This window comes from Charadrius vociferus, unplaced genomic scaffold (assembly GCF_000708025.1).
Source record: "Charadrius vociferus isolate BGI_N301 unplaced genomic scaffold, ASM70802v2 scaffold90, whole genome shotgun sequence".
Lineage (NCBI taxonomy): Eukaryota > Metazoa > Chordata > Aves > Charadriiformes > Charadriidae > Charadrius > Charadrius vociferus.
Window position 1 is genome coordinate 12680656 of NW_009647222.1, and position 55842 is coordinate 12736497.

Sequence of the window (55842 nt, forward strand, 5' to 3'; positions counted from 1 at the left end):
AAGAGTGTGAAACCAGACGCGAGGAGCCTGCTGTGTCAAGGGTAGGTTTGTGTGTGTTTGTGTTAGTCCGGGGATGCTGTTGCTGGCGAGGAGGCTTAAGTGTGCCCACGAACCCCAAGGGTTTTGTACATCAGGCATGCAGTTCCAGTGGTGAGGACAGCTGTCTTTGAGAGAGTCAGTGTGACAGCCCATCTGCCAGTACAGCACAGGGCTAGGTGACTCGCCAAAGACGACTTGCTTCAATACCTCTTAGTACTTAAGAGTACTTAATCAGCAAAAGATGGTCCCTAAGCATGGTAGGTTTCTGACGGTATTAACTGCTGCCTGGTGGCAGGAAGCAACAGGCCATTCTCTTGTTGCATTCCCAAAGGACATGTAGCCTAGAGTGAATTTTGTGACACAGGCTGCAGCCAACTTAGATGTGTATCTGAACCATAGCGGTGACTGGACCCCAGTGCCTGCTGAAAACTGTCTGAAAGCAGAGTCCCATAGAAATGAAGCCCCCTGGAATGATGCCCTGGGAAAAGCGGTTGACTGCTTGAGAGACAGCAAGCAACTCTGCGGATTTTGTAGTAAAAGCGGCAGAGTGGGTCTTGTTACGTAGTTGTATATACGTAGGCCTATGCTGTATGTTGCATGGGATGTAACATCAGGCTTCCATCCTTGCTCGTGCGTCCTGCAGTATTTTACACTTGGTTTGTTAGAAGCTTAAATGAGACGTAACGACCCATGAAAATCAGCTTGCCATGGCCATGAGGATCCTCGTTGTTCATCACTGAATATGTTTCTGCCTCCTGTCATCAGACACACCAGAATATTCAGCAGCTTTAAATAGCGGCTGCAGGTGTTTTTGTCCTCCTTGTCCAGATGATGCTGTCTGGAAGTTTCGAATGTGCGACATTCAGCTGTCTGCCAGACGGGCTCATGGATATCACACACCCTGGTGTGCTGGAAGCCTACACCGGTGGGAAGATCCTGATACTGGATCTTGAAGCAGGGGCTTGGCTGCAGATGCTCTCTCCTGTAAAGCTTCTAGACATTTGGCCTCATGCTATTAAGTATCAGATCAAAGCATTGTTCCTTGCACTGCTAATGAGGCCAAGCGAATAGTATTCCTTCTGACAGCTGCAGGAGTGAGGGCTGCAAATCAGTTCCTTCCTTGTTTGCTATAAAATACCTAGACCTTGGGCTGATAATGGGAGAAAATGCTTGTTCCAATGAACACTGGCCTTAAAGCTTGTGGATGTGCTGCTGGGCCTCCCAGCTAGGGCTTTCTGAGCCGCAAGGGTAAGTTGTGAAAAACATTAATAGCTTAACTTAGAAAGAAATCAGAGCTGAAACATGAACGTTGACCTCTTCCAAAGCATGCAGGTCGTCACCTTCATTCCACAGGTGATAGTCCCCTGTATGGGTACTGTAAGATAGCATGCACCCTCTAATTGTTCTCAAACGATGGTTTACAGTTTTATTTAAAACTTTGTCACTGGCTTCATTAACTGTAAGTCTTTGGACCTCCCACTGAGGGGAAGACATTTCCTGAGACGTCTTCTTGAGCTGCTGTTTGTTGCTTGGCTGCTCCTCGTTTGCTTTGCTCCGCATGCTGCTTTCAGCTTCATCTCAGATGCAGGTGATGCTCAAGGTGAGACTGTTGCTCTACTTGTTTTCCCACTGTTTAGCAGAAGATTTGAGATGTGACTGGAATTACCTTTCTGCTTATGAATTTCCTTTTCCAAGCCAAACACTGTTGGAGAAAGCCTCAGGTGTCTCTTACAAATGTACTAGCCATTACTTCTACCACAAGGTTAGTGCTAGAAACAGAGAGTAATCTGGCATGCTCCACTGAAAACAAACATTTTGGCCCTTTTCTGCTTTCTGGGGTGCAGGCTAAGCTTCTTGATATACAATCTTCCGAAAAGCTGGAGAACAGGGTGAGTCTCTGGGTCTGCAGTTAGCTGCTGGCCTGAGCTGCTGTGGTTCTTCCCCTGACTCTGCTGTTGTGACCTCCCCTTTGTGCTGCTGCTGGTCCTTGCTGCATCCTACACTGCTGAGTTTGCTAGATGAGCAGAAGAGGTTTCCTTTGTTTGTGTCGCTTTTGTAATTTAATGCATTGACAGGGTGCTAAAGTGCCAACCTATCTGCAGGGCAATTTCTGTGAAGATCCAGTGAAGGGGACAGAAGAGAGTTTGTTTTTTAAAAAATATATGTATTTTAAATTAAATATATTTAAATGTATTTAAATATTTAAAGTGTATTTTTCTCTTCTCTAAGCTTTTACACAGAAAGAGTAGAAATACATGTTTTCACAGGCCCACTCATGGCATGAGCCAGCCCCGCTCTCTGTCAGACTGTATGCCATTGGTTTCCTGAGCTACTCTTGTAACGTCCCTCCTGTTCCTGAGCTGCGAGAGTGTATTTTGATTACCAGTCTCATGGCTGAGCGCTCCTTGGTTTATGGGTTATTATCCTGTTCGCAGACTTGCTCTGCTTTCAGCTGCCTACATGCTACGTGTCCCACAGCTCCAGCATTAAAACGTTTGGTATTGCTCTTTTCCAAGTGTGTTGTTTATCCGATTGTCTTGCTTATTCTTCATTTACAGCACACCACTTCTTGCTGTGATGTCTATGGACAGTACACACACTTTAGGGTGGGAGGTCATATCTTAGCTTTACTGCTTTGTACACAGTTGTGGTCAACCCACTTTGATGCCGTGGAAATGGCCAGTTCCAGCTGCCCTGGGGCTGCCTGCCCTGGGACTGTAAGGAAACCTGTGTCCTGGAATGAAAATAAATGTTGGTTTTTTGGGATGCTGTCCCAATGCAGGCTGGCGCTAATGTCCAGTTTAAATAAATGATGTGCACAGAGATGCTTGTGACTCGCCAGCAGCGAGGTGGGACTGTAGTTCAGCTGACTGCCTGCCTTTTCTGTGCTGGCAGACTCTTGGAGGTAAAGAGGAGGGTCTGGGATTGATGGACTCAGCTTCTCAGCACAAAGCACTCATGTGAGACACCATCTGCCTGCTTTATGAGGGCAGTTACACCTTGTGTGCACCCAGTGGCTTTCCTAAGATTCAGCGGCAAGACAGAGCATGAGCAGAAAAGTATTTTTCATTTCTCCCCCACCCCCATCTCCTTGTCAAAAAGCGACCATGTCCTGACAGATGCTTTACATCAGTTCTTTGCCAGATTGCAGAGGGAACTAGAGATGGGCATCCTTGGGGAGCTTGGCTTTCAGGGTGGCCCCTGCCCTGCCGGCTGCTCATTTCCTCGTGCTGATTCTTTACACGTGACTGAATGGGTCAGTTTGCACTTTTAGCCAAACTTCAGCCTCTTTACAGCTGGTCTGCCTACTTCTCTGGGGTTGTTGGCTTGCGTTCAGCTGCCACATTTAGGTTTTAACTTCTTCAGGACATGAGCCTGCATGGGACAGACTGATCCTCAGAAAGGTGCCATGGAAAGAATAGCTCACCCAGTGGTCCCCAAAGCCGAGGCGGATATGAGATGGTGATGGGTGTGCTCAGTGCACCCACAGCATTACAGAGCTCGTCCTCCTAAGGTCGGGAGAGGAGAGGAGCAGTTCTTAATGTCAGCTGCCTAAAGCAACCCTTCTGTCTTTTTAAAAGTTTTGTATTTTAACAGACCTCATGGGGAAGATGTGGAGGTAATAAAATATGATGGCCTATTGTAAGACTGTAACACGACCACAGCAATAAATGAGGATGGCTGTAGATTTTGTCAATACCTTGCTGGAGGTGTTACCAGTCTAGCATTCAAATGAAGCATTTGATTCTGTTCTCTTAATTCTGATGCAGGCCAAACTACCAAGAAGCACAGCAGGTGGGTGAAGGAGGGTGAAGGAAATGGCACACAGGGGTTGTTAAAGACCAAGCAACCAGCTTTCTGCAAGGAGACAGCAAGATTTTGTTTTAAAAAAGCTGCTGTAAGAGCTGATTGCTACTTGCTGAGGGAAGCCCAGCTTTGAGAACATCCTGTGATGGAGCTGTTTCCTGCAGGAAAGAAGTTAGCCTAATAAACTTAGGAAGTCGGTGGTTTAGAGAATAAATTAATGTAGCTGCACCAAGTATGCCGTTCTCCTGGTATTGGGAAAGCAAAGTGGTGATAAGACTGTCAGCTACTGCACAGGGGTCCTGAACAAAGAGAGAGGCAAACATATAGGGGTTGGGGGCATGTGTGTGTGTGTTTTTAAAGTGATTTGATGCCCCAGCCTCATCGCTGCCTGTATCACCCTTTGCCTTTGTACAGCAGTGGTGCTCGGTGAGGCTTCCCTGTAAACAGCAGCTGAAATCCATGCCTCAAAGTAAGCATTCCCTTCCAGCAGGGCAGTTCCCTAAATGTCTGGTTTACAGCATTTTAGATGCTAGGAAAGCAGCCTTCTCCTAGAGGGTTGTGTGTTGCAGGCTAGAAATAGCTTCCTTTCCTTTTCTATTTATAGTCGCTCTCATGAATATTCTCAACGCGTAGGATAGCCAAAGGCTTTGCTGCAGAAACACTTCAGTTTGCCTCAGAGCAACCATTTGGGCCCAAGGGCTAAGAAGCTCTCTGTAGGCATAGTTCAAAGGGAAAAGCCAGTTCCAGGGCTACGCTAGTACATGATGAATACTGTTCTACCTGAATTCTCAATTGTGGTTTTCTGTCTATAGTAGTGGTATTGCGTTATAATGTTTAAAAGTATTAGAATAACTCAGCTTTTCTCTCAGAAACTTTAAGAACAATTACAGGCTAGCTAGGTGTTCAGTGAGGGTATGGCTATCTAATTAAAATGTCTAGGTAGGTGAGTTTGGTTAAATCTCACTAATTTCAGATTTAAAAAGGGGCAGTAACGGCCTTATTAGGACTCCTGTGCTGTCCCCAGAGGAACTGCCAGGCTGCTGTTCCAGGCTTTTGAAACCACCACCAGAAATAAATGTAAAACTTGGGCTGTGAGTCAAAGTGTAATGAACAGCTAGCTGATGAACATATAGTTAGTAAAAAAAGCAGCTCATGTAATTACCACAATTCTACTCTGTCTCTTACTCCCACACACCCTCCCACCCCCTAGCCCCCTGGTCCATGCTGGGGAGAGGTTTGCCCTGTTTTCAGTCCACTTCACTCTAGGAATTTAACCAGGATGGTTAAATGAAGAGCTTAGTGACCTCAGGGACTAGGTAACCCCAGTAACACCAGTCAGTGAAATGAAAATTAAATGTTGATGACATGTGTGAGACATTTCAATTGCCTCTTGGATTTAACTAGAGATGGAGTCAGACGCTGTGTTCCCAGAGCTGTCTAATAGCAGGGGCAAGTTCTACAAAGCAGGCAAAAAGAGGAGTGGTGAAAGCTAGAGTGCATGCTTCCAAAAACAGACCTTAAAGGGAACAAACAGAGCTTAGTCTGACCTACTGGGATCAGAATTGGGCTTTGGAGTAGGGCGAGGGAAGCTAGAGCAGGTAAATCTTAGAAGATTGTCAAAGCCTACCTGTTTTATGGGATAACAAGCTAATGCCATTTAGGTCTAGTATTGTGCATGGTTCTTGTTTTACCATGCAGGAGATGAAAGCTTTCTAGGTAAAAGCCGGTACATCTTTTTTGTAGAAAGTACAGAAACTCACGCAAGTGTTATTTGTGCTGTGCCTGATGGTACAGTCTCTTCTAGAGAGGCCACAGATTCTGCATTTCCCATTTGCCGATCATACCAAGCTGTTTGGTGAGGCAGACATGCTGGAGGGGAGGGATGCCATCCAGAGGGACCTGGACAGGCTGCAGAGGTGGGCCCAAGCCAACCTCATGAAGTTCTACAAGGCCAAGTGCAAGGTCCTACATCTGGGTCGGGGCACAAATACAGGCTTGGCAGGGAATGGCTGGAGAGCAGCCCTGAGGTGAAGGACCTGGAAGTGCTGATTGATGAGAACCTCAACATGAGCTGGCAATGCACAATGGCAGCCCAGGAAGCCAACCGTAGCCTGGCTTGCATCAGAAGTGTGGCCTCCCTCTACTCTGCTCTGGTAAGACCCCACCTGAAGTACAGCATCTAGCTCTGGAGCCCCCAACTTAGGAAAGGCATGGACCTGTTGGAGCAGGTCCAGAGGAGAGCTACAAAGATGATCAGAGGGCTAATAGACTGCCTTACTCAAAGGCAGTGTGGCAGAAGCTGCCTCTTAGACCCAACTCTGCTGCCAAATTGTAAAGAACTCAAACTGAGTACTTATTTACTTAAAACATGGAGTTATTGACATGCCTACCCTGTCTTACTGCTGAGCCCATACTCCTAGGGGGTATAATTAATTTGTGATGCTAATAATTAAGCTTTCTGGCACTTAGTAAAACTTGCTTCAAGTCACTGGCCAAATGATGGTGATGATGGCCTCGCAAAGTGATACCTGTACACACTCTCACACTTGAAAGTGCAGAGTTTCTCAGACTGCCCATTTAGAATAGGAGTATACATACTGCACATAGTTTAGACCATTGGTTTTATCATAAAATACAGCATACCCACTTTGCTGGCTGAAACACTGTTGTAATTGCAGTTTGTGCTGGTATAAAGGGAAGTGAATAAATGAACATCCAGTATTGCTGCAGGGTCGCTTTGCCATACACTCGATGGTATGTCTGGAAAGATGGGCTACAACCACAGAACAGGCTGTATGTGCAGCACAGTGCAGCTCTATAGACCATTGGTGCTTCTACTGTGTAACATAAGGAAACCGAGAAAGAAAAAAAAAGAAAAAAAACCATAACCAAGACAGGAGTGGGCTGAGAAGTGCTCTGACACAGCAGGACAGGACCAGGACACTGAGCAATCAGAAGTCGCTCTGAGAGCTTCAGGACTGGCAGAATCAGTCAAAACAAGTAATTAAATTCTTCAAGTGAGAAGTATGGGAGGCAAGAAAAAAACATGGGGCTCATACAGGGATAACTTAATCAATTTGAAATACTTGCTTCAGAAAGACTAGCACAGCTGCCTTGGGAACAGTTTATCCACAACAGTGTTAGACATTGTAAGTTGTTAATGCAGAGAAGTGCCACTGCTGGTATTCAAGGGGGTAGAAGGTGTGGGGTAAACAGGAGCAGGTAAGAGGCTGAAACTCTTACTGGTGCTGTAAAATCACCGCTGCTTGCAATGAGGGGTCCAAAGCTACCCCATCTGTGTCATTCATTAACAGGCACACATCTGCAGAGAAGGATATGTATGATAAGGATGAGCCCACTGCTAGTCCTGGGTGCTGGGGAGCAGGTCATACTTCAGGCAGGTAACGCACACTCCACAGCCAGAGGCACAGAGGCTCCTTCCTCAGCCGTTCTATATAAACAGGTACCATTTCTGATTTTATTTCAACATAACATACAGGTAATGCTCATGACACAACAAGATGAGAAACTCACATCTCTCTGAACCATTTAAACAGCTTGCCATACACCAAAGAACATTATATTCATATTGAACATGTACACATTTCCCCCCCCTCACCCACCCTTACATCCTCCACTTTGCATTCCAAACTTCTACAAACCATTTCCAGCATTGTTCAGGTACAGGACACTAGGTCAGACAGGAGACAGGGCACCACCCTGCGCAGGACATAGGGTTAAGGCTTCCTCCTACAGCAACCTGTCCCCTAAAAATACTGAGCCTACAGCTTTGATTCATTCAGTGACTATAGTGTATTGGAAATCACAAGGAGCCAGAAGACCAGATTTCAGTTCCTTAGAAGATGATTAACAAAACAAAACCCAAACGTGTATTTGTATGGAGAGAAGGGGAGAACACAAACATGTGGAGGAGCACAAAGGACAGGAAGATTCTGTTTCTGCCTCCAGGGATTGATTTGTGTTAACCCCCATTAACTGATTTGAATCAAAGACGTGGGCTTTTACTGCGATCTGGCTGAGAAGAGCACTGCTAAATCGTTTATATATGTATATACACACAGAGTGCGTATATATGCTGAAAATAGTTGTAATGTAATCACTTTCACTTGATAGGTAAACAGAGACAAGTGCAGCATGTTTAATGAATAGCCAAGACCTGACATGCTTTCCAGCATGCTGTCAACCTAGCCCTTGCTGAGACTCCCCCTTTTTCCAGCATCTCCATCCATCATGAACACAGCCCCTGGGTTCAGTTGCTCCTGGTGTTGCCTCTCTCTCTGTGCCTTCTGCACTTTTTAGGATCAAGTTAATCAATGCTGTAGCTTTCAGTGCTATTTTAAAACAGTCCACTGTAGGAAATTAAAGTCACATCCTAGCCACAAAACAAAGTGACAAAATCTTCTCCACTTTTCAATACAGTAAAACCTGAGATTTGAGTCACAAACTAGCTAAGCTTACAGTAAAAAAGAAAACCAAACAAAAAAAAAAACCCAAAACAAACCCCAACATAACCCAAGTTGCTGACTTGAATCAGGGCTTCAGTTTGCTGCTGACAAATATTTTTTAAAGCTGTTGGCCAAGGGTGTTTGTTACATGTGATTTACAATTTTCAGCTGCCTGCACTGAAATGGGACAAAACAATATAGTTCCCCCCGACATGTTCTGAGTGGTCCGGGGGAAGACCAAGATAACATGGTGTGCAGCTCCCATCGGAGCAGGAAGGATGAAGCTTGACGCTGTGCCTCTGGAACTACCCCTTGCTGACCGCAAACTTCTTGCGGCAATGTGTGCACATATAAAATAATTTGAGCAGTGGCAGTCAAAGGTACCGCACAAATGGTGAGCTGGAGGGGAAGCAGCTGGTTTGCTGTCGTTCACTTTAGTGGCCAGCCCAGCCCAAACCAGGACAGAAGGGCTGTGCCTAATCTCCCATGAAACACCTTGCTGGCAGCAGGGAGGTGATACCTTCTTGAGCTGGCGTGTTCCCCGGGGTGGTGAGGGTGAGGACGTGGTACCAGGCTGCAGCAGCACAGCTTGAAGCGTCTGCAACCAAATCATGCATCAGCATGCTGGGAAACCAAGACCCTACACTGGGACAGAGGACAACAGGCAGGATCGAGTTCCTTTGGAGCTGCGAGTGCGGGAGTTGAGCAGGCTTCCCTTTAAAGCTGTCGCTTCTCAAAGCCCCATTCTTTCACACCGCACTATGAGATGGGACACTGGAGGTCCCCTTCGGTTTTCCTTAGACAGCCAGCCAGACCTCTCTTTCTCAGATGAGGTCAGCAAACCTAATGAGAAGCTTCTATCTCCAAGTCCCCAGAGTTTGGGTGAGGATGTTGAGATGGAAAAAAAACAACCCCCAGAATTGCACCCACCCCATGCATGACTGGAACCATATGAAGAGCAGTTCTTTAATGGTACTGCTCAGTTAAGGACAAAAGCCCATCCCAACTCATTTTTAGCTTTAAAAAAAAAAAAAAAAGCGCCTTCAAGAGCCATCTATTGAATTGTCAATTTGCAAGAAAAGGATGTTGTGGTATTGTACCAGCCACTTCTCTTGCATGTAACCCTAAGTATTAACCACTCCTTTATAGCTTAGAAGCCAAAGCAGCCACCCCTATCCCAGAAGCCAGCTTAATATCAAAAATAGAAATACTGCTTATTTTACGTTTCAAAAGAGTAGGGGAAACAGTCATAAGTATGGTTCATTCCTCTTTTTTAAGAATTGCTGCTGAGCCAACTGAAACACTTGTGCGTAGACAGCTTTAAAAAAAAAATAAAATCAAATGTGGCTAGTCGTTACTTGTTCACATTGCTTATGAACTGACTACCAGCATCTGGCAGCCATAAAGCCCTAGTTTATTTTTCATGGTTTTGAGGTACTGTTTTTTGTTGTTTTTTTTTTTTTTTCTCTGAAGCAGCTCTCTAGCGAATCACCTAAAGCCTATCCATTAGAAGAATAGTTACACCAGTATTTACATTTCTCTGAACTGTGTGTTCAGACCAGCCTTGCTGTAACCAGTCCCTACGTGCTTTGGAATCACTCCTGGTCTTCCTTCTGACAGGAAAAAAGGTCTCCCTCCAGAGGTTGGCTCAGTGTCAGGGTTAAGGTGCACTGGTGAGGATGTGGAGGATGAGGAGGGGAGAACAAAACTAGCTTTGATGGGTAGGAGCGTGTTTCAGTGGAACCAGAGAAAGGGTTTGATACCAAGAGAGCTTCCTTTTTAAAAACCACTGAAAGGATGTGCAATCCATTGCATATAATTGCTTTCTCAGTCAGGGAAAGATCTTTGAAATGTTCTGCCCTTCTCCAGGAAAGGGGAGGAGAAAAACACAGCGTACGCTCGGTTTCCTCAGGCAGACGCTCATTAGTCATTTCTTTGCGGTATTAATCTAGTCACTGCATTCACACTGAAACCTCACATTTCTCCCCACCACCACCACCACCTTTCTGCACAAAGTTTGTTCTTTTCAGATTTACAGGGACCTCTGAAATGCTGGGGGAGTGGCCTGGAGGGGGAAGCAACTCCAATACAGTCACAGAAGCCTGCTGCCTCTCAAGAGACTTCAATGATTTCCATGCTGCCTGAAAAGCTCGACTGACTACCTACTTTCCCTAGTTCTTCTCTGGACCTGTTGTCTGACATGATGCTCTCCCCAAACTCCATCTGGCAGCTTCTGCGCTTAAACTGCTTTTCAAAAGAGCTTTCCTCATGCCAGCTACGCCTGGAGTCACCTCGATCACCCTGCTTTGGCCTCCTGCGCACAGCACAGGCTTGGTCACAGCCTGTGGGCAGCTGACTACAGCTGTAGGCAGAGTAAGCAGCGCTGTTCCCATAGATGGCGGAGGCAGAGTAGAAACGCGAGGACTCGGTTGCAAAATACCAGCTGTTGGTAAGGGACGTAGCCGATGTCTGAGGAGCCAAGATGTCTGAGTGCCAGCCTTTGAGGCCCAGCCCAGCAGCAGACTTTGTCAAATGCTGCTGGCTGGTGGAGAGACCAAACAAGAAGTTTGTTTGGTAGTTGTCTTCCATGCTCCCACTCCGGTGGAGGGGGTACAGGAGCGAACGCTGAGTGGTGGCACTGCTGCTGGCTCTCCCCAGGTGTTGCCGTTTGCTCTGGCTATCCAGCTGCCAGGTGTTCTGGGGTTTCTTGGGAGGGTTTGCTTCCTCTTTATCAGGGCTGGTGTCTGGGGTCTGCTCAGAGACCTCCTGGACAGGGGAAAACTGACACAACTTGGTGCTGCCCTCTAAAGCAGTTGTGTGTTTGTAGTATTCCAGGGTGTCTTCAGAGGAGGCAAAGCCCTGAACCGATGCAGTCACACAGTTGCTACTTGCCGAGTAGGATACAGATTTGATATCCAAAGAAAAGGAGCGCTTCAACCGGTTGCTGTCCTCCACCTTGTCTAGGGAGACATGCAGTCCATTTATGCCCTGTACCAGCGGGCCATCTTCCAGGGGGGACAAGTGCCCGCATGGTGCACTGCCGCAGTCCGTTGGCTTCTGTTCCACGATCTCGGAGGTAGTGGTAATGCACAGCTGGTTAGCAGAGAGACTGCTCTGCCCGCCTTCTGGGACCAACACGTGCTCACTGCTTTTTTCTAAATGCAGAAGTTTCAGCTTACTAATATGTCCAGGCTGACCGCTCTGGTTCTTGATCTTTTTCTCAAAGTCCAGAAGCTGTCCCAGAAAGTTGAAGTTGGGAGAAATGGTTGGCCTTTTTTCTTTCACAAATCTGGAAAGAGGGGACAAATGAAATAAGAATTAATTTAACAATCTGCCGCTCAGACATGAGATAACCCTAGAATGTGAATGTGAATGTGAATGTTAACAGCCTAATCTTAACTTGTTAGAATGCCTGGACTAAGGTTCAGTCAAGCACAGGAAACACGGATGAAAAAGAAAAAAAAGGCAGCTTTAAAACAAGATAATCCTGGATGCTCTCAATTCTCTCTGCAGCTTACTTAAAGGTAGCTAAAAAAGGGAAAAGAAAGCATTCTTTTTACCTCTTTATGATGTCCACAACAAGGTTTGAGGGAATCATTTCCCGTATTTTATTTTACCAGTGGGATCGGTAATATACCTCGGTTTCTGACCAGAGTTAAGAGCTCCTCAAGTTCTGCGTGAACAGTGTCAGAGCTCTAGCCAAGAGACCTTGGCCTCCCCTGCACTACAGAAAGTGGACCATCTTCCCCACTGTTCAAAAGGATAAAACCTCATGTTCCTTTCACCTCTCTCATCCTCTTGTTATAACAGTGAGTGCTTCCTACACCCTGTTTATCTTTGTCAGGCAAGACAAAGAGCTCTGATATATGCTGACCTTATACAGCAAATGCCAGCGATTTCTACCATACACTGGTATTGACCACTGATACGATAATCAAAAAGAAAAACAGAAAGGAGCAAATGCAGCATTAAAACAGAAATGCTCTCTCCAGCTCTGTAGGTGTTCAGCAGTAAAGGGCAGCAGTATTATCAAACCACTGGAAGAGTTAACCTCCTTTTGAGTCCTGTAGGAAGCAGCCTGACTTGCATACATGTGCCAATCTAAGCGTGCACTTACATACTCGGTTGAATATGGACAAGGTGCAACTCATACTTAAAATGTTTTCCTGAACCAGGACTCTAAATGTATGAAAGACTTAAGCATTAGATGTCATGTCATATACTTCAAAGTTAAATACAAAAGCAATACTTCCCACCTGTCTGATTTGCAGTATAGCTAAATAAGTACTCTTTGCTTTTTACAGGGTGTAAAACAGAAAGCTGCCCAATCCTTCCTCCTTTAGGTTTTTTTTTTAAAGCATTCCTGGAACTATGAAGGTACTAGATGACAAGGGAATTAACAAGGGAAGAAACCCTGAAGAGCTAAATCTAGTACAAACACACATATAATGTATCACTGGGAAAATTAAATATTATTAAAAGCAAAAAAGTCTCTCTGGGGATGTGTACAGAAGGTGAGTGTGCAGTCATTAAAAACATAATGAAAAATATTCAAAGGTATACTTGTGCATATGTGTATACATAGCACAAATGCAAGCAAGGACATGAAAAATACCAAACAAAACTTACATTTTTTTTAATTATTTTTTTTTTAAGTTGCCAAACAACAAACAATAGTAGGAATAGTTGAGCTGATGTGATGACCTGGAAGATAAGATTGCACAAAGTGATAGTGGAAACTTCCGCCGTGAAGTGCCAAGACTGGCAAATGGAGAAAACTATTAAGTTTCAGAGGAGGTTATTCAGCTGGATCTCACAGCATTGAATTTGGGGGCTTTTATTCCAGCGTAAGCAGTTAGCTCATAAGAATTTATATAACCTTCATTCTTTTCCAGTCAAAGCCTAGTTGTACTTGGATTTGTTATTTAAAGCAAGATCCCTCTGGTCAACACTGCCATTTCTGGCCTGTGTTCTGGTAGGCTCTCCAAACCTCTGTTCCTTCCACTTTCTCCTTGTATCACACCACAAATTTAGTCCTAAATTTAAAATTAGCGTTTTAAAAAACGAAAAGGATACAAGAAGGTCGGCTGGATCCCCCCAAGAAGTTTAAAGGTTTTGCAAACTTTTTCATTTCAAAATGCATACTCTTTTTTTTTCCAATTGAAAAAAATACATAACATTTGATTCTGATGTTTGTTTCCCTTGTATCATCCATCATACAAAAGAAAAGATTAAAAACATTTATTTCCTCAGGTCCTTCACTTCAAATGAGTGTCACCTTTTTTTTTTTTTTTTGGTAATAGTGTCAGACAAACATTTTATCTAGTGACTTTCAATTAAGTCAGAGAAAAGTATTTTTCTTTCAAGCTTTGCCAACAAGAGATCCCAAACCAATGAGTGAAATGTGCTTCAGACTGTTCTCACTAAGCCATATCAAAGGAAACATAGCAAAATAGAATCTAAATTTCACAGTTGTTCAGTATTAACAGTGCAAATTAAAAAAGGCCTATGATGATTAATCCTTCACACTCAGTTGACACTTCTGGTTAAGAAACAAACTAGAATTTAATGCAGAGATTTCACAGAGTAATTTAGAAGCAGCACTTTTAGAAGTTCCCCAAAGCATGTGCATTTTAGAAGTGTTTAGTACTCTACAGCTCTAACCTCCAGACCACTACAGCCTGAGACAAGACAGGTTTTTTTAGTGACTCAAGCTCATACCTCGCACAGTATCCATCCACGTCCACTAATTCATCCATATTATCCGTACCTGTGTAACTGTGAGTTTTCACCTACGCCTCTTAACCAAATCTGTATCACCATACATGTTGAAATTACCGCACAACACCAAACTGTCAGCAGGCTCTAGCAAGAAATGGTGGAAAATTTCTAAAGGCAATGGGAAATTGCCTCTTACATGCACCTTTTTCACTGCATACATAATTATGTTCATCAGCTTAAAAGAAAATGCCCCATGGAAATCACACTCCACAAGGGACTGTCAAATCTTTCTGTCCTCATCGGTGTTTGAGAGACAGTAGTAGCAAATACAGTAGTGATTTGAAAGGTACTCCTCGCCACCTGCTCCAGCGCAATTGTTGAAATTGCCTTTGCACCATGCGTGTTACAGCAATGCATCAGCTGTGCCAACTAGCACATAATGCTCATTAAAAGAAAACCATCATTTTCTGTACAACACAACAAAGCAGGTTGTTAAATGAAATAGAGAAGTCACCGTACACTGCAACTGCGCCACCTGGAATCTAGTAAAGGGCTCACAATCCAAGTACAGAAATGTGGGATTTGAAAGGTTAAAAGAGAGGGGTGTGGGAGGGTGGTCCCACAAAAATTCCCTGATGCCACAAAGAGCTAACACCTCAAAATACTTTCCGGTTAGGTTTAATAGCAACAAAGAAGCTTTCTTAATTCCTAGACATTTCACCTGCAGGCAGTTCTTTGAGAGCATTACTAAATACCAAACTGAAGTCAACAGCTCCAGCCTAGCTGGAGTGACTATAAATATCATCGGTTCTCTTTCTTTAACCCTATCCATTCCATTCTCTCTCTGACTTAGAAGCTATTGTTGTATGTGTGGTATAGCTCTGACCATGTATGTACATACGTACACATTTAATAAGCAGTTTAAATTCCAGGTATTTGCCTACTCGGAGTAATGACCAACATTAACATTTTGCAGATGGGGAATTAATATTAGGTGTGTGATGTCTACACAACACCACTAATTTGTTTATGGAGGAAGCCTACATTTAAAACAAGAGTGTGCAGAGGACCGGATAAAATAACATGTCTGCTTCTACCCTTGGTCATACAAGCTTTAATTCTTCACCTTAAAAACAAGCCAACAGGCACAAGAATTAATATGATAGGAAAAATTCTCCTTACCTGTAAGCTTCGTCTAAGGACATATCCATTCTCTTCATGATATATGCAATGGCAATTGTGGCAGAGCGAGATATTCCAGCTAAACAGTGCACTAACACATGGCCATTTGATGCTTTTGCTTTTTCTGCATAGCAAAGAAATTGGCAGGTGTCACACTCAGCAGCATTAGACCATGATGAAAAGTTTGCAAAGAAAGCAATGTTATTTAAAATTGTTCAAAATGTCCAAATTAACTGCTAATTGCAAACTTCATCGAAGCTTTAAACAAAAATCACTTCTTTTCTCTAGCACTGTATAGCATTGAGTATAGAAAAAGCAAGGGACTACACACAGGAAACACTGCAGTTACAGCATACTGCATTTTAACGTGCACATAAACAAACCTTTTCAGATGTCTGGTGAAGGTGATTGTTTCTAATTTTATATGCAAGTAAAAAGCAAGCATTCACGGTGGAACAATTTGGCCTGTTCAAATTTGGCTAGCTCACTTCTCAAAGCTAAAGACAGGATCTGTATGTCAAATTTTCTAATTCACTCTCTGCAGGCATATATCAGGCATCTACCAGGTTGCCAGAAAGCAGAGTTGTGTTCTTTAAAAGTGTCTTTGTTCCTCAAGTGCTGGAACACGCAGCGTCAGCATCTCCTTATATTATTTTGCTTCTGTGCCTATCAAGTGATGGTGATCGTGTATGTAGATCCTTAGGGTATTTTCATACCTCCCAGAAAGCGTTTAGGTCTTCTCCAGCCAAAACAGCAAGGCAGACACACAAAAGAATCCAGAAACTGTTTTAGAGACAGGATTTAAGTTTTCTCTCACCTATAAAATCAACCGATTTATCCAACCAAGGCAAAATTTTCTCACAAAAACTGTCATTCACAGGCACTCTCAGGAAATGAGACTCTGGAATAAAATCAGGCTTTGGACAAGTATTGCTGGCGTTTAGTACGTAGCCAATATCATTCTGCTGCATCAGCTCCTAGGAAAAAGAGGAAGATTAAGCCCAAAGAAGTCAAATGGTACCTTTGGCACATTACAAAGAAACTGTGAACCCAAAGCACATCATAAAGCTAAAACCCAAACTGGAATTCATGTTGGAATTGCTCCAGGTGTTACAGGCATTCTTTTTTGGAAAAACAACCCACCACCAAACTTTCTCAGCTTTTAATTCTTCAAGAAGCTTTTAATGAGACACCCAGTATGTCCAAATAACATACGGACTGCAAACCTCATACAAAATAAGTTAACAAAGAACAGAAATAATGGTAGAATACTTTCTGCTACTATGGAGCATCACTTCCAAGAGAAACAATTTTTTTTTGCTACTTTGGTTTAAATTCTTACCATGCAAGCCGACAACATAACTGAACACTTCCCACGTGTAGTTTGCTGGCCTGAGTAAGTGTTTTCTGCATCATGTGTAAAACTGAGGTTGCCCTATCACAGATATTGGCGAGAAATATGAAATGAAACTGATACCTCCTGCAGTCACCTGTTAAAGTATCTGGGACTTCCTTGCTTCTAAGGCAATGGTGCAAAACTCACTCAAAACCTTGAGAAAAAGAGCTGAGTAAGAGCTGAAGACCTTGAATTAGACCATTTTCACATAGCACTAACTGCAGTTTTACAGGAGTTCTGCTTTGTGGTTTATGATTTAGTTGCTCATATTTCAGTTTTAAGTCTTTGGTGCTCTGGCATCTCAGAGATTATCACAGCAACAAGCAAAGAGACGCAAAGTATAAGAAATAACTGGGCTTTTTAAATAAGTCAATTTTCATGATTACAAATAATAAAAAAAGACACCTCTTTTCTGCACCTTGCCATACTCTTTGTATTGAGAGTTGTGCAAAGTAGTACCTGATGCAGTCGGTACCTTAGTGGGAAACGTGAAACAAGTACTAGAAAACTGGAGACAGCTCTACCAAAACCATCCAGTCTCCTGCAAGTAAACATCTTGCCACACAAAAGCAATTAAGCAGGTTGGAGTAATACTGACCAAACATCTCTTCTGGCTCAGATATGGTTCGGCAGTAAGTGACCTGCAATAATATGCCTGGAGAGGAGTTAGACCGAATATAAACATTGGGGAGCTTTTGGCCAGATTTCTATGGAAACTAATGTCTGAAACTAAACTGAAATATAAAAAGAGCCAAAAAAGAAATCTGATTTTAATTCTTTTGCTTTTATAGCAATTATATAAAAAAATGAAAAACTATGTCAATCCATGGGAGCAGTAGCAAGAATGAGTTCTTATACTGCAGATTTCAACTGGAGGTCTACCAGTATGAGATGACAGTCATGAAGTCGAAGGGCCACTTCTATCCCGTATGTATTTTTTCTGCAAGCGTAAAGATGTTTTGGTGAAGAGAAACAGGGATATGGCTATTTAACTGAAGAGCCAGAAGTCTTATCTTGTTCAAATCAGAGCAGTTTAAATGATGTCTGATATTTAGTATACAGGTACACCACATGTATGTGACTGTGTATGTAGAAGGGATGAATACTCTCACACACACGTATGTGTTCATAAATTAAATGTTGAGTCAGAACAAAGGACTGCAGAGAAGGGAATCTACCCTCAGTCATTTTCAGAGGGAAGTGTATACAACTGATAGGGACTGCATTTTAAACAGGGAATTTACATGAATTTCTGCTAGTGAGCTGAATTCTGTTGTCTGGAACAAAATGAGCAGCTCCTCCAAACTTTCATCCAAGTCCCTCACATCAGCACATTCAGGGGTGCCTGAAGGCGTGGGCATCTTAAACTATTGAACATACATTATATTGTAAACATACCTATTCAAGGGGAACAGGAGATGACCAGATACTTGCAAAGCAAATCATCAGAAATACAATTTGCAGCAATGGTCAAAAAAGGAAGAAAAAAAAAAAAAAAAAAAGAAAAAAGGGGCCTAGATGTGTCAAAATAAGCTCTCAGCCTTACTGCTTCTTACCCTGCTAGTTTCCTAGGTCACTCTCCCAGTAAAGCTCAGCTTCTCATCAGTGACAACAAACTCCAGTATGTCACTGATTTCCCACTCTCCCTTCACATCTCCCCAACTTAACCAGCAAGCTCTCTTCAGCCCTGCATGTCTTTCACAGCCGACTACATCGCACCTTCCTTTACTATATATTTAGCTCTCACACACCAATAGACCTAAAAGTTTAAAAGCAGGAGCGCTGTAAGGAAGTGGGGGAATATTTGGAATTATCCAGAGAGGGAAGGTATGGGGAATGGGGTTCTTGGCATAGGGGACTACCTACCACCAGACCTGCAGTATCTTAATGTGTTCAAGGGAGAACCTGATCGCCAGCATCACTGCCTCACTGTCCTGAGCTACCCAGCTTTCCCCTTCTAGGGCCCCAAGCTCTTCAGCATCAACTTCTGTAAAATAAATATCTGATTTAGATAATTTGAAACACTGCCCCCAGAGCAGCTCATCTACTGTTGTTGCTGCTTGAAGGTGAGTGAGGACTGAAATAGTAGGGACATGCACGTTTGCTCAGAATATAGCTGAGGGATGCTGGGAGAATGATGATCAGTTTAGAAGAATAGAAAACCGTATTATTTCTTTTAAAGCGTAAGTGCTGGTGGGCCGCACAGCCCAACCATCATGATTCCACAGTTATGCAAGGTTTTTGATGTGGAATTGATTATTCAAATGGGAACAAGAAGGCTGCAGACGCCAAGTCTGAAATCTCCGAGCCAAAAAAACACCCAAAAATGTGTTAGTGCTTGTCTTTGAGACTAAGGTTAAAGAAAGAAGTTATGCTTCCATCTGTTCTAAAGTATCAATCATTCCCTGTGCAACACACTCCAATATACTAACCATAACAGTGCCTTCATTGTAAGGCACCCAAGAGGAAGAAGTGAATTATGATGGGAGGAAGATACAGAAATCCTAATACTAACAGCTTTGTGAAAAGAAGGTAAATGCTCTTTTGTCAGCTTATTTACATTTTATGACTTGTTTAATCTGAAAATTAATGGCACCCTAAAATGTTATTTTGTTCCAGGAAATAAAATCCAGGTCTGGAAGAAAAGAAAGAGAATAGTTAGGTAAGTAGCAAAGCAGATAGTACCAGTTTAAATGCTGGTACAAAACATGAGATGTAAGTAGGAGGCTTTTTCAGGCCCATAACCGCAACACATTTTTTTCCTGTTATACTAACTTCCAGAAAGGACACTGTTACTGTAAAAATTCAGGTTAGTTTGTCTTTCTTTCACAAAGAGCAACAAGGATCTGTAAAAGTAAGTACTCTCTTGCAATGCCACCAATATATCACACTGAGATAACCACTAATATATCACATCGAGACTCAAAAAGTGAAATGAACTTTTCTGTTCTATGAAGAACTTTTTAGTATTTTAAGACTGAAAAAAAATATTATGAACATTTGCAGTATTAAGCATTTAGAAAGCAATCTGTAAAGCAAAAACACAAAGAACCTCCTATGACTTTTCTGAAGTAATCATTATTTTTGCTGAAGGATACAAACCAAGCATTTGTGTTTGCATATAGTTCAAAAATAACGCATTATCAGCAGAGGTATTAATGGCAAATAGTGTCTGTATTCTTAAAAGGTCATGAATACAGATTGTCCTGCACCAAGACAAGCATTTCCCTACCCATGCAGTCAGAGATAAGCCTATAAAGATCCTGAAAAGATAAGCTCGCCTTGGCAAAACATCTTTAAATCGTCAGGTTGAACAGTAGTGTAGATTAAGAGTTCTTTTTGCAGGTATTTTTGAGACATTTGAATTTTAGAGAAATCAGTATGTCTGGTCAATGGAATAAATCCTGGGAACTCACAGATAGCATCTGAAGGCAAAAATAAAGTCAACTTATACAACTACATCTTAATAGTTTTGGGAATCATACTAGAATTTTCCGGAAAATTATTTAAAAAAAAATAAATGTGGACTTGAATAAAAAAACCAAACCTATTCTAATCTTAACAGAAGGTTGACGACTTGTCCCCAGTAGCCAACAAACCAGCAAGGCCATTAAACCAGAGCATGCAAATGTAACTACTTAACAGCTCCTGGACTGTCCTAACAGAGACAGAACTTTGCTACTTACCCCTGTTTTTTGTTTCGCACTCCTTTTGAATGTTCGTCGCTTCCCAGCTTTCTTACCATGTATTGGTATTTTTGGACACTCATTATAGTAAGAGACACCCTCCTTGCTCTCCCCCAATACCCCTGGTGTAGGATCCAGGATCCCCCAGAAGCAAAGCAAGCAGCAGAGCTCTGCCAGTTTTGTTTCTAGCATGTTGATCTCTAGCTACCGCTAACTTTGAGCTGAATCAAGAAACTGATTCAACCCAGGAAAATGGGAGTTGCCAACAGCCAGGAAAACATTGAGTGGATTTGAAGAGGCAGAAATCATAATCTGTTCCTACAGTTTCTTTAAGTTACTAAAGGTACCAATATTAAAGATGGAAGCCATTTCAGATTTTCCACAGGCAGTCACTGAAACGGAAGAGGTAAGATAAGCTACCAAGACACTAAGGTATACTTTGGTGCAGCAAACAATTGACATGCCCAGAAGAATGCATTGCATGCTATTTCTTCAAAGAAAGAGGACAAAGGTACAAGCAACAAGCAGATTTGAAGTCGTAAGATGTGTTTTTGTCCTTAAACAGGTAAGAAACCTAAAAGGTGCCTCATTCATCTATGGAAGAACTTCCAAAAGATTGATTGTCAAGGATAACACCAGGCAATAAAAACTTACCAAACCTTCTGTGGATTATGTGCTGTCGTTTTTGTGGTTCTCCATAAAAAAATTGGGAAACACAGCAATCCTTGGTCATAACTCTTAAGAATACATGAGGAAGTACAAATCTGACCAACTCCTGGGGGTCCTACATTAATTCTAAAGTAGCTGCAGCGCTTCCTGATGTCTGATGGACACATGCCGAAATGATAACAAGATTGTAGATTAATAGGCAAGAGAGCCTCCACCAGCTCTAAACTCTTCCTTTAGATGTCTCTGCCACACTCAGGGCTCACCAGCAGTAGTTGCAGTTTTAGCCTGCTCCGGCTCTATAATGAAATTCCTGACCACTGCTACCACTTGGATTCTTTTCCTGGTGAGGCACACACACCGTGCCTGTGCCTAACACCTATTCATAGGCACCAATTTCCTGCAAGGAAAGGGAACAGCCTCTTTCATTCCTCTGGGATCATTCACTACTTAAAAGCCACAGCACTGGAGTTCCAGTCACATCTCAAATGAAGTAGCACACCCCTGGCTCTGGAGGAGAACACGGAGAACAAGGAGCCCCCTCACTCCCACTGTGACCTAGGATAGCACTTGCCATTCACACATTGAAACAAACAGCATAAAAGCATCTTTCTAATACTCAGCCATTCAATGCAAGGGATTTTTTTTTTTTTTTAATCACTTAGTTCCTGCTGTCTTTTGTCTGGGGACCACAAATTACTTTTGTGGTAGGAAAAGTAGTAAGTTGCTTTAACATCCATCATAGGTGAATCAAGTTTGAATTGCTGACTTGCTACCTGGCAGTAAAGACACAGAAGATTTTAAAGGACAAAGTAAGCACAGTGACTGCTGACTCTCCTCCATGCAAAAGATTTTTCTGTGTGCTCTGATTCCATAATTGCTTTCTACATGATTGCTTGTGTGTCAAAGATCCACTTAGGACAATTGTGAAAAATCAAAAAATAGCCTGTTAATGGCCAGACTGGGATGGAGTGAAAGTAGAAGAAACCAGTGAAAGTTATGATAATGGTCAAGGTATATGAATTTGATCCAATTACAGGACTATTAGGATAGTTCCTGTCTTAAGCTTTATACATGGACAAAAAACATACACATAATTAAGGCAATATGCTAGGGTGAAGCACTCCTCCCCTCTCCCCCATCCATGTATTTAATGCCAACTTACGAAGGCTGTTGGAGATTCAACTAATAAATAGACTGTCAGATAACACGGGAGGCAAGCAGGCACACGCAGCACAAGTAATAAAAATTCCCTTGCAAAGGGACCCAAGATGCAGATTGTAAGCAATATGAGTTGGTCTCCTCATGGAGGCAAACATCTGTGGATATACATAGGAATTATATATTTGAACAATTCGAGAGAAGCTCTTTTAGACATCTGGTAGTCCAGCACCCTACAAGTGCTATATCTGATGACTTTGCAGACTATTTTAAGTATACCAAAATAACCTGGGCTATTCTTTAGGAACAGAAATTATTAAATGCACATGTATTTAGAAACAGTAAAAGTTTCTTAGTGCAGTGCTACCATAAAAGCTTGTTTTAAGTGATCCCACTGATTGTCCAGGTCTGAACATTTTATTAGGTGTACAAAGATTTGTTTGCAGCGGTCCCTCATTATACAATTCATGGTATTTAAGTGCTATTTTTTCCAGCACTTGAAGGAAATACCAAAAACCAGACAATCTTCCTTTGTCCTACTGTATTCATTAACATCCAAGACTGGCCAAAACAAACCAGTCAGAGCTATACACAGGAAACCACCTCACCTGCTGTAATGGCAGATCTGATAGTTTGCTGTTGGTTGATAGGTTACTGAGGAAGGTTCCCTATCACCTCTGAGATGAAGGAGAGGAGACCAGGTTTCATATTACATGACACGTGGATTAATTAAATGTTCTGCCTATCATTAGCTCCCACATAGCTTTCCATGGCTTATGCACAGACAGTTATTATCTATATCTAGTTTAGATGTTTTATAGCTGTAATGATGTGGTATGATAGAAGCATGGACAAAGACACCTGGAAATTATACACTCATCCAAGTAAACAATATGACACCCAGAACGCTCACCTTGTTGAGGACATCCCGCTGACACCCAAGATAGAGATGAGGAAGGATTCTGGTTGGGCCAATGTTGGAGACAGGTAGGCAGGGTTGAGAAATGCAAGTAGGGACGAGTGTGGATTTTCCTTCACAGAGAAGAGCTGGAGAACTCAGCAAATCCACCTGTCAGAAGAACAGTATGTATTTAATTTACATGCAGTGTTGTAGGCACTGGTGCCCATACCAGTTCTTGGAAAGCAGCATTTATTGCAGGAGATGGGGAAGCATTTAAGGAGCAGCAGGAAAGCCTTAACAGAAGAACTGTATGTGTGCCTCTTCCAGAGGTGCGGAACCATCCCTCACAGCAGGCAAGGCATGGCTTCTTATTCCCACTGTCTGGAATGTTTATTTCTCTCTCTCTCGCTCTCCATGCCTCGGAAGTTTTTGATGCTTCTTCCCATTCTTAACGATATGTGGAAATAAGACTTTAAAAAACCAGCCAGAACACCCACCACACCAAAAGCGCACACACCTTTTCCTCTCCGCCCCAGCAAGCTATTTTCTAAACACCTCCTTCTCCTGTATTAGGTCTATAATTACACTTCATTAAGAAAAAGTCATGTTTATTCAGTTTGGTAAAAGCATCAATATGTGGTTATCAACGTTTACTTTTAAAATCCTACATTATTATTTTCTGCGCTGCTCCATAATTTCATCCAACACAGTAAGAGGTTTCATATTTCAAAACCATACCAAGCCAAGGCTTCTCCATCTCAAGGGGGGCAGGTGAGGCGGAGGGGGGGACTACAGGGGAAGACTTCACCCAGCCATGGGCTCACCTAGCAAATCACCACGAGTCTCTACTCCCTTTACTGCTAGCTGGTTCTTCATCTCCACCCTACCCATATTATGGCTCCAAAACATTTTCATTACCGTTTCCCACCACTGCATTGAACCACTCAGAAAAACTAGAGTGGGATGACTCATAACACATTTAAATCCACCTAAAATCCCAGTGGCCATCAAAAATGCTCCTAGGCTGTTTCACCGTCAGCGTGGCACAGCTGCTATGGAACATGAAGGGAATAAAAAGTGAGGCTGAGGCTGCTCTAGACGCAAATACATACAATGCAGCTCAAGCTCCATTTCTTTTTCTTGCTCAGTTAGTTCCCGGTTCCCTCCTATCACAAGGGCTGTGTTATAAATCTGTGCTACCAACTGTGGTCCAACTGGCCTTACCCACAGTTAGAAAACAAAACCGAAGAAACCTCCAATGACAAACTTAGAGTTTGACTAAACGTGTTCTCACAAAAGCTAGCTAGCTTTTTCCAAGCCTAGCTAAACCCCAAGCTCAGCTCATTCTCATACTTCATCTTTGCAAACTAGACTGAAGAAGAACTGCAGGCAGCTGCTTAAATCAGTATGTTATAAGCATTTCTTGGCTGTTTTCACCAATTATCAGCCAAACAGTAAGGGTGAAAGGCACAAACCATACTGAAAGTCCCCAACTATTTCCTCACCTTAAAGCACTGAGACAAGTGGAATTTTAAGTGAAGGAAGAGTAATTATAACCTGTTCAGAACGAGGCACCTTTTTATCATCAAGGAAGTGAAGTATTAACATGCTAAATCTGCCAAATGCTATGTTCACTATTATTACAGTTTGAAGATATGAATTAAAATTATTCAGAAATAAGATAATGTACTGTTTTGTCAAGGCTTGCGTTACCATTGCCTGAATTATGCCTATTCTTTGGATTTTATAATCCGTATCTTTAGTAAACGTAGAAAAAACCCAAGGTAACAGCCATGTGTGTTACAGCCCATTTTATCTGATAAAAAAGCCAGCAAGAAGTTTTCAGAACAGAAGTTTTATGAACAGCAATTCCTGTTCCATATCCTGACTTATGGGAAAAAAAAAAATAAAAATCACTTGTCTATTTTGTCAGATAACTGATTTTAGACAACTATGACAATGTTCATCATGAGAATATAAGGGTCAGGTTGGACTGTATGGGATGGCGGGGGAATGCTAAGCTAAGGTACTGCCCATCACAGAGCCATACCCCTAAACTGAAGGACCTAGGCTACGGACACAGCGAAGGTTTGGCTCTGATGTTTTCTATTTCTGTTAGCTGGATTTCCTCCTCCTTGCTTTACCACAGCTCTGTTCAGGAGCATAGACACGGCTTGTTCAACGTATCAACTGAATGACAGAAGGAGTTTGCAAAAAATTGTCTCGTGTACTTGCTAAATTTTCTTCTGTATGGCATAATGTTTTCCCCTCTGTTATAGGAAGCAATCCTTGAATTTATAGGCATTATATTCCTCTCAAATTAAATTTAATGTAAGATATGGTGCCCAGCAGTTCCTTAAGATGTTGGGGGAAGAAGGGGAAATAAAACTTTAGTCTTTGGTTTCATTTGCTTATTCTTTTTCTTGGGAAACTTGTTCGCTGCTTTCTGGAGCCTCTATCTGACAAAGCTGGAAATAGAGAAGTGACTCTTCTTCCTGACAAAGCAGCAGCACAAGCACAGAAAAGATTTTACATCTGTGCTTTCTTTGCAAAAGACCACATGAGCAAAGTTCAACAACAACAAAAAAAGAATTTTCCCAACTACATAGGGACTGGTCTCACTTCTGTATGAACACTGCAACAAGAAATTAAGCGAGAAGCTAATATGCAAAAAATCTGAGATTTTGGGAGATGGAACCCATGTTCTGTCATCATAAGTGTAAGGAGCGATTTTTTATTTTATTTTTATTCTAGGACTCTGTCAAGGCAAGCTTGAAGTGATTCAAGATTAGATGCTTCAACACTTCCTCTGGGACATTCATCACTTCAAAATCATGTTTCTTCTTTCTACTCATGCTTTCCTAGTAAGATGTTGCTTCAGCATCCCTACAATACAAATTACAACCACAAAACTCTCAAATCAGATGATTCTGACATTATATTACCTACCTTTACACAAGCTCTCAAGTGAGAATGTCTTTCCTTTGAATATATTTTAACCTGGTATTAGTATCAGTAGTGAACTGACTTGAAAAAACATGAAATCAGCAACTTGTTTCAAATATTAATCTATCTTCCCTGCCACCTTATATGACCATTTCAAAAAGTTAGTAGCTTTTCAACATATCTGGCTTTGATTTATGGCACTCACAATAGGGGAAAAAAAACATTCTAGATAAGCCTATGTTGAAAAATTGCTTTAAAAAAAACCCCACAAACAAACAAAACCCATACCAACAAAACACATTCTTGTATGCATCCTGCTAAACTAACAATTTCTTCTAGAACAGCATCCATGCATACAATCACTGAACTGTAGTGTCATTATAAGCCTTACGTCTATTCTAAGGAACTGCACTCATCAGTATTTGCTTGCATTGACTTACAAAATATTTATTATTTTTTTTAAATAGGTAGGTGAAAAAATAACAGCACCTAACGATGTGTAGAAAAAAGGCATTTATTTCACGTGTGTCTGTTTTCCAACACAGATTACAGCCTCCGTGAGCCCCCAAAGCTGGAGTCTACACACAGTCTACATTTCTCTTCTGAGAAAAGCGCTTTAAGCACTTAGACTACCTGTACACTTCTGCTGTAAATGAAGCAGACCATCCTCAAAAAACTAACTTTAAACATTTAGAAAATTAATTCGGTGTACAGGTGAGAATGCAGAATAGAAAACTGAGTCTTAAAAGAAAGATGGAACTGGTTTAGTTTCAAATTCTGTAATTTGAGGATGACCTTTGCATCAAGGGAAATTTCATCTTTAAACCTCCTTACCTACCCAAGTTGGAATATGGCTATTGGCGGCATTGTGCAGTTTGTTTTAATAAAAGAAAATATACTTTTCTTCTGAAGCTAGTTTCTAAATAACACCCTTTCTTCCCACCACTACTCCAGCCTCTGAAAATAATAAATCAATCAGAACACCATGTTGAAACTGTGGGTAAAAAAATCTACAGGTCATTAACAGAGCTATTGAGTTAATAAAGTTTCACTGAAGTCTTTGATAAATGTAACTGGGCCCTGGAAATAGATGACTGACAAATAAATCCAAAATATTCTCTCCTAAATAGCTTACGAGCCATACAGGTTCTCTGTATTCTTGATGGCGAAGCCAAGCTGAAACAGCTCTGTTGACATTCAACAGGATGAAACCACTTCTTGTCGATTTGAATGTTATGGACAGAGGAAGGAGGAAACGGAGTAACTTTTATGTATTGTACATATATTTATAAAATTTTGCTTGTGTTTAAAAAGATTCCCTCCCCCATCCCCACCCACCCACCCCAGAGGCTTTTGAAGTTTTTCACTCTTTTTCCGATATTGATGAATTAATGGAAAAGTCTTCCATCACCACTCATGCAATAGTTCCATTACATCTGAAAATCTTCATGGTCAGGCGGATAAGCAGTACAATGCATCTGCTTCTTCAGTTTTAAATAGCTGTTTGCTTCTGTCATGATTACATATATGTAAGTCATTCTATCCTTTGGCTGCTAGCAAGTAGCTAACAGTACTCGAAGTCTGTCTTACTTGCGTAATAGGCCCTAATTGAGTTTGAAGGAAAAAAATCTTTGGGGATGATGAGTTCCATCATTATGGGAGCAAATTAAAGCAATATGAGACAGAAGTAAATTAAAACCGTATCATCCAATATATTTTCCAACATGAAAGTAAAAGATATCAAAAGTAGCAGCAATAAATTGTAATGTTCAGCTGGTTGTCCCTTATGTTTCTGAGACAAAAATCAATTAATTAAATTCTGCTCTAATTTTAGATGATCCATCAGAAGACTGCGAAGTTCTGCAACTGCCCCAAGGTAACTCAGCTCTTGCTTAGGTAGCTTGTTAAAAATGAATAGACTAGTGAAATTATTTCAGTTTTAACTGAGTGGTAAGCATCCCCTGGCTGCAGCACGTTTAATGAACAGCAGTACCGTACCGCATTCCAGTGCTGACTTGTTCTGTTCACTTCTTGTGGCTATGACACACAACGGTTTCTATGAAACTATGTTAAGGTGCGAAAAGCTGTCAGTGGTTTTGCAGCCTCAGCCCTTGTGTGTGCGGCAGACAACCCAACACCTCCTAGGTCTTTAAAGTACAGCCCACGTTTCTTGCTTACAAGCCTCCACATCCATTAGCAGAAATTTGGCAAGATCTGGTAACCTACTCAATTACCCTGTTGCTATGGTTCTGCAAAGTGGTGACTACAGATTTTCCTTTGATCAAGACACTACCGTTTCCTAACTACGATTGTGATGGTAAAGGTGTGATTGTTAAAGGAAACTTGGTATCAGAAGTTTCAGTTCCCTTCTCAGCCAACTCAGGAAACAAAATTCGGAAGGAAAACAACCCAGAAGGCATGAAAAAGTTTCAGCAAAATTCCACAGTAAAAGTTCCTTTCTTATAGATTCACTGACTAAATCCTCATATAAATAAAACTCACAACTAACTTTGCCAGCAGCAGGAAGAGGAGAGGGAGAGAAGATGGGATCAGGTGGCTACAAATGATGGCCAGAGAAATGTTACTGATTTGGGAACAGCTACCTTTTATTAAGGGAAGAGAATCCATCCAGATCCTTATGACTACTTAGTTTAACCACCATCAGCAGCAACTCCTAAATTAATACAGAGGAATAACTGCTGAGAACTGCAAGCCTTTACATCAGTTCATTTCTATTGTGTTATATGGAAGCAGACCAGGAGCATTCCCCCATGCTGCCAGTTGCCATGCCGCAGCTGCAGGAACAGTAGCTCTCTAAACCACTACATAGGTTTGCAAGCGAATGGCCGCTTAAGCATTAAGGTCTTGATTTGAACACTTAATACAGAGTTGTGAAGTGCATGTAACATTTTACTGGTTTTACCCCATGCTCAATAAAACCATTCCAGTTAAATGACACCATAATAGGATATAAAACTAGGGGGGAGGGAACAGAAGATGTTTCCCATGTTCATTCCATGTTATGCTGGTTTCTCTTTGTCAACTCTTTGCAGAGATCTGCACCAGAAGTGTTATCCTTAATCATCTAGGGATAGCTGCTTTTGCTAATCAGGCAAGTGCATACTGACAAAGCGCAGAAAGGAACAGAGACCTGACTACATGTCAGAGATAAAGCGAATTAAAGTTGGGTGTGAAATTAAAGTGCAACAGCTGACGTGCCCACAGCTCTGCAGTGAAAGGGAAACATGCAAATAGTGAACCGTCCCATTAGGTGTAACTTGCTTTTCCTAGTGTAACTGTCCAAGCACAGACATAACTTCTACAAAAAGGAGAGCGTATACAAATCCTAACAGTAGCAAACGTAACCAACAAGCTTACGCTGCGCTTGTTCTGGGGGGATTTCTTACTTAGTCTTTGTAAAGGCAGCCATGAAACCCAGCTTGGAATGAAAGCAAGATCAGAAAAGAGGTCTTCACCCATCGCATCATGTGTTTCCTATGAGCCTGTCAGCTAAAGCTGGAAAGAGAACTCCATGCAATTGTCTTTCACGCCCAGAATCTGGCAGCAAAGCCGAGGAAGAGGGCAGAAGAGAAGAAATTCAGCTAGAGAAGGGGTTGGTAACAGAGATGAGTGTCCCAGCCACCTTCTCCAACTAAAGGAGACCCATTCTAAAGACCAGAAGAGCAGCCTTCCACCTTCGCACTAAGCAAACACATTTTTTCAACCAAGTAATCAGAGGGGCTGCACAACCAAAGAATGCCACCTGCCACTGGTGCCCATCTCATGGTGGATCCTCAGGTGGCTACTGCGGCCTGAGCTCTCAAGGATTCCTCTTGCACTGCTGGGGCCCACGTGGCACTGCTGCTTGGTCACACCACCAAATCCACAACCAGCTCGGCTCAACCCGAAACTGCTTTTCAGGGGGAGACACTCATTTGAGGCTCTGCACTGTACTAGTGCTCATTTCCATAGGGCTTACAAGAACTTGATTACTCTTTTTGTCAAACCTTTTTGAAGCTGACCAACAAGCTTAAACATCTTTTGTGGGTGACAGAAGAGAGACAGACAACATGGCAACTGCTATGAGCTTGGCTTCCCTAAAACTTCAGGCTAAGAAAAGCCTATGAAGTGTTTTATACAACCCATAGATCCAGCTGGCCCTGCAACCCTGTGTGTGTCCCACGGGATGCACAGAAAGATCTCGTCTTGTGCTCCTGATGGAGATGCAAGAGACAGCGAGCATGTCTGTTTTTCCACAGGTCATGGAGCCTGCTGCAAAAGACCAGGGACAATGCACACTGGTAACAGAGCAAACTTTGGCATTTCTCTTAAGTACCATTCAAATCAGATATTGCTCCTTTCCCCCACTGCTTTGGATTCTGACTGTTCAGAAAAAGCAAAAGGGAGTTGGTTTTCTTCAATGAATTCTTGAAAACAGACTAGAAGCAACTTTCTCCCTTTTCCCAGAAGACCTACTCGTCTGCCAGTTCGTCAGGGTTAACACAGTGTCAAACACAATTATTTTAAAGCAGGGATTGGAACAGGTCTAAGACCTAAGGGATGAGTCAAAAATCAAAGACTATATGCATGTACTAGGAAAGGATTGCAAGCAGACTTTGAAGCTTGTGGATTTGACTGACAATTCCACCACCTTCATTAAATCCAGAATTTGCTTCTTCATTAAGGGCACTAATTATTCATAATTTTCTATAGCCATATACTAACAAATATATTGTTATCCCTTTTTAAAGGAAAAGAAGAATAGAAAAGCAGGAAAATTTACAACGACAAGATAATATTTAGACCCTGTAATTTTAAGTAAGCCTTACCAAACTTCTATATTCACCAAAGGTGGAGTACAGTGGAGTACATACATGTTTAGCTTTTTTTTTCTTCTCCTAATAGCAATTTAGAATTTGTTACTGTAAATACTGGTTAGTGCTAGGCACATAATGCAACATTACTGAAAACTATGCTAAAAATAAATAAATCAAGTTTAAAAAGCACTACAGCAAACACAAAATATACAAAACTAACTAAAGTCTACTTTGCCTCAAATCAGATCAGAGGCTCTTAATGCTGTGATTTTCACAGCACTTTCACAGTCACACTCGCATCAAACATTCAAATGTTTATCTAAAAGCTGCAGTATAGATTTTTCCCTTGCTGTAAGGAAGGAAAGTTGTAAACTTTCTGACTCACAAGTTTTATGAATCTACAATGTTTCCACTCTGTTTAAACGAGCTGCAGACCTCCACAGGCCATTACAATTTACGCATTCCAGCTCTGCTCCACATGGATGCTTGCCATTTTCCATTACACACGCTCAGGCTGGAGAGCCCCGTGAGCACGCTGCCATCCCTGCACCCACCCTCCCCTTCCTGTCCCCTCTCATCAGCCACGGGGAGTCCTCCCAACAGATTCAAGATTTCACTCTTTGGGAAAGCTAGGGGCATTCAGAAAGTGGACCCATTACACCAGGTGTTTTACAAGCACAGTAGCAAGAAAAGTTCTTTGCCCTGGAGGGTTTCTGCTTTTGGTAAGACAAGGTTAATAGGCAGGTTAAGCAAACAAGGCTTGGGGGTGGCAAGAATGGGGTCAAGCCCCTCCTCCCACCCACGTGGCATATAGAAAAATCAGACCAACAACAAGAAAAGAGAGCATACTGGACACTCACACTTGTCCTTTCTGCCTTTAAAGGAAAAAAAAAAAAAAAAAGATAAAAAAAAGATACCCTCGTCATAATTTCAGTCAATTAAGTTTCACAAGCATCCAGAGGTATCCAAAACAAAAGCAAACTTAACAAGTTATTCTTGGGTTTGAGAAATGTTATGAGAGCTCCATGCTAGTCAAACTTTGCTCTCTCTCAAAAGACAGCAAGTGGACACACATATGAAAGTAATAAACTCTACTCCCATTCTTCAAGTGCGTAAAACAATCATGGCACTAAACAAACACTCAAAACTGCATTTTAAGTACAAAGGGTGGGAGGATATTCGCAGAGGACTGGCTGTAGCCAAGGGTACTAGTTTTTCTACACTCATTAAAAATTGATGGAGAGGGAAACTTTTGAAGAGGGCAATTCAGAGCTAAGCTCCTCTCTCGTTCTTGTCTCCTCCTCACCAGCACTGGTCGTACTCTATGGGTTATGGAACCACTTAGGGAAAGCTGCACTCCCTCAGCAAGACTTTTATCTCTTTCTTTAGAGACTTGCTTCTGATGGCGCCAGCCAGTGTATCAGGAAAGCCGGCATCATTGTGCAACTATCCTTCCTTCTCTAAACACTGGTAGGATATTTAACAGCTCATTCTAGCTGTAATTATTTCAACTTGCAGATAACTCAATAATTTCAATCGATGACCGCCATTTGAAGGTGTGCTTTTCTCCTTGAGGCGCTCTGCAAAGACTTACAAGGAATACTCAGAACTTCAGTCGGCCACAACCAAAAGTTATTATGCTCCAAATCCAGATGTTAAAAAGTGTTAGGGTGTTAGACAGGAATTTAACAGCACAAACCACAGCTACCTCATGCTATCTTTCAGTGCATATCGAGTATCCTACTTGGCATATGAGACTGCAGAAGTGGGGAAGAAAGCTCAGTCTTTAAGCCCTGGTTGCTTCAGGAGATAGAAATGACCAGCTGTACCTATAAAAGAATTGTCTTAAGATCTCCTGTTCCTCTGCCACAAGCACGTGTTTTCTGGTGACAAAGCGGGTAGAGAGCACTGGGCTTTTTTTCCTGTCCAGCTTTGCTTTAGGCAAGTAGAGACAACACAATGGTAAATGTCCCCTAGATATACAGGCATTTTTATACTAGGATTCCTTTAGATGAACTTCCAATTTCAAGTATTTTTAAATAAAACACCAGAATAAACAAGACTGTAGAAGAGTTCCTTCCTTGTTCCCTTCTTCTTGCATCCTCCAAGCAAGTCTTCCATTTTGTACACACACTTTGTTAGGTGAGGGACAGGTTGGGGGAAACAAAGATTTGGGAAGTTCCAACATAAACATACCTTTTGAAACAGTCTCTGGCTAATTACTCACTATTTCGTTTCCAGGATCTTTGCCCGATCTCACTGAACTCATTCTGTTTGCCGTTTCTTTACATACTCAGCTTATGACTTCATTCATTGTCCATTGCATATGTCACCTGCATTTGCCATTGAATACAAAACTAACAATTTATGTCTTTCTACTTATTGTGGTAGCTTTGTGCTCTGTAGAAGCTTATCAGGGAGCTCTTATGAAAGCAAAATCCATTAAATCATACTACGGCTGAAATTTTTCATAGGCAGAAGGGTAGCAGAGATTAGTAGGCAATTCACCACTTGGGCCTCGATTACCTGCCAACACTGCTTTTTTATGCGGTGGCTGTACTCACAGTCCAACCATGGTTTTGGGAAGGAGGCGTACAGCTTGGTGCTCTGTGGTTCTGCAAGTCAGATGCGGACTTCATGCTAGGCACCTAGAAAAATCTGTAATTCTCTACTAGTGATTCCCTGAATTATACAGGTAACCTGTGTAGAAAGTAGCACATAGAAGTTTATGGATCCCTTTTCAAGACAGATGTCATCTGACTTGAGCGTGAGACCAGTCGTTCCTTCCCCCTAGTCTTCACTTATCCATTGAAGCTTCACCTCTGACCGTGAAGCAAAAGAAAGTATACAACTTTCGATACAGAACCCTGATTACATTTGCAGATCAGGTGGATGCTATTCAATGAGAGGCACGGTTCCGAAGGAATACAGTCACATACAGATCTAGACCTCAGCATACCAGGCACTAGAGGGTAAAACTGTACAGCCAATTCTAGAAGCTCACAAAAGGCTTCCAGTATATTTAACCCCACTTCTGCCCATACACTTTATAATCTGGTACATTATATAAGTTTTCCATATTGGTTGTTCTCAGTGGCATTGAATACCATGGTACATGAAGTCTAAGTGGCAATTCAGTGACTGAGAGAAAAATACGTCCTTCACGGTTTGCGAGCAAAATACACTCTGGTATTGCAGTGCTAAAAAAATTCTTATAGAGTTCAGTAAAACTGTTTCTATGATCCTGCATTACAGTACTCTGAAGTTTAGCTAGTCCTTGAATATTTACCGTTGCTCCACATCCACCTGAGTACAAGAATTCTTGCTTTTGATTTCATTTCAGAGACAGTACAGTGTTTCTGTGTTAGGCTATTACAATTTTTAATGTCAGGCTGGAAATACAGGAACGTAGGCTTTTCTGCTTTTTTCAGAAATCCTTCTGTTTAGCATGAGTCTTCTGTACAAAAAAATAAAATTAAAAAAACCCCACAAAATAAAAAGCTCTGCTTCATTTTCATCACCGGCAATATTTGAAAGGTAACCATCATGAAGATATCTGTGCTTGCAAGAGTAGGAGTAAGCCAGATTAAGAGAAGTACAGAAGAGCAAGTGTTTTAGCAAAGTAGAACATAAATAATTTCCATTGACATAGTGGAAGAGAATTTAAGCAAGACTCTTAGCGTTTACCACCTTAATAATGCTAATTCATCAAGCAAGAAATGGTAGTCTCTCTTAACTGTTTCTGCAGAGCAAGCAGAAACATCATAAAAATACCGTACCTAGGAAAAGGACTCCATAAAAGTAGATGCAGTTCTCAAAATATGGGAAGAGAAGGAATCAAGTCACATCCCTGTGTTTAAATCTTATTTAACTCAGGAGAGCAGATGCAGTGATGGGAGTGGGGTTAAGCCTTCAGTACCCACATTTCAGTATTTTGCGCACTGTTAAAAATTAAGAGCCAAAAGAAATATTTAAATTCCTGAGAACATTCCCCACCAGATCATAAATATTTTTATGAGGTTAGATCAAGAGCTTTAATTAATTGGTAAGGGTTCCTTTGAGGTCTTTACATTAGTTACATCAATGAAAACCAACCTCCAGGGTATGCACAACCTAAATAAAAAAACACCTCAGTGAGTGCTCAGTAATGGGGGGAGGCATGAAGAACAGATGCAGGAATTTCAGATATTTGTTAATTACGCCTTAATTCTATCCCAACAAAAAAATATTTTCCTACCCTAAAATGTTTATTTAAGGTCACTATTTTAAATAAGCCAAATTGAGTGGCACAGGGAAAACTCAAGTCCAAAGGTTTTTCTTTTTACGTGGTGCACTGACCTCTACTCTCATTATAGGCCATAAACGTTTATGAGAGTTCGTCATCAGCTTGCTGAGACAACACATTTTATCTAGTTTCCTAGAGCCACGTATCAATAATCTCCAAGGAACTTTCCATAAGACCGAATCTAGCACCTTCTCCTTCACCCCACATCCCAGAAGGTTTCATGTGTGTGTGTGTTTGTTAAGCAGCTAGCTTTTTAACAGCTCTAAGAAAACAACAGGACTGTGAAATGTATTTTCTTATGTAAGGATTAAAATCAGAGCAAAGTCATTGTAAGAGATGGAAATGCTATAGAGCTGGAGGAATAGAGCTGATGCTAATTACCTTACTACCAATTCATCTTAGTTGGGTATATTTCCTGAAATAACCGCTTACCTGTAATAGATCAGTAGTAAACACTTTCCTTACATTTCCCTTTTGTTCTTATACTCCCCTAGTACAGGTTTTAAAGCCATCAGTAGTTTCTGCATTCATAAACACCTCCATCACTACCTTTTTAACCAAAAATAAGATGAAATTCTCAAATCCAATCTTTGCTACGAGAAATGCATTTAACGTGCTAAAATAAAAATCTTCCTTTCTATATAAGGTGGTTTTTAACACATTAGATTCCCTTTCTCTGCCTCTAACACCGAAACTAATACTTACCAACTGCATGTAGCTAAGTTCACCTCAGGTAACTAATGTGCACTAGTGTCTTGCATGTGGTTTACGTTGCATTTTCAGCTTGAACAGACAACTACCACATGCTAGAAACAAAAAACAAACCAAAGCAATTTCTCATAGTATCATTAAGACAGACGCAACTAGCGTTCGCAGTAGAAGGGAAGTTTTGTGATACTGTCCTTTGCTTGGCCTTATTAAGGATCCCCCACCCCAAACTGCTCCCTGCCATGAGGTCTAATTCTGAGTTATTAGATAGCTGTGTCTCTTTCCACCATGGAAATTAAGTTGCAAATAGTCTGTGTTGCTGCACGGAGTTGTAATACTCTTCTGGTTATTAAAAAAATCTCAGGACTGATGAGCAGAACTGGGTATTCAAACAATAAAAGGATTTCTTAAGAGGCATGAACTGCTTCTAGACTGGCCTATTTTTTAAATAACAGTTTTAAATTTAAGGGACTATTAACCACATATTTCAGCAATCTTACATTAAGCATTTACTGTGCCCTAGACATCACATATTTACTTGGTGGCTCATACAGAAGAAGAATTACTTAATCTAATATTGTAGTCCACAATGCACAGGTGTAATTCTTACCGAGACAGCAAAGAAAACAGAAGCACCAAACATAGCTAAAGCATAACCCTACTTAGTTTTCTGTAAGTATATCTCACACGAGCACCAAATGCACCTATCCAAGTGCAGAAATTATTAATTTTCTCTGTACTCACTTTCAAAATAGTTTGGGAAAAGTTCTCTCAGTAACACAACCACCTCCATATCACTTTCATTGGAAGTCACTACAAACCTCAGTGAAACCTTTTTGCTAAGAGGAAGTACCTCTCTGGTAGACCTTTTCCCTTTTCCTCACCGTTATTCAGTCTCTGACTTTAGTTTTAACATTTCAGAGACTATGTATACACTTCATTAGATCGCTGGTCATGTCACTGCAACAGATTTCCTACTTGTATTCATCATCCCCTCTTCTTTCAGCCCTGGATCTACTTCATGCCCCTCCTTGTTCCTTCTTGTGAACACTGGGATCTACTGTTCCATGACAGAAATAACAACACAAGCACATGTTAACACCAACAAATCCTGTATTATAAGGACTTGAATTTCTGTGGATGCTTTGACCTGGGATTATTATTTTTTTTTTTTTAAAAGGGGGGGGAAGGGGGGGAGATGAGGGAGAAGCCCTAAATACAGTACTACCACTTCAGGACTTGCAGTTTAAGAAGTCATACAAAATAATCTCCATAACTCTGGGAGATCATTTCTTTTGTTCTTATTGTAGTAATTACCAAGGAAGTGATTTTCCTCCTAGCACGTACAGTATTTAGAAGACCAGGGAAGTACATTTCTTTTACTATCTTTGACCCTAAAATAGCAGACATATGCATTTAAAAAACCCTGTATTGATCAATTGCCACTTACACAGCACTAATGGTGTAATATATCTCCTGTAAGATGCAATTTCTAAGCATTATACCTATGCCGAGTCCTGCACTTGTGTCACAACAACCCCATGCAGCACTACAGGCTTGGGGAAGAGTGGCTGGAAAACTGCCTGGCAGAAAAGGACCTCGGGGTGTTGGCCAACAGTGAGCTAAATATGGGCACACTGCTGGCTTAGGTGGCCAAGGCAGCCAACAGCATCCTGGCTTGTATCAGGAACAGTGTGACCAGCAGGACAAGGGAAGTGATTGTCCCACTGTACTCAGCACTGGTGAGGTTGCACCTTGAATACTGTGTTCAGTTTTGGGCCCCACACTACAAGAAAGACATTGAGGTGCTGGAGTGAGCCCAGAGAAGGGTAACGAAAGTGGTGAGGGGTCTGGAGAACAAGTCTTACGAGGAGCAGCTGAGGGAACTGGGGTTGTTTAGCCTGGAGAAAAGGAGGCTGAGGGGACACCTTATCGCTCTCTACAACTACCTGAAAGGAGGTTGTAGCCAGGTGGGGGTCAGTCTCTTCTCCCAAGTATCAATACGTAAGACAAGAGGAAATGGCTTCAAGTTGCACCAGGGAAGGTTTAGATTGGATATTAGGAAAAATTTCTTCACCAAAACGGTTATCAAACATTGGAACATGCTGCACAGGGAAGTGGTGGAATCACCATCCCTGCAGGTATTTAAGAGAGGTAGACGTGGTGCTGAGGGACATGGTTTAGTGGTAGTTTTGGCAGTGTTAGGTTGATGGCTGGAGTCGATGATCTTAAAGGTCCTTTCCAACCTAGATGATTCTATGATTCTGTATTACGAGTGTCACTATATGCATAAAGAACTACAGGAACAGCTATGCTACAACTGAAGTTCATACCAGCACTGTTGCAAAATTGTGTACACAATAGCTATAATGACAGCATTTTCTTTCTTCTCATTCAAGTGTTTTGGTTTTTTTCTTGGTTCATCATACCTGAAAGCAGATACACAGAGCTGAAATTCTTCTCCAGTTTGCCCAGGAGCACAGTAAGAAAGCACTCAGATGACAGAGAGGTCACATCTTTAGAGCTTTGGTCATACACCACCACTTCTTGCTTGCAATCAATTTCAATCTGAAACACAAGTAATTCAGAAGAAGATAGGAAGGAGGAAGATGATTGAAACATTATCACCTGCATCAGGGTTCCCACATACTTGCTATGCAGCAGTTCAGACACAGAGATTTCTTATATAGCTGTACGCAAACCACTTTTTATTTTATACTTAATTGCCTGATCTGATTCCTGTCAGAGTTTGTAAATTGATTATTTGCTCCAAACTGAAGCACACTTTGCAAATTTCTACCATTAGGTAATTTTATGTCACTTGTAAAATGTTTTACCTTCAGCTAAGTTGGTTGGTTTGTTTAAAAATTAAACTTTTTACAAGAAGGCCCTACCTCAGTCTCTGCTTCTGGGTTTTTTGTGTATAAGCAGTAGAGACCTTAAACTGCCTAAAACCACACACATTTTAGCCACCTACACAACTTTATAAAATATGCCTTAGATAGTAGAAATAATAATAATAAAAGTTTTCAATTTTTAACATGTCAAAGCAAGAATGTAATAAATTACTTTTGTAACTAAAACATTTGAAACAAGCACCAATGGATTAAAAAACAAAACACACATAGATACACATTAAATTTAAACAGCTTAGCTATTTTCTCTGTTCGCTAGTAACACTATTTAAAAAACCACCAACCAAAACCCCATGAAACTACTCATGCAGAAAGTATTTTAAACAGCAAGTAGGAGCCAGGATTGACAGAGCTACAGTTTCTTTGCAAACTGTACGACCACTTGCTAAGCATCACTGCCACCACAGACCCCAAAGAATCCTTCGAAGTTTAGAAGGAGAATGTTTCCTGCCTTAATTACATACGTTTAAGGGACTGTGCTTTGCAAGACATACAAGAACCCTGAGAGCATTCTTTCTGAGTAATTTCTGAATCCCTCCCATTACTCTGTCACTTAGGGGAGAGCAGGCTACAAAGAATCCCAAAGATTCTCAGCAGTAACCAATAGTGTCTTAAATCAGGTAAGAGCTCGGAAAAACTTAAAACAAAACACCTAAGGGAAAATTATTACAAGTTGCTTTCCAGGCACTCTTTTAAACAAACGCAAGGAATGACAGGAAAATGACCCCTACCTTGTGTTTTGCTGAATGCTGAATGAGCTCTGTAATCAAAACTTTGTCCTGCTGCAGCCTCCGCTTCATAAGCTTGGAGCAGTTGATGTTGATGGCATCCAAGATGTGGGATGTATTGTATTCCACAAAGGGGCGGCTATCAATCAGCAGCAATTTTTCTGTACCACTCTCCAGCAAAGCCACCAGCTTCTCGGCAACAATGAGTTGAGTCCTGATCATCTCATCGGCCATGACAACAATAAGGCCTCTTTCACCACCTCCCTCTCTAATTTGCTGCGATGATGTAATGGCTGTGTACTCAAAGGCTTAGCCACACCATTGTACTAGAAGTGTATGAGGTCATGCTGGTAGTGACTGGCAAAAGAAAAGTTAAACCCATTTTCAGAAAGAACTCTTCAACTGAATGTCTCCTCCTGCTTCCAGTTGATGTGCTGTTACAAAGGGTTCATTCCACAAAGCAGCCCCTCACATCTGATTCATCGGGAGATGACTATGGAGTAGCCATTTCACAATTCAAACAAAAGATACTTTCTGGTTGCCGCTGCATTACATCATTCTTTACCTTTGCTCCCACCCATCGGCTTTACACTGGACTAAGAGCCTGTAAGAAGAGGAAGATAAAAAAAAAAACCACACATAAACCAGATAAGGCCATGAAAGTTTGCAGAATAAAACATTCAACTTTGAGGCTAACTGCACAGTGGTCTGTACCATATAATAAATACACTCCTGAGAAGTTCCCCCCTCTGCCATATATGCCAAACACCTAGAGAGGGTATTTGCAACTACAGGCTCTGAATCTATTCCAATGATCTTGCCTGGACAATTACCTTGTATTTCAGGCAACATACCCTGTCTTAATTGCAGACTTTTGTCGCCACTAGCTCTGCCTCTTTACAAGACTTCGTTAGAATATAATTAAGACATACTGCCCTAAATCACGGCATTCCTTTCAATAGCAGAACTAATTAGATGCATTTCAGCACCTCACCACTTAGTAAGAAGTTGTAATATTAGTTAAGATACATTTTTAAAGTTTAATGCCTTGGAAAGTATTTCACAAACCAGCACTGCAAGTTGGGGAACTGAAACCATACAAAAGAAAGGACAAAACTTACATCCACCTCTCTCCTTTAAGCACATGGCTGAAGGAAACCAGAAGAACAAGATGCTACATCAGGACACAAGCATTTTATTTGAATTAATCACCAGACATGGAACAGAGGCCTTGTGAATACACTACTGAAAGGTAAAGCAGTGAGCATTGTCTCTGGCCTTTCTGGAGCAGGTGAGACAGTTATATGAGGTACATTACACTTTTCACACATAATAAACAATATCTGAAGCAAACCATTCTTTTGTAAAATTAGATCCTGACAGCATCTGAACCACAGCAGTGAAAAATGCGGCAGCAGCAGAGCAGTAAAAACACCTGACATGTTTCACCACCTATTTGTATTACTGCCTCACAATTGTCCTCAGAATTTTCAGAGCCTCCCAAAATACACTTTGATGGAACAAGTCCCTGGAGGAACATTCAGAAAGAAGCCACCATGGGGCTTTGTCCATAGGGGATTTGGCTGCTACAGCTATAAATCCAACAGAAAACATGAGTCAACTTGCTTTGCTCCCACAGTTCAAAACTTGGTCTCTTAGCGCACTCATGGGTATTTACAGAGACAGCTGTCTACGTAAGGGTGCAAACAACAACTCCAGAGGAAACACAAGCCACACATTCAGCTGCCTCCTGATCAGCTCCAGCAAGAGGAGACAGCTGAGGGCGATGACTTCTTCAGCTGAGGTGGCGGAGCTCACAGGTTAGATGCTGTCCATGAAAGCGCACATCTGACAAGAGTTCCTCACCTCGTTAGTATGGCAGACCACGTTTGGGGAAGTGATTTTAGGTTACAAAACTATGCAACCCCTCTTGCACAAAGCAAAGCATGCCTTCAAGCCAGTCTTATGTCAGTTCTGGCCCATGCCACCCAGCCTATGACCTGAGCAGCCTTTCTGCCTCTGCTTTCTGCTGGCTGGGACAAAGAAAAGTAACACAACTGTCACAAAACTGGAGTGGCCAGATGAAGAAATTACAAATCCATTTGATTGACACTCTTGACGCAGCAAAACACTTGTAAACAGAAGCAGGTTATCACGATACATGCACACACAGGTACATATGGGGATGAAGATTTTATATGTTTAAAAAAAAAAAAATTACATTCTTAGTTTCACAGGTTCAGCTGGAGAACTTACACTTCCTTATAGTGTCGACTTGCTGCTTCAGTTTGAATTGTTTGTTATTTATCTTAATTGCAAGTGAATTCAAACTAATTTATAGACAGTTTATTAAAAGTCCTATTACAGCAACAGGTCAGTTGTGTTTAGCAATGGGAAATCCCAGGTCCACAGATGTTTTACTCATTAGATATATTACACAAATCTAATAAAATAAATTCTGAAAAAATTACAAACTTCACTTGTAGCAACCCAAAAAAGAAAACTGAAAGAAATTTATTTTGCAAGAGTTTCATGTAGCAATACAAGAAAAACACCAGGTTTCACATAAACAGCCGTTAGGTTGACAAAATGTGATTTTCTACTTGCCCTGATTCTACTGCTATAGAGCCAGTGGTTTTAAGCTTGTCCACATAAATGGAAGCATATAGCAGTGAAATGCATATTGCTCTAAACTACAAAATTTATTTGAAAAATTACTGTACCAAACCTTAATTAAACCTATTAAAAAAAAACCCTGTCTTTGCAACCTGGTTGGCAGGTATGCTCCCCTTCAAAGGGCAGTCATTATACACTGACCTCAGGCTCTCTGTAGACAGGCTGGAAGTTATCAAAAGTCTATGCCATTATGCAATGGGGGTGGGGGGGAGTGAAACTTGATAGTTGTGTCCGTTTTTCTTTTCAGAGAGAAAAAAAAGTACTCTTTTTTTTCTTTTTCTTTCTCTTACCATGTCCCATCACGAATTTTGATTCTCTTTTATTCATATCAAAGGCTGCCAGATACCAAACCCACTTAACTCAATGAAAACTTTTCCACCAGCTCTAGTGGGAATTGGCTCTAGCTCTTTTGTGAGCTAGACAGCTTGTTCGTGAACTAGACAGTTTGTTTTGATGGGTAAATTGCTGACTTGAAGGCCAAGTAATAACAGGAAAACAAAGCAGCTGAGATACTACAGCACTCTAAAACAGAGGCTGTTAAAAATATGTAATCTTTAATTTGCAACTTTCAGTTTGGGTATATTTCTTATCTTCTGAATGCTTACTGCTTGCTGTCTCAGCCTTCACTCTCGTATGATAGAAGTTTGTTTAAGAAGACCCTTAAAAAGAACTCAAACCAGACATACATGGTGATTGGGTAAACAGCATGTAAAGAACATAAGGCAAGTGGAATACCAGTCAAGAATCCTTTTAGATAACACTATTACCTTAATGTATAGCTATGTGTTAAGTTTCTGAAAGCATTCTGCCCATGGCTTGAAAGTAATAAACAGTAATGTCACCCCAAGTTATTGTGATTGAAATCCTGTTTTGACAGGAACATCTCCACTGGGCAGGGGAGGAACAACATTTTTAGCAACTACATGTTTTCGGTTTGTCTTAATTGTCTCTGTTCCTGGTACCATCAGACTTCAGGGACTCTTCCTTGGGACCTATCTAAACAAGAGAAACTGGCACCCTTCTGCTTTAGGTAAACACTAGAGTTCTCCCCTTCCTGGTGACTGCTCTTACCGTTCAGCTACTATGAAGTATTGAAATATCTGCTTCGTTTCTAATCACAGTTTGTAAAAAGCTAAAATTCAATTTCTTGACTGTTCTCTTTCTGCTGCGCAACTTGCGACTTAAATTGCAATGGTATGTATTGACACCATAGTGTCTCATAAAATTATGCAATATAACACTTTGCCCTAAATAGGCCATTACATTGCCGACCTTCAAGCTAGGAAACCATCTTAGTCACAGGATGTTCTACACTGAAATCAGGATTACTGAAAATTGATCCGTAATCGAGCTATGAGAATACTGCATGAAGTCACTCACATAAACACTGATAATACTGCATGGCTTCTTCCCCCTTGTAGACAGACCGCAACATGTGGCACTGCTTGTTACCTCTTCTTTTAAAGAAGAAATAAAGCTTTTAACTCACTGTAAAACTATGAAGAACTGTTCCACGCTTGCCCAATATCTTTACAGTTTCTCTATATTGTTTAAAGGATCAAAACAACAAAACCCCTACTGTCTTCCATTACAAACAACAGCGGATCTCTAATATGTATGTGCAATGCTGCCACGCAACTACAGGATCCCTCTCCCCATCCCAAACGGCTCAGATGGAGTGAAGCAGGCAACCGTATAACTGGAAACCTGGCACTTAATTTGTGTGTTTGATTCTGCAGTCAAAATAACTCACATTTTGTATGCACTCCTGATTTCTACTTCTACCACTTCGACTCCAAGCAATTCCCTTACATCATAGCAGTATGCTTGTCTGAGTTACCTCAGGCTTTGGCTTGTATGATAGCAACTATTTTTAAAGAGGCAGCTGTAGTAAGAATATATTTTAAAAACTCTCGGAACAATGCTCTAATTCTGCCTCGGTTAAGGTACTAGCGAAGAGCTCCTGGAAGCCTTGCTACAATCTCCGAAAGACTTCTACCTCCCGGAAGAAGATAACCTTGAAGTTGAACCTTGGTGTCATAAACGCTCAGCAATTTTGCTCCCAACGTCACTAATGACTGCTTTGGCAGGTGCCTACAGCAGTGCTTCTACATACGTCACTGCTGCATGGCAAAACGCCAACAAAATAACTTTACAGCATCTGAAGATTAGAAGGTCCTGAAGGGCAGCTTTTGCATACCCAGCCTGAGATACCTGAAAGAGTTGATCTTTTAAAAACTTTATTTTTCTACTTTCTAGAGGCAAAGACACGCACATACAAGAAAAACACTATCCTCCCCTACAGTCAAATTCCTTTTCATGTTTCTCAGGATGGGCATCAGCATAAAAAGGAAACCCAAAAGCTGAATCAAAACACAGAGGTAGGAGATCCTAAACTGCAGGACACATGCCACTGTTGGCAGATCAGCTGTTTTCAAAGGAGTATTTGGCTTCAGTGTTACTGAGCTGGGAACTGACAGTGGTTCAATAGCCAGTGTCAATGCCATCTGCACCAGTCCCTACCACCACAGCCACACGTGATACTCAACAAACAAGCCTACACAAACTCCTGCATCAGAGAGGAACTCCTGATGTAGGGATTGCAGGGTGAATTCCCAGTCCTGGAAGGTGTTTCCTCCCCGACCCCCCAAAAAAATAATCTATGACAGCCACAGCATTCTCTCACCAGCCTCAGAAAAACGGAAATAAATGTTGTTCTGGACAGATGCTTGTAACCTATGCTGCTAGAGACTGAGTGACAATTAAGGAGAGAGAGGGCCAATCCTTGCTCAAGTTGCTACTCATCAGTAGCGAGAAACACAGTGTCTATGGAGCACAAGGGAAATAAGATTTCGAAGTCAAAGTGAGGAATGGCTATACTTCTGAATTTGGCAAGCAAGCCAATAAATTCCAGAGACTGACAACTGTATAATATAGTGTAAAGTCTGCGAAAAAAACGTAACTGATGTTACAAGAAGCCTATGTCTTGCCTGCCATTGTGCAGACCACACTGGGTTGAAATTACAAATGCTTGTGATTTAAAAGAAGAGCTCTGTTCGTTCATGTTCATCAACTGAGGGAAATGAAGGTGTCTTTTGGCTTTTCAGATGAATCAAGCAAGTGTCATCATCTCATAAGCACACCATTTCCTCACATTGGTTGGGGGGGGTGGAAGAACATAGACTTTTCCCCCGCCCTTCCCAGCACATTCCACTTTGGTGCAAGAGTGGAGAGCAGCAAGGAAGCCACTCAAATAGAAACACATAGATTTATTTTTTTTTTTTCCCCCAAATGTTACTTATGTACCATGTTGCAAAAAGAGAAGCAGTTTTAAGAATTTCACCCTGCTTTCCTTTGCTTATCTGTCTGATCAGATTGGCTGCTTCCTCCTCTCCTACTTTCAGCACATCTGTACTTTAGATCTATATATGCAGTCAAAATGGAATAGTGTTAATTTTCTCTTCCTTGTAGAAACCGCAGCCAGATGCATTTTAGAATTAACACTGTACATTCATGAAAAAGGCAAGTATAATCCATTAGAAAAAAAAATACATGGAGAATTTTCTGTTCAGTGTTCTGTTGCCGTTCATCCTACTTGACTAATTACCTCCCCAGTTTTTATTACTAGTTCTAAAGAAAAGTCACCCCATTTCACTGTGCTCACCAATCTGAGAACTGAGGCATGGAGACAGAGAGTCAGAAAGGAAATCAGCTTCCCATGAATAAGCTGCATATAACACCTCCAGTTTAGATATTTAAGCTCATTCTATTTCTGCATCTACTACTGAGTGACATTTTTTACCACCAGCATTGCAAGACAGCTGGGCTAAGCAAGATGAATGGACCTTCCATTTAGGTAACAGTAAGGTATTGTTTTTTTATACACGTAGTGGTATTTGAAATAATATAGTCCTTTCTACTACTACAAAGAAAACCCCAAACAAATGACCAAAACACCACATTTTGGTGACCTAATCAACATATCCCTCAAATATGTGCAATGTTCTTGCAAATATTATCCATGCACCATTACCAACTCTGAGCAATGAGCCAGATTATTATCACTTGCATTTACCAAGAGGCCAACCTCTTTGACATTCACTGTGGAATAATAAATGTTTATTATGTGTTACAGCAGGGAAATCTGACTGATAGAATGTGAGCTCATGGGAAGTGTTAGAACATGCTCTTGATACGTTACATCACTCTATTCAACAACTCAGAGACTTTATTTGGGGACTCCCCTCTCCACCCATACAGGCAAGAAGCTCTTTCCATTTCAAAGTTCTTTTTTATTGTAGGTTCACAGCATATAGTTCCACGACATCTAGAAGGAAAGATACCTAACCCACTCCAAACAAATTCTATAGTACATAACATTTTTAGTTCCCTATTGCCTGGGACAGTAGGCAACCAGGAAAAGTTTCAATGGATTTTTAAAAGATTGTTCTCCCTGTATGATTTCCAAGTCAAAGCAACTTAAAATTCTAGAGTACTTTTATATGAATTCATTATTGCTTTGCGTCAAAAGCAATTACTGAGCCACATTTCAGTCAAAATCTAAATGGGCTGAACAGGATGACACAGGGTGGTCCACATACACAGGCCAGCAGAGGGAAATACCTAAACATAGGAAAATTAAAAAAAGAAATCCTTATTACAAGTTAAAAAAAAAACCCAGAAAACGGATTTCACAGTTTTAGTGTAGTCATTTGCTGTAAAACTCCCCCAAATACAGAAAAACCTAGGTGAGAAGAGATCTATAAATGCTAGCATTCATTTAAATGGAAGGAGTCTAAAATAGAAAATTATGTTATATTGATTTTCTAAAAGAAAAAAACACACCCACACAGCAAATCTCTCCATCTTCTTTAAAAAGAAAAAAGAAAAAAGTTGGAGATTCTTATAAAAACAACAAGCAAACAAAAAAACAACCAACAGTAGCCTTCCAAACAATTTGGCACATCTCCCTGCTAGAAGTCTAATCTGTAACTATCATTCACAGGTGATGCATTTGTATGAATTCAAGCAAATTCACAAACTCTTGTTCAGTATCTATCAATATAGGAGATTGCCATAAATCAGTCTGATTACAGCATGGACAAAGACTAATGAAACAGAACATCTCGGATAATTCATCCCACCTAACCACGCACTAAAAAAGCCAACATTGGAAACCAGTAACACTGGCACCACCAATCATTATGTATAGTCATATCCATACGACCTCTATACAAAGCACCTGCTGTTCCTATGTAAACAAATTAAATTATTACCTTTACATGAGGAAGTAAAAATAAACATATTAGTGTCAATTCCAAACTGTTTCCTGGGCAGCTAAAACCAAGATTCAAATCATTGCTATCAAGAGATGACTGCTCTACTTGATCACTGTAACATAAAACATGATAATAACTTATTGCTAAGCACTGCCTTACTACAAAATCCAGGAGTGGCACTGAATCACGTAGTAAGTGATATGACAACCATGAAGAGCCACTGCAGCAAAGGCCTGAGCACATTATGACAGTCAGTGAACAAACTCAAAACCCACGTCATCTCATGAGGAAAGGAGCTACAAGAATCACCTCTATGTCTTTAGGCAACTGCTCTAAAAGCCTTGCAAACACCAACAGTAGAACACGGGGCTAGAGCCCTTCAGACAGATTAAAGAGTTTGCTACCCAGATCATGCTCTGCTCACTGGGATGGACACCTTGACTGGCACCCGCGTGTTTGTCCCTGGGAGGTCCCAGGCTGGAGACCCTCTCACTTGTCCATCATTAGCATAGCGGCGTATGTACACAAATGCAGCAGGGCAGAGAGGTGGATGAGAAGATATGTTGAAGATTGTGCCAGGTCTGCATCTCCCTCTGCCTGCTCCAGCTGGCAGATACTCTTTCAAGCCCCAGGAAGAGGCTCAGCAGATCTCCCTTGCTCCTTCCCCTAGTCCAGCAGCAGACGGCAATAGAGAATGAAGAGAAAGCTCATCCTACTCATCATATTTGTCGCCATCCCCTGTTCTAATCTCATCCCTGGAAATTAAAACTAACCTAGTGCTTAATACCGATTAGGCTCTGCCTAGAGATAAGACCCTATGATCAAACACCACCTTGTGATAGTCCAAGGAACAAAGCACTGGGACAAAAAGCATCTCCTTTTTTGCGCCTTAGTGCTTCACATGCAGTTTCTGAAGTCTCTCAGAAAACTGCTAGGTAGGACTCACATTCACTGGTACTTGTCATCCATGCCTCTCCAAAGTCCTTTACAAATAAACTAGTTAACATGTCAGGAAACTCTATACTCTTTTTCCTACTTTAATGAATAGAAGTAAATCAAGAGTCTAAAGCAGCCCCCAAGAGCCCCCATTTCACCATTGGGTGCAATTAATTCTGCTGAAGAGCAGACGAGAAACAAAACATATACTTAATTTCAACACAGTTTACTGGAAGGAGGTTTCACACTTTTAGGACAGGATCCACTCACAATTGAAGACTGAGCTGCTACAAGTTCAGCTATAAGCACTAAGCACATTTGGAAATACCCTAGCAATGCTGTTAAAGGAGCAGATATTTCCTGTAATTTTCGGAAACATTTTACATCTCCCCCCCTCCTTTTTAGCCTTGGTGGTAACAAGGGGGAGGGCGAGAGAGGATACCATATTACCATTAAGTGAAATATGAATGAGCCACCCAAGTTTAAAGTGGAAACTTCAGTTATTTCTGCTTAGGAGAAAGTTTTTTAAAAAGTCTTTCATCATTAAGAGGCCAGGATTTTTCTGCTGACTTTAGGAAAAGAAATATACATCCTTTGAATTAGGTTAAATTACAAAAGGATATAAACTTGCCTTTTTTACTCACTTCTGGCAAATAAGAAGTCCCCCAGGCCTTATTTAAATACCTTTTTCTATTTTCCAGAATTAGAAATGGAAGCCTTTTTTTCCTCCTTTCTTGCTCAGGGCCTTCCCTCAACTGCAGCTAAACAAACCCAACCAGTCAGGTCACACAGAGCGTTACTCCCACAGCTACAGAGCTGTGGTGCATCAAGCAACCTAGAAGCCAGGGAGAGACCGAACAGTCAAGCGTGACAGCATCCTTCTAAGGACACTAGTACCTACCTCTCCTTTCCTAAAAGTTTAATCCTGTCCTTTTCTAAAAACCTAATCTTGTATGAAGTACCTGGTATAAAATTTATAAAATCTACAATAAGTTATAAAATTATTTTATTTTTTTATGTAATTCGAGTCTGAAGAGATACAACCCAAAGACACAGCATCTAAGGTAAAAATTCACAAACTGAATTAAAACCGGAGGACAGCTGCCTATCCTTACAAAACACACCACAAGTACTATCTGGGTCTTGTACACCGAATGAAGATTCGTCATTAAATTGTGACAACTGACAAAATCCACGCATGCCAGTCTCTACCAGCAACTGTATTTTAGCTTTTGATTCAAAGACACAAAGTACAAAAAGGGAAAACCTTAAAGGGTTGAACTACTCTATAAGTCCTCAAGTTGTTGAAATTCTAGCATATCCTTACTCTTTGTAAAGCACAGCAGTTGTAATAGTCCATGCTACTTCTTTAAAAGGCTTCCCATGAAAGAAGATGGGACCTCAGAGTCTTCAAATAATGGTTATCCTTTAAGTTTAAGGCCTTTTGTCTAGTGAGAGACTTTAAGGGGGAGACGTTCAAATAATCTGGGCCTGCAAACATGGAGCCAAAAATTAAAAGGAGAAAAAAAAAAAAAAAAAAAGCAATTCCGATCTGCTTTGTGGTCACTGTATGATGAAAACAGAAGGTGCATCTGAAGCCTTGTACAAAAACCAGGATGGATTAAAGGCAGAGGATAATGATGGTAATTTTATTAGGGAAATAAATCAGAATAGCTTCTGGGCAAGGCAGGGGTGAATTTCTTGCAACAGCCTTCAATGACTCTCCTCTTAAATTAAATTGAATGACTGAAGATCATACTGAGTCAATCTCCTTTAAGAACAGAAACGTGTAAACTGCTTCCATGGTACAGTACACTGTGGGTTAAAATGTTCTGGTCTTTCACCCATTTGAGGAAATGACACCAGTTCTCCCGGAAGACAACATGCACATTCAACCCCTCCACATCAGGGCATGAGAAAGTTTGGAAGGAATCTTTTTTTTTTTTTAAACTGTCAACATTAATACTTTGTTTCTTCCTGCTTGTGTCTGAAAATACAGTGCTGCACTGTGCTGCATACATGTCCTGTCAGCTGTGCAGAGAAACATCTAGAAGTTTATAAAAAAAAAACCCTAATAAGTGTTAATTAGATCTGTTGTCAACTTGTTTAAAAAACCCTCTGCATGCTCATGAGAAAATTAGTATTGTGAGCAGTGTATGCTACATAGTGATAAAAGGACACAGAAGCATCTTCAGAAAGGATGCTGGGCCAAATAAAACATCGACATTACACATCCATAAGCTCAGTCCTACTCAGTAAAGAAGGTAAGTTTAATTAGGTTTCTCCTTAAATAACATTTATATGGCAAGGCAACAGAATAGATGGTGGAAAACAGCGAGTCCACAAACATGGTACAGCCCAACTATCTTGAGTTGGGGGTAGAGAAGGAATGTAGAGATAGATGGTGTACAGCAATGGCTCCCAACTAACGTCGTGGAATAATAATGAAGTTGTTGGTGTTCCCAGAAATTAAACAGTTGCAGTAATCCTGTTAAGAGATTTCCCATTCTGGGCTGTGCAGAGTAGGAAGGGGTTTGGGCTATGACATAGAGTGACTGCTGAATTGCAGGTGAGGCCCAGAAAATAAATTAACGAACTCCTAGATCCAGATGATTGGGACCCAAATCTCTCATCATGGTATAAGATTCCTGATAGTTCACACACCGGGGACTGAACATATTTTCATACCTAATTTCCACCCACCAAGGTAATTCTGATGGCCTGCTTATTACAATAGCTTTCAAATTTTAATTTAATTGACAAGATGGTACCAACAGGGCCTGAGTTCAAGAACAAAAGCAGAAGCTATGATTCAGGTAACATGCCCCAGTTTGTCTTTCTTTGAATTTGAATCATGTTATACAAGTCCTGCAGCACTGCCACAGCCACGTTTCTAGTACGGTAACTACACAGCTGAAAAGAGAAGCCATACATATCTTTACAACAGAAGGAGAGAGCAGAGGGTGACTTATGTTCACCAGCTCTGCCTCTTACATCACTATAAACACTACCATTTAAGTAGAAGAGTGACATAACCACAAAATATACTAATCCCCCTTAAGAACAACTGACAAAATGTGACCACCATTACATCTAGTTTGGAAGAATTAAAAGGGACCAGGATTTTTTAAATTTTGAAAAGCAAAAGTGAGCAATACCATACTGAGGGAGTAAATTCTTTTGTTATTATCTCATATGCATCTTAGTCAAAGACCAAGGTCAACAAGAAACATTTTGTAGCAACCTCACTGGGCTTCTAACAGGATTTTGAATAGCAAAGAGAAAGAAAATGTATTCTCTTAAATTACATTTGTATTATCCTGTTTGAAGTGTGCTTACACATATGCACAGCTCCGTATAAATCCATAAACAAGATTGTATATTTTTCCAGAATTTGTAGAGGTGCTCTGTTTTACACGGTCCTTTAAAAAGCAACCAGAAAGGCACTGATTGTCATCGAAGTAATCCCGAGCTAGGAGAGTTCAATATACTTCTGCAATAACTGAAGTAATATAGCAACATCATGGATCAACCTCAGTGCATGTGGAGCCAACTAAAATACTTGGAAAGAAGTGTATCATCTGCAGACTGCAAGACCCTTGCATTTCTTAGGTATTCAGCAGTGGAAGAAACACTAATTATCTGTCAATGATTGTGGATACCTCAATAAATAATACTGTTTAGTTTTATAATAACTTACTCATTATACATAAATTCCCATTGATACTGCTAGCAAGTACTGTGATCACTTTCAGATAGACTTCCAGTCTGCATGTGAGCAGCCCATAGGAATGAGTTAGGTTTTTGTAAGCAATCCTGAGGTTTTTACCTCCAGGAAACTGATCCTGAAGGATAAAGGTATATGATGGGTGGTCCTTAATCACTTCCTTTATGTGAAGATTGAGGTCAGAGTGGAAAAAGAGCCAAGGAAGGAAGTCTGCAGCACCCCTCAAACACACATACACACACCCCCCCACACACACACACCCCTTCCTGAACAACTCTTGACATTTTAGAGGGTTAACTTGTAGTTTAAATTGAGCAGTCAGAGGTTGGGATAGAAATAAACAGCTTGCACAAGCAACACACTGTGCTATTAAGTTTTTAGAAGTGACTTAAAAATTAGGTCAGTCTAATTTGTGACTGATACTTTGTTCTTTCACTACTATGAACTCACAATGATGTCAGTCTCATGTTCAAACATGCCACATTTAGCAGCGTACAGACTTCCTGAGGGACTCTCTCAGCCTTCCTTTGTGCAAATGGCTTCTGCCAGATTCTTAGCTCATACTTCACTGACTCAGGCATGCCACTCCAGTTTCAAGGGAGTTACATTGGCTTCCTGTCAAATACTCCACAGTTTGGGGTTTTTTTTTCTTTTTTTCCTTTTTTTTTTTTTTTTCCTTAAACTTTACTGAGTAAAATTTTAAGAACACGTGGCCATGTTCAGGTTACCATTTTAGGGCTCACCTTCATTAGACAACATCCAGAAGGAAACTGCCTATTAAAAGGTGTGGGAAACAGGTGTTTTTAACTAATTCAACCCACCTTTCAATACTTAAAGGGGGCTTATAAGAAAGATGGAGAGAGACTTTTTACCAGGTCTTGTAGTGACAGGACAAAGGACAATGGTTTTAAGCTGAAAGAGGGTAGCTTTAGACTGGACTTCAGGAAGAATTTTTTTACTTTGAGGGTGGTTGAGACACCGGAACAAGTTGCCCTGAGAAGCTGTGGATGCCCTATCCCTGAAAGCGTTCAAGGCCAGGTTGGATGGGGCTTTGAGAAAGCTGCTCTAGTGAAAGATGGCCCTGCCTACAGCAAGGGGGTTGGACTAGGTAACCTTAAAGGTCCCTTCCAACCCAAACTAGTCTATGATGTTTCCCCTTCTTTACCTTATCTAAAGAAATCCTAGATATCCCTGTATTCTACCCAAATTCAGCTAACTCTTGAGGGTGCAAAGCATCCAACTGAATGGGGGCTTCGTACAGAAATGCACAGCCACACCAAAAACCAGAAGCACACACACACACAGAAGCTAATCTGTCTGCAAACTTTTGATGTTCAAGGAAGATATCTCTTCATTATTATTTCTGATGCAAAACTTGCCACAAAGTTTTTAAGTGTGTTAGCAAAGACGACAGCTTGTGAAGCACAATATTGTAAGTTTGTCTTGCTACAAAACTTCACATGAGCCTTGGACCCAGAATTAAGCTTTTGTAAGCATCTTTAACTAGCAATGCTATTGCATGAATCTTTAACATGCTTAGAAAAGCATCCCACTCTGTCTCAGGAAAAGACGCATTATCTCATAGTCATTTCCAGCACCACATTACATAGCTACTCTGTGAAAGAAAACATACAGCCTTGGTTCACAAGAACTGCATATCCAACATATCCCCACTATTACTGCTGTATCTGCAACTCCCCAAGGATACAGGAAAGGCAAGTCTTGCAGGGAGAGGTGACATCTTTTCCAAGACCAGTTAATATGGAGTGATAAGGAGAGGGAGGGCACGAACTCCAGAATGCACGAGCCCTTCCTCACACACACAGATGCAAAACAGAACCAAACTGTGACACAGAAACAAGAGCCAAGGCTTCCAAAACATGTCCACATCCAGCTTGTCCCTCTTCCCAAACAGGAAAAGAAGAAGGCCAAAGCATATCCCGAAGTATGTCATAAATTACCCAATGAATCATATTCCTCATGGAAACTGTCTGGCTGAAGCCACACCACTGAAAATACCCAATACGAGACAGAAAGAAACCTAAAAGACACCCTCAAAGAAAGAACATTCCACTCTCCCCGAATCCTTGGAGTTACTACCAACACAAGAAAATCCTGGAGTCATCACAGAGTTACTAGATTTGTGGTACGTTTTTCTGATAAACATTGGAGTCATCACAAAGTTACTAGATTTGTGGATTTGTGGTACGTTTTTCTGATAAACAAACTTTTCTCTGGATTATCAAGTTGTTTTTCGTTATTATTAACTCAAACTCGACCTAGATTTAGCTTTATATTCACTGCTTTAGTTTCAAGTAGGGTTTGTGTTCCTGAAGCCCTGCCTGTCTTCCCCAAAGTCAGTTTAAATAGAAGAAAAACAACCCTATCCTTACAAAATTCTCTTATAGCCTGTCTGAAAAAAAAAAAAAAGTCTTAAAAAAAAAAAAAATCCCAAACAAAACAAAAACTCACACACAGAAACTCACACAAAAGTGATAGTTTCCTTAAAACTATTTTTCAGGCTACTGAAAAACTTTGACCATTTCCAGCTACAAATAAAAATATACCACAGCATTCAAAAGGATAGAACTAAATTTAATTCTACAAAGTTATAAGAAGTAGCTTTTGTAGAAAATTGTTTTTAACTTTCAAACCAATTTCCTTTCCTTCAGTTCCAAGTGACTTAAAGGTATCAGTGACAAAGATAACACGTGGGATTAGATGCACTTGCCTTTACAAAGTCATGACAGTGACAGATATAGTCGTCGCGTTTGTTACCTGGGGTTTTTCTTTGCTTGGGTTTTAATTCTATTTGGATTGAAAATGTTAGCTAGCTAGTTTGCCACCTAGTTTGCCTAGTTTGTATGCAATTTAGCTTCTCCATGGGAACCCCGAGTAGCATGACAAGACTGACTCTGGTGGTTTGAACCACAGAACATGAGGAGTCATGGCAAAAAGACACCTGAGAGAAGCCAGTTTCTACCAATGAATGCCAAAAGCATTTCAGATGCACAGATGTGGGCAAGAAATCTTTTCCAGAAAAGACTTCATCCCTGCCTGCGATTGCCCTCTCTGACAGGATTACAGCACAGGTCAAAATGTGCAGGAAAAGAGTTTAATGCAACCACAGAAGCAGAGGTCACCAGGAAAGAGGAGAAGGAGAAGCAGTCCTCCCACCACCTTCAGGCTTCTTCCTCTGCAGCCACACCACCAGGCTCAAGATAGAGCAGTAAATGCCTAAGCACACACTTCTGAAATCAAATAATCTATAATCCAGGAGCTGGGCAAAGTCAAGCACAAAACCAAATAATTTTTTAGAACATCCAAATTTTAACTTAGCTTAGACTGCTTTGGAACAGGCTGGCTTACAGATAGAGCTCAGAGGGTTGTGGTTAGTGGTGTAGAGTCTAGTTGGAGGTCAGTAACGAGTGGTGTCCCTCAGGGGTCAGTACTGGGTCCAGTCTTGTTCAACATATTCACTGATGATCTGGATGAAGGGATAGAGTGTACCATCAGCAAGTTTGCTGATGACACAAAACGGGGAGGAGTGGCTGACACACCAGAAGGCTGTGCTGCCATACAGCGAGACCTGGACAGGCTGGAGAGTTGGGCAGAGAGAAATCTTATGAAATTCAACAAGGGTAAGTGTAGGGTACTGCATCTGGGGAGGAATAATCCCATGCATCAGTACAGGTTGGGGGCTGACCTTCTGGAGAGCAGCTCTGCGGAAAGGGACCTGGGAGTCCTGGTGGACAACAGGATGACCATGAGCCAGCCATGTGCCTTTGTGGCCAAGAAGG

At 41.1% G+C, this 55842-nt stretch overlaps 1 protein-coding gene across 1 annotated transcript; it reads right to left on the reverse strand.

Annotated features, from left to right (window-relative positions):
• Positions 1 to 10424: 10424 nt before the first annotated feature.
• Positions 10425 to 39658, reverse strand: DUSP16 (dual specificity phosphatase 16). Its single transcript, XM_009879734.1, is given in 7 exon segments — positions 10425 to 11601; positions 15216 to 15339; positions 16033 to 16192; positions 23038 to 23167; positions 23169 to 23193; positions 38211 to 38349; positions 39428 to 39658. Coding segments are annotated over 7 exon segments (1986 nt in total).
• Between the last annotated feature and the right edge of the window lie 16184 nt (positions 39659 to 55842).